A 71,488-nucleotide genomic window follows, 5' to 3' on the forward strand; every position below is an offset into this window, starting at 1 on the left:
AATTCCATTTTCCGAAAACATTTTATCATGAAATTAATTATTTTGAAGGGAGTACGTTTAGAGGGATCAATAATTAATATTTGAAATATTCTACTGAATTTCTAAGAAGAACACCCATGCACTGCAAGCACGGATGACTGCAAAATTTTATATCATACCTCGTTTAGAGTGAAGTGATTTATGTATTAATTCCGCTGAAAAGAATATAAAATGACATTGTACAGTACTGAGAAACCTTTCTTTTTATGGAATCTTTACACTAACCTTTGGTTATTTTTATGCTTATAAAATATTTTTCCCGTCCATGAAAGGAGAGCTACCTACTAAAAGGTACCACATGGGACAAAAGTTGTTCCTTTTCCTTTGGTAAACGACATTATTTTATTAGTCCGAGCAAAATAAATTACTCTTAATCATATTTTATCGAATATCAGTCTTCTCAACAAATTGTAACCGTTGAAAAAACATTTTTTGGTGCAAACTTGAAAATTTCTCAAGCCACTAACATTTAAACCAATGTCCGTCAAGGTGCTTACAAGTTAAGGAACATCGATACGAAATCCCTTCAAAATAATTAATTTAATGATAAAATGTTTTCGGAAAATGGAATTGTTCTTGAAAAAGCGGAGATATGCAATTTTTTTAAAAAATTTAGAGGGAATAGATCGATTAAGAGTAAAATCAGTTGATTGAATTAAATAGTGATTAAGGATTAAACTACTAAAAATACTTAAAGGAAAATTTCAATATCTGAAACTTCAGTCAATTGATCAAACCTCACTCATATCGGTCTTTTTTTCGGTCTTGGCCCAAACAAAGACGTTTATGTATAATAAAGTAGATGCGTCTGATTGTGTATCCAACCACGGCCCATAATAAAATTTTACCCTAGAGACGGCTATGTTGATAACTTACGTTTTTAGCGTCACTGGCTACGCTTACGTTATAGGCCTCTTCTTCCATATGTTACGCAAATAGAAGCCCCTTGTCCAACAGCAAATTTATCCTACGATTTAGAGTGACAACATGATCGAATCTACAGCGTGTCCTCACCATGAGAAGTCAAAACGAGTTTTACCGCCGGAATCGACCGAAGAGTCCAATTACCTCCGCACGCTCATTTTACTGTCATCATTAGCCTGTCCAAACATAGCCTTAATAGTGTTTCGACACCAATTTGTTAAAACATTCATTTCTAATCACGAAGAAAGACTTGGATTATCTTTTTTAAAGGCCCGTTTCCAATCATGATTTTCTAGATCAAAAATAAGCATTTGCAACAAAATTAATATTCAGTCAAAAGCCGAAACCCAAATTGTAGATGGTTTTCAAACAAGCTTCAAATTCAGTTATTCGTCTTTTCAGGCTTTAAACCTTCGAGAAGCGGATATCTAAATGAGTTTGATTTTTATTTCTCATTTTCTTTAAATTTAAGCCGCTCAAAGTGAAAGTAATTGAGTTACGCCATCTTTAGTCAATTTTATTCTATTGATACTTGTTCGAAAACGGTTCGAGTTGCAGCTTTTCGATTTTGAATTTTTTTTGTCTTCGGAAGCGCGTCAAAAAAGCCAAAGCCAGAGGCTTGGAAAACGAAGATTGAAAATGCCCCTTAAGGAATAAAATCTCATTTTACTGGCGAAAAGATGTAATAATGACTTTGGTTCAAAATTAGAAAAATAGCTATCATACCGGTAATTAAAGTTTCGATGGTTTTAAACCTAAATCATGCTGGACCGAAAAAACGACTTTGCACTGCAAAGTTTGCAGCTGGACGTCAAACGTCAGACTTGATTTTTAAGTTGTCGCCCAGCGTTTAGACTAGTTCCCAAAAATAATGGTACCAAGGCTTAACAGATAAACTGAACATTTCACCAATTGCGTTCCATCATGGAGCCTGTATCTTAAACGGAGAGGCTAAGCCGTAGCCTCCATAGTATAAAAATCCCTCTCTCGCCCACATCGTATTACAATTGAAAAAATGAAGAAATCAACATACTATATATGCTCTGATCATTTTGTGGGAGGTCATGGACCAACAGAGAGTAATCCTGATCCTATACAGTTTGAAGAAACTCAAGAAACGCTTCGGTTAATCGTAAGTTTAAAAACTGAGTTTTACATATTAAGTCGCTTTTTAATTATGGTGTCCAATTATTGTAGCATCAAAATTAAAATAACTCTTTAAGTCTTAACACCCAACATCCACAAGATAAAGTACCCGTAATAGAAAAACCCGAGGATTCTCAGTACACAATATTAGAAGAAATCCCTGATGCCAATGATACCCAAAAAATATTGTCTTCGGTGTGTAAATTATTAAATATTTTTGTAAATTTTAATTAAATTATGTTCAACATTTAAATATAAAGAGTGAAAATTCAATAAAACCATTGGAAAATTCGACGACAAATCTCATACCGGTGCCTCAAAAAGCAAAGCTTAAAACACATTTAGAACCTTGTCATGTAAATGATACCCAGATCAATCTTATGGAAGAAGATTCAAAATTCTCTCAAGAAAACCAGTCTGATAAAACCAGTAAAACAATTTTATATAGCCTTCTATCAAAAACAGTGACACCACCATCATTGTCGGTGAACCTTGCACCCTATGGAAATGAAACTAATCAAGCCGAAGTAAACATTAATAATGGTATCATGCACACTGAGCATTTAAGACAAACCTTCGGAGGGAATCCAATATGTAGTGGATGGGTAGCTTCATCCAGTTCAAATGATGATAGTGTGGTATTTGTAAAACTGGATCCAGGAAATCGCTACGCTATTAAGACTTTTACAATAGAAAACCAAGAGGAACTCTCAAAATCCACGGAAAAGACGTCTCTAATATTCCATTCATAAGGGACTAGCTACACGATATCCTGAGCGTGGTTTCATTACGTATCTTGATAGAAGCAATAGATTCGTTTGATTTGTGTAGCGGAATTTTCGACAGCAAAATAGTAGATCTTTTTGATAGCAAGGTAAAGATGAAAGGGGTAAAAAATGTTTTTACTAATGCTATTCACGCGAATGACTGGCAAATAGTATTACAAAAAGTGTTACATAATAATGGAAAGAGTCTAGATACGCGTGAATTATGTCAAAACTGTCTGAAGTACAGGAGGTCATTGAAAAAGTGCATGGATCGCTGCAATAAAAAAGGTGAAAATAGAAATAGCTACTTGCCAAGAGCCCAACTAGAAAAAAAAGATGAAGCAACAAGCAATTGCAAATTCACAAATGAGGAGGAAGATGAAAATTATGAAAACGAGAATGGAAAGTCACGTTAAAAAATTTGGAGAGAAATTGGAACCTGAGGACACCCAATTTTTTACAAATATACTAGACCAAAAGAAAAAAAATTATCCCAAATAATTCTTTTCAACGCTTATTCATTGAGCAACAATTATCTGTCCTCAAAGCCAAAAACAAGCGCATGCGTAGATGGCATCTCAAAATATTACAATTGTGCATCCATTTCTATCGCAAGTCTCCAGCATCCTACAAATTTATTGCGTCTTGTGGTGTTTTACAACTACCATCCAAGAGGACCTTGTACAACCACTCTAGCCAAATAGGACTGACCCCTGCTTTCAACAATTTCTCCTTTGAAAAGGCCAAAGACAAGCTCTATCAGTCGTGCCCCGAAGAACACCAGAGATACGTTAATTAGTTTAATTTTGGACGAAATGAAAATTAAGGAAGACATAATTTACTAGGCAAATACGGGGGGATTGGTTGGTTTCACTAACCTCGATGATGTGGGAAATGAAATTATAAGATTGAGGCAAGCTGGTGATGATGAAATGGCGGAAGTGGCAACTCATGTGTTACAATTAATGATAAGAAGCGTAACTGGTAATTTCAAATTCCCATTAGCATATTTTCCATGCAAGAATGTAGACAGTGATAACCTTACTACCATAGTATCAGAAGCGATAAGTCGTCTGGAATATTATGGTATACAAGTTGGGTAAACCAAAATATTACCTCTCCGTGTCGAGAAAATTATATAAACTTAAGTATCCAATGAAAACGTCGACCTTTTTGCCCTCATCCTTTCCCGCGCTTTGCGCTTCCGCATTTCAGCCTTACTCTCAACATTATCTTCCTCCATTTTACATACAAAAATCAAATACTCACAAAAAGAAGCGGCAAAAACCTGCTGGCTCTTTACAACCACTTAATTTGACTCAATATCCAATTTCCAACAACAATAATATACCGGTAGTTTAATTGACAACCGACTAGCATCGAAATTCTCATTAAGAATGGCTCCCGCGGATAAAAAAGGGCAATTTTCAACTAGGTGGGCGTTATCTCATTAGATTTGAAAAATATCATCATGCCTAACCGTTTGGATTTTTTTAAAGCAATCTTAGCACCAAAAAATATTTTTTGATACAAAATAAATGTTTTATATTCTTATTAAGAATAAAACAAGAGGATAAAAAGGTCTGTCCTCTCGTAATTTTTTAAGCTTTTATCATGATTACTCTATACAACAGTAACAAGGAGTATAAACCCATTAGTGGAAGCAGTATTTTTTTCCGAAACAATCTCGCTTATGTTTATCCTCTCTAGACTTCGCTAAAAACGTATTACTCCTACGTAAAATATTAATAGACAGGCAAGGATTCATACCATTAAAGGAGCGCAATATTATCCATATTTTCATTTCATATACAGAGAAAAGAAATTAATATGTTTCTGAGAGGAGCTTCCCATTTTTGTTCTTGTTTTGAAAAATATATCGCAATGCACGGGCCTTGATAGATATAGGAGGCAATGAATGAAATATATCACAATGCACGGGCCTTGATAGATATAGGAGGCAATGAAGGAAATATATCGCATGCACGGGCCTTATTAGATATAGGAGGCAATAATAATCTCTCTCTTTGCACGAGAGGTTTATCTTTAATATTTAAATAAATATAATTATTTTAAATTATTTTAATCTTCAAGAATTAACATTAATAATAGTTAAATCGTTTAAAATAAAGTTATACCTATTATCTTCTCAAACTTTGCTAATATTGACGTTTAAAGTGAAGGGTACCCCTCTAGCCCGCTTTCTTCAAATTTTGGGCTATATATACGATTCGTTTCCATTATAACAGTAAGGAAAAAGCGCTAATGCGAAAACCTTTGTAGGCCAGGACCGATAGGCCAAAAAACATTTGAACATAAAGATGAAAATTGGTACATGTGTTGTTTTTGACCCAACAAAAAATATACTAAAAGTCCCCTGCTGTAGAGCGCGAGCTTTCGCCGCCATCTTGGAAAATGGCCGCTGGGAATGCCAGCTACAATGTGTTCCACGTTCTTCTTCAAAAATTATGAAAATTGGTACACATTATGATTGGAACCACATGAACATCTTGGCCAAATTTTACAGCTCTGTGTTCAATAGTTTGGTCGCCATATTGGAAAATGGCCGCCGTTAATGCTAGGTACAGTATATATCACCATGTTGTTAGAAAATTATGAAAATTGATAGGTATTACAATCAGAGCTGTGTGAACCTCTTAGCAAAATATTGAAGCCATTAATCAGATAGTTAAGCCGCCATGTTGGAAAATGGCCGCCATCAATGTCATATAGATACAGTATATGGTTCAAAAATTATGAAAATTGATAATAATTATTTTGAAGACCGTCTAAACATCACACTTGAATATTGAAGACGTGCTACTGATAGTTTGGGCGCCATCTTCGAAAATGACTGCTCGAAGTGCCAAATATATTACCGATATATAAATTTTTTCGATATTTTTTTATTGAGTAGATGATTTTCATGAACGTATAAAACGCCATAAAAATAACTATTTTCGAGTCTAAATTATCGACCCATCTTCAAAAAGGGTGGCTGAAATATTACTATCCTAAAATCTGGAAAAAAGAAAAGGAAAGCCGTATTACCCGGATTTTGGTTAGGAAAAACCGTTTTATATAGGGTTTATATATTCTAGGGTTAAGGATTAGATTTAAGACACATTTTTAACATTTCGTCCATGTTTCTCATCATCCTGAAGATTTTTTATTACGGCTAATACCTTGACAATGACCACACATTGCCCAGCAATCTACATTCACAGTTGTTTATACAAGATGTTCTGCAGACTGCAGGTACAAATAATGAATGTTACAAAATCATCTGATTCCGTAAGGAGAATGGTGTGAATGGGATTAAATCGTTTCCTAGCTATTTTGGACTTGAAGATACGCTCGGAAAAAATGTAGTTTTGCTGTGTCGGTTGTTGGATGAAGCTTAGCGAGATCAAATGAGGACTTGACAGTATATGTGGCAACGGTTCCATTATACGTGTAATATCTACATAGTTGAAGCGTGACGTGTCAGTTATCACCCTAAAAAAAGCGAAAAGAAATCTCTTTTCGGCAGCAGCTATGGCTTCCCTAGATGCAATATGGTCATTTAAAAGCGCAACAAATTTGTAAGATGTTGATTATCTGTCATTACTTTAAACCACGCCTTATGAAAACCACACCCAGTTACAGCACGTAAATGAAAGAAATGTTCTCTTAACCTTTTTAACTTAAAGGACTTATCGTGGCGAAGGGGGCCCGAGTTCGGTGTGACGGTTCGGGAGTTCCTAGGGTTCGCCCTTGGTTCAGACCGTTCCTTGCCCATTCCGTGAAGGCTTTGCTGGGCCGCTTTGCCCCCGCCCAGGTGTTGCCATGGCTCGCCTCCGCTATTGGCAACCCTCTAGGGGTCGCGGATACACTATTTGTTTGGGCCGTATGGCACTGTTGTGCTTGGAGAGAACTCCCCCGTCCCCTCGAGTCTTCTGCTGCCTTAATCCTTCCCTGTCACCGAGCACCTCCTGACTGGCTCGCCGCTGACGGTGTCCAGCTTCTGCCACCTGCTCAAGTGGCGTTTGTCGGTCCCACTGGCCGATCTCGTGTGCCATGACGGCGGTTCCGCAGGTTCAATTTGGAATATGATGGGGAGGGGCGCTGATAAAGCCCCCAGCTAGGTGTAGCGCCTAATCAAGGGTTCTGACATGCAATTATTATGAAAAATCATCAGGATGACGATGAATATGTATGAAATGCTAGAGATCTGTCTAAATTCTAATCTTAAACAACACTAGAATGTATAAACCCCGTATCAAATCATATTCTCTAATCAACATGTTGAGAATAACAGCTTAGAATAACTTTTCTTTCTTTCAGAATTTAGGGCAATGATTTTCATGTGGCCATTTTTAAAGATGGCGTCGATAATTTCGACTTCGAGATATCCATTTTTTGTTGTATATTACGTTAATGAAAATCATCTATTCAAAAAAGGAATTTCAAAATGATTTATATATTTGAAATATATTTAGCATTTCCAGCAGTCATTGTCGAAGATGGCGCCCAAACTATCAGTAGCACGTCTTCAATATTCAAATATGATGCTTAAACGGTCTTCAAAATAATTATTACCAATTTTCATAATTTTTGAACAGTACACTGTATCTATATGACATTGATGGCGGCCATTTTCCAACATGGCGGCCAAGCTATCTGATTAATGGCTTCAATATTTTACTATGAGGTTCACACAGCTCTGATTGTAATACCTATCAATTTTCATAATTTTCCAACAACATGGTGATATATACTGTACCTAGCATTAACGGCGGCCATTTTCCAATATGGCGACCAAACTATTGAACACAGAGCTGTAAAATCTGGCCAAGATGTTCATGTGGTTCCAATCATAATGTGTACCAATTTTCATAATTTTTGAAGAAGAACGTGGAATACATTGTAGCTGGCATTCCCGGCGGCCATTTTCCAAGATGGCGGCGAAAGCTCGCGCTCTACAGCAGGGGACTTTTAGTATATTTTTTGTTGGGTCAAAAACAACACATGTACCAATTTTCATCTTTATGTTCAAATGTTCTAGGTCAAACCCTAAAAGTCCTGGGCTATTGGTGGCGAGCCCACCTTAGGGAGGCTAGACGTTTCTCGCAACCCTAGCTGATCGCCGCGTATATCCTAAAACCAAACGATGATAATGGAGTAGAAGCCAATGATACAGATTGGTGTCTATGTGGAATAGACGGCAGACCAGTGGATGGTGGTGTTAGAAGTCAGTGTAAGTGCAGACTGGTGTCAATGTGGGATTGACAAAGAACAGAAGATGGTGGTGATTGGAAGCCAGTATGTACATACTGGTGTCCAAGTCGAATGGACGAAGACCAAGAAGATGGTGGTGATTAGAAGCCAGTAAAAACAGACTGGTGTCCAAGTGGAATGGACAAAGACCAGAAGATGGTGGTGTGAGAACTCAAGTAGAGGAGCCATTTCCGTGACTGTGAAAACAGTTCGGAAATGGCGAACACGTTTGCTCGGATACGCAAACTGCGAACGCGGTCACGTGGGTGTAACAACAGACAGACACACCCACTCACAGACACGGCCGTTACAGAACCTCTCCTGGACTACGTCACACGGAGAGGTAAAAAGTGGTAGCTATCATTTTTGATGGAGCTAGTACGAACAGAAAAGCATTTAGAAATTTTGTTAAGGATGGATTTAAGTGGAAAAATATTTTTGCGAGTGATGAAGAGAGATTCGTTTTTTACCTCTCCGAGTGACGATGACGTCACGGAGAGGTTTTATACTGGACGTGTCTGTGTGTCTGTCTGTCACCGCGTTCGCAGTTGGCAAGTCGGAGCAAACGTGTTCGCAATTTCCGGACCGCGTTCGCAGTACACAGAAATTCCGAAAAGCTTTATCTATCTTATTTAACGCCAATCATTGACTAGTCGTTACGCCTTCATCTGCTGACTAACCGCCAATTCTTTCACTCAACACCCTCAGTATTTATTGGCCTCTAACAACAACACCATGCGCTAGTCTTTCGTGCATCCCACATACACACCAAATTTTCCTTATTGGCTTCTAACAACCACCATCTCCTGGTCTTCCGTCTATACCACATAGACACCAATCTGAAACATTGGCTTCTAACACCACCATCTACTGGTCTCTAGTCTATACCACATAGACACCAATCTGTAACATTGGCTACTACTCCATCATCGTCGTTAGGCTTAAGATGTACAGACTTAAAAAAGTCTTTGCGCGTTGCAGTTTTCGCACATATTTTACTATATTTCAAAAACTATTCAAGCTAGCGCTCTGGAATAAAGTGCGTTACAAAAGTTTTGCATTTCTCTTTCATATTTTACCCGTTTCACAGTTGTCCTTTGCATACTTATACCGGAAACCGGAAATGTCAAAATTATCAACTTTGGAAATATTTGATTCTCGAGGATATAAATGCGATTTTCGGATTCCTTGGGGTGGATTCATATTTTAAAAGTTTTCACCAAATTCAATTCGGATGAATAGGTCACGAGTAATCAGCCTTTTTCAAAATCTGGCAACTTCGATTTAAATGGCGATAATTCATAATCGAGTATCGAATCTTTGTCGTAATAATGCTTGTTAGATGTTATGGCACTTTATGCATATATAAATGATTGGTTTTGTGGCGCGATACTTTGAAACAATTCAGACGCTCATTAAAGGGATGGTGAAGTGGAAAATTAAGTAATTTTTTATTGATTCTTCTATAAGACCAATCTGCATACAGTTCATAGTGAATTATCCAGGAAATAACACCGAACGATTTTTATACGTCAATTAGTTTGAAATTTCATGGATAATTTTAAATAAGGGTCTCCGACCAATCGTGTCCTTTTATAAACAATTTTCTCGTGGCACGTTCCGTGTTGAATCAATTTATCGCGAGATTTGAAAAAATTTGCGCGATGTGACAATTGTGGCGCGAGACATGGAGCGTGCCACGAGAATTTTGTTAACAAAAAAGCACGGCGTTACGCGATTGGTCGGAGGTCCTTATTTAAAATTACTCTTAAAATCTTAGCCTAATTTGAATATTAAAATCAATGGGAGTTATTTCCTAAATTTTTCATTATGCAGACTGGTCTTATAAGAACCGATAAAAAATCACTTTAATTTCCACTTCCCCCTCCCTTTAAGAGAAAACTCGCGTCTTTTGAAGAGGATAAGCGGTTTGAAAATATTGTTATTTGGGCCATGATATCATAATATTTAGAACTCATTAATTACGTCTAGGTCTTCAGCCCGACTCATTGCAGCCTAGTGAAAATCTCATTCATGATGGCATATGCGCTTCACGAGATCCCTTCAAATAGACATATTCGACTATTCCATTTAAGAAACAACTTCAGAGGAGATGGCTTCTATGCTAGGAAGGTTCGCTAAGCGATTGAGCTTCGCTAAACGGAGCCTGGGGTTGCCTATAGCCTCATGCGTATAGAGCAAATGTCATGCCATTGAAAGATTTTATTTTAGAGGTAGGAATAGGGAACAGAGTAATCTAGGCGCGCGTCAAAGTCCCGGACCCCTTCCTCGGGACGGTGGGATATGAAAGAAGAGGCGGGTCATAGCGACAGAGGTAAAAAATAATTACGTATTTTTTGCCGCCCCAGTCAGTAACGTCATAAAAACCTAGTTTAAGTGAGTCATTCTGAAATTTTAAACTTTTTATTACGTATTGGAAGGAGGGGCTCTATACTGGGCTATGAGTCGGACTGAATTAAACACTAACCGATCTCTATTTCTTCTTCTAAAATTAAATATATCTCTGGTGAGGCTTAATAATAAAGCCGACCACAACCAAAGCATGGGCAAAGGCGTATTTCACAACTGACGTTCAAAGCTACCGATGGAAAAGCCTAAAAATTAAATGAAAAAAAAAATGAATGCCGGTAAGAATGATCACAACTGAAAATAACAGCTAACAGCTAAAACGAACCCGAACGGTAAAAACTTGAAGTTAGTCTCTGCGCTGCTGGTCTGCTACTCCTTTTGTTTATTTTCTATGGCAAAAACACTAACTTAGGGAGGTATTGGGATATTAGGGCATTTTGTGTTTTAAACAAGTTGGGAAAACCAAAATATTACCTCTCCGAGTCAAGACGACTACTTACAAACTTATTTACCCAGATATGGAAATGTTTCTTAAGTTAAAATTTATGAAATATTAAAGCGGTATACAAAGCATAGCAAATATACTGTAAATCAGACGACATTTTACATCCAATAATGATATACTTGTACACATTAAAATCATCCGATGGGGGAAAAACGGGAAATGAAGAGATAAAACTTTGGAGGGATATTACCTTTACGTGCTTGTAAAGGCCCAATTTTCTACTCCTCAACTGTATGCCCTCTATGTTCAAAGCCATATTCACAACAGCGTTGCCATATAAACACTATCCTCTCGTTTCACCTCAACGATTTTCTTAGTTTGTCAACATGACTGTTAACGTTACATAACACCAAAGCTTATTTGTGGCTACACACACTGAAAGTAAATGCGTACCATAAAAAGCATGAAAACACGAAGCTATTATCCGATTACGATCAGACCTTTCACTGGTCTGGGCTGCGTTCAGCAGAGCTCACCAAAAAAGACAGCGGATTTTGGAAATGTTTACCGGTGAGCTCTGTCGTCATAGCTTTTCTCCGGTCATGGGCGTTTTATAAATGACGCAAGGTACCAAGGCTTAACAAAAATTGTATGATAACATATTTATAGAGATAGATAACAACTTTTATAATTAAAATTAGAAACTATCATATCTCTTAAAATTCTCGCGTGATCAACCGGTTTCACGCCAATTAAATAGATATAGTCCCATAGAGCTATTTGTATTAATTCCTCCATGGTTTTTTCGCCAAGCTGAGAACTATGCGTTTTACGTCACGTTATCCAAAGAGCCGACTATTTTCTTTGAAGACCGCGCTAGCTCAGCGCTAAGAACCGTGACGTCAAAATTCAAAAACAAAATCCCGTTATGTAGGACACTGCTAACAGCGCTGGGCTCTGCTGAACGCGGCCCAGATTTCCACCATGATTATATAATCTAAGCCTAATTATTTAAAAGTGTATTTAACTTTCGGCCCACTCTGAACCGTTAATGTCTCTGCATTACAGAAACGAAAACCAAACCCAAGCGTTTACTTTTTGGTTCACTAGGCCTATTGACAAATCAAAGTTCATATGATCGAAATGGTAGCGTTCTTCTTGTCATCAATAACGAAAGGATTATGCTATAAACAGATGTAGTATAGCTTAAGTAATATATAAACATCCATTTCAAATAATTATATATAAAAATATTCTTTTGATATCAAAAAGAAATAGAGCTTTAAAGCTACAAAAGTACTAAATGCATCATAATTACGAAAAATATTTCCACATATTCACTTTATATTAAAGGGAGACTCTCAGCTGAAAATCTTAGTGCCATGTTTTATTTTTTCCTGGTTTGTTTTAATTAAATATGAAGTCTCTAATTTTTTCTGATTTTTCAAACATTTTTTTCAATGAAAATAAAATTGTTTAAAATTTGTTAGGCTTAGCAATGGGTTTCGATTTTAGCACACTTACCTACCGGCCAATAAAAACCTCTTTAAGGATAGAGACAAATCAACCAATCCCGTGAAGTTTAGAGAATATTTAGTCGTATGCTGTCTGCTTCAAATAGGAAAAGCTGAGTTTCCAAGGGCGGGAAATAAGTATTTTTTTAGAGTGGCCTCGTCCCCGGGACCCGTCGTCTGCTAAAGTTTGAGGACGCTAGTAATTGTGTTGTAGATTGACTCTGCTGAGGTTTAAAAGATGGATTTTTAAATTTTTTTCAATCCCGAACGTCACAAAGAACACGGATCTTCCCATTCCTAAGACTAATAACTAGACACTCAGATTATCAGATTACGACACGCCGCATTTTAATATAGTAAGTTTAAGAGAAAAATTTGAGTGTAAGTGAAACGTTAAAGCATAAACCTGCTAATTATTAATGCTCCTTATCCGCTATTCGTTAAATGATCAAACCCGCGCCTTTCTTTTGAGTTCTGAAAAGTAGAATATAGATTTCCGAACCTAATGCAGACGACACAAATGAGACTCGACTGAGAAAATCTGTGGGGATTGCCTCTTATAAATCGCGGGCGCTCATTGGCCGGTAGGTCGCTTTACCAAAATTCAAATGCATGTTTTGGATACAAAACTTCAATTATTGTTTAATACTATAAATAGCGCTTCAAAAAATCAGAAAAAATTCAAGGCGGCATATTTCAACATATGGAATCAAAATAAAAATACTTAATTTTTGCCAATAGTGTCCCTTTAAGGATAAAGGGAAAATTATGGTTCTTTAGGATTCCTTTACACATCAAAACAAAACGAACTTCTAACGCAGCGCACTACTGTAACAACGGACGGACACACACAGACAAAAACATAGACTACTTTTTAACTCTTTCCGTATTAATTTTGATTGAGAAACAAGATTATCTTAAATATTAAAATGAATATAATTAATATTTAATATTTTCTTCGTTAGTTATTCGCCTTATTGAACGTTACATCGTTTTAAAAAAGAACAATTAAACATTCTTGAGAGACTTGACTAATATTGGCGTTTGAAATGAAGCATACGCCGGTTGCTTCGCCTTACACAAATAGGTAGTATATAAGGGTGTCGAACTACAGTTAAAAGCAAGAACAACCGCAATTGCGAAAACCACCCTAGGGAGGCTAGACGTTTCTCGTAACCCTAGCTGATCGCCGCGAATGTCTTAAACCAAACGATGACGACGGAGTAGAAGCCAGGTGTGCAGACTGGTGTCCATGTGGGATGGGCAAAAACAAAGACCAGAAGATGGTGGTGTAGAAGCCAGGTGTACAGACTGGTGTCCATGTGGTATGGACAAAAACAAAGACCAGAAGATGGTGGTGTTAGAAGCCAGTGTGTACAAACTGGTGTCCATGTGGGATGGACAATGACCAGAAGATGGTGGTGTTAGAAACCAGTAAGTACAGACTGGTGTCCATGTGGGATGGACAAAAACAAAGACCAGAAGATGGTGGTGTTAGAAACCAGTAAGTACAGACTGGTGTCCATGTGGGATGGACAAAAACAAAGACCAGAAGATGGTGGTGTTAGAAGCCAGTTTGTACAGACTGGTGTCCATGTGGGATGGACGAAGGCCATAAGAAGGTGGTGTTAGAAGCCAGTAAGTACAGACTGGTGTCCGTGTGGGATGGACAAAGACCAGAAGATGGTAGTGTGAGAACTCAAGTAGAGAAGCCATTTCCGTGACTGTGAAAGCAGTTCGGAAATGGCGAACACGTTTGCTCCGATTTGGAAACTGCGAACGCGGTCACGTGGGTGTAACAACAGACACACACACAGACACACAGACACACACGATCGTTACAGAACCTCTCCGTGACATACCTCACTCTTAGAGGTAAAAAGATAGCGCTATTCACTCATTAGGGTAAGGTATAGAGGGGTTATCCACTCATTAAGGTAAGGTATAGAGGGGTTATCCACTCATTAGGGTAAGGTATAGAGGGGTTATACACTCATTAGGGTGAGGTATAGAGGGGCTATTCACTCGTACGATATGGCTACTATTACGAGCCCTTGGGCCGTCTTGTTTTATTTGTGATCCCCCTCACTTGATAAAAACTACGAGGAACGCGTTCGCTAATAGCAATTTCCATACCAAAACCAAACGACTTTTTAAAAATGGTTAAGAAATATTGTGGACAGAAGTTTTAAAACTCTATGAAATGGATTCGCAACGACCCCTTAGACTGGTCCCAAAATTAACGAGGGATCATCTTTTCTTGGATTCCTACTCGAGAATGCGCGTGAGATTGGCAGCTCAAATTCTAAGCGAAACCGTTGCTAATGTCCTGGAGTTTGAGCTAGGGGAAGGTGTCCGTGAAACTGTTAAGTTCATTAGAACCATGAATCAATTCTTTGACCTTATGAATACAAAAAACTTGGACGAGGGAAAGTTTAAGCGCAATCCTAATTTGAATCCATGCATTTAAGATGCAAAGTGATCCAAGATTAGATGTAAGTAAATATTTAGAATATTTTTGGACTTGTGGCTAATGCGATTGATTGACTTTTACAGTGGTTGGAACAAACATTTATAAAGTACTTTGAGGATTGGCAAAATGAAGTATCAACGAAGGCAGCTAATTTAAAGGCAGCAGAACGTCTAAGAATGACTCTAAAGTCGAGAAACTGTGGAAGGGTTAATTATGACTGGTTTGTATAAAAATATTTAAAGCAATGGACTCTAATCGTTGTTTTTCCATGTCGTACCTTTCTTTTCTTAGTTCGATCTGTTCCAGGAGTTGTTAGATTCTTATTATCGAAAGGCGCCTCCTTTGTTTTAACATTCCACTTAAATCAAGACTGCCTAGAGCAAGAATTTGGGAAGCAAAGAGCGTCCTGCGGAGGAAATACAAACCCTGATGTGCTACATTTTGGGCAGAATGTTGATAGATTTAGTAGTTTGGAGAAAGAAATTTCGGCCCCTTTTGAGGGAAATACTTCAATAATTCCAGAAAATAATTAGTTTCAATTAAGATCCTTTATATATATTTAAAATCACAGCGCTGTTTCAATAAAGTATCAACAAGAGAAATCACGTGTTTTTATCCGATTCTTTACAAACATAAAAATGAGGTATTGCTCCTTATTTCCTATCACAGAAATGTGTTTTTATCCGACTTTTTACAAATATAAAAATGAGGTATTTCTCCTTATTTCCTATCACAGAAATGTGATTTTATCCGACTCTTTACAAATATAAAAATAAGGTAATAAATTGGTCACATTTGGGGCGTTATTATTAATTATTTTACCTGAAAAACATGGCAAACTTAAAATTCCAAAACATTATTTAAATTGTGTTTTTGGGACTAGGATCTGGAACTTCTAAAATCACAATTTGGGTATTTGAAACTATTACTAAGTACCTTTAGACTGTAAAACTATACGATTTTAGGGCACACTTGACTATATTTTTTACACCTTTGTTGATATATTGTTTAATTCTTTCAAACCTTTTCTTAAAGCTAGGCATGATTTTTGTTTTTATTTTCTTTTGAAAAATATATACCCCTCAAATATAGTTGGAGGCCTTTTCCTCTTAATTTTAAGAAGGTTGAAAATATTTTGGGAAGGGTTTTCCTTGATGCGTTAACCTTGCTTGGAACTTCTGAATTTTTTGTCACTGCTTGAAATGCTTCCAAAATCTGGCAATTATCCTCTATATTCTTAAGTTCTTGCTTCATTGTTTTGCAGTATTCATTTTAATTTCTTTCCATTGTAGAATTCTGAAGCCACAGCATCTATGATCTCAAACATGTTGAAGGTAGTCTTATTAACGTAGAGTAATCCCACTCTGTTATTTTGCGTTACCCAGGCAGAAATTTTGATATCACTAAAAATTATTATTTAAATATTCTTTAACTTCCTGAATAGTCTCCTTAATTGTGAAGGCGGATACTAAACACCATTGATATGGCAGAGACTGGCATACTGATTTAATCGCTGCACCAGCGACGTAGTAGAGAATTTGCTTGGCCTTCAAATCATTTGTTAAGGTACTGGCAGGCAAATTTAAAAGTTCTTCAATAACTGTGGGAGGATTTAAATTTTCATGGTTGACCTCGTTTTTCACAATATAGCAGTGTTAGGATTTTTTTAAAAATCTTGCAGCAATGGCCTTCCGGCCAAAAAATGTTAAACATGTAAATATCTGAAAACAATTGGCATTCATTAGCATTATATTAAAAAGGAACCAAATCCATTAGGATACTAACTGATGGGGCTGTCTTAGAAATATATTCACGAGCTTCAGTTAAAAAGTCATCATTGGAAAGCATCGCAAAGCCAGTGCCCCAAAAAGATTTTGAAATTTTTAAATGATCCAATTCCATATTAAATCTTTCGAGCCCAGTCTCCCACACAGCCACTTTTTTAGCAATTCCTACTGCTATCAATTCTTCTATTACAACATTTGTGTAGCTATCTGTGGATTTTCCCAAGTCCTGCAATTTCTCTAAACCTTCGTTAATTATCTCTCGGAACTTGTTCGGGGTCAAATCTAAGAGAAGTTAATTTAAATTAGTACATTAACATCTCCAATTTTAAAATTTGTATTCAACTTACTACATAAAGCTTAATTCTCACTCGGCCGAAAATCACGACGGAATACGACGGTAACGAGTTCAACGGAAAAGTTTCACGCCGAGCCCGACGGAATGACCGTTCGGTCGGACGGAATGTGTGTTCTATTTTTTCTGTCGGACTCGGCGTAAAACCTAGTCTCTCCACCAATGAGCAGGCGTTTTTGAAAACGTCATTGGCGAAAGAAAATAGTTTCACTACATTGCGCAATACTTGTTAAGCCTCGGTTTATTAGTTGTTTTGGTCGGTTTCGTTTCTACGTGAGACAATGCCTCCAAAGAAAGTGAGTAATTCTGTTGCAAGAAAGAAACTTGTTTTAGACAAGGAAATGTTTATTGAGGAAGTTAAAAAATATCCTTATTTGTACGACCTTGGTCACAAAGAAACAAACCTAAAAGATGACCGGTGGGCAGCGGTAGGAGCACTTTTCAAGATTACAGGTACGATTACAAGGTAGCATAATATATTTTAAGTGTGGATATACATTTATTTGATATTTGTACAGGGTTAGAGGCTTATAATTCATGGAAAGCCATACGAGACCGCTACCGAAAAGAAAAAAAGATTATAGACACGAAGAAAAAAAGCGGAGCTGGTTCTGAAGATATTTTAGACCCAAAGTGGGATTTGTTTAAAATTCTGGATGGGTTTTTAAAAACCACTGTAGAACCTAGAGAGTAAGGTAAGGTAATACATTCTTTTTGGCTTTATTGTTTATGTGTTTCTCAAGAACATCTAGTAATATTGAGGAGTCAAGCTGCTCAAGCTTTCGCATCACTACCCAAAATGAACGCGAGTCAACTTCGCCGACTCAAGACAATGAAATGGACGAGGTAACCCAAGCCAAGATGGCAACGATTATTTTCAATTCCATGGAGCAAGATACCTTTGAGTATGCTACAACTTGTTACAATTGCACATTTCTTAATACAGGGTTCGTACACAACCAGGACAACCTGGAAAGGTCAGGAAATTGCAATTCGAAACTTATGTACGGACCCTGTAATATTATTATTTTTAAAAACAACGTATTGTTGTTTTTGAATTTAATTAATTTTAAGTAATTCTGCACAAGTATTTAGCAATATGCACAAGATTGCACATTTATTAATTTAAATTAATGTCATAGAGAAGAAATTGTAGATGATGTTGATGATGAAGACGAAGAACCATTGTCTGTGGTGGCCCAAAAAGGAAGTGTAAAACCCCATGGCAAGTGTACAGCCTTTTCAAAAACCCAGCCAACGGAAGAGAAGACCACAGAACCACCGAAGAAGAAGAAAAAAGAAAGTATTGAAAACAAATTTGAGAAAATGTTAGAATTTTCCCAAACCACACTTCTCACGCAATTGGCCTCGAATCAAAAAAACGAGAAAGATGAAATATTTCATTACTTCAGTAGTTTAATGGGAAGGTTTTGGAAGTTTTCAAAAAAGGACCAATTAGAAGCGAGACATAAAATGGACAATATATTTTATGAAATAGAAAAAGACAGTCATTAGTGATTGGCCGTGAAAACCAATTTATTTTTCTATCCATCATTACTTTTTTTTTTTTATTTTTTCCCATAATTTTCATTTTTAATGTGTTGGAATAAAAACAGTTTCTTTTTGAATTACATCTGAATTAATGAACCTGTTAATTTTACAAAATATAAATATGACATCAAAGGTATCAGTTTTAAATCATAATACAAAATCAACTGCAATACATGAACCAATTAAATTTCATCTAAATGTTTTAAAGGTAGAATACACTATGAAATGAAAATGTAAAACTATTTTGTTAATTGATTATTTAACAAAAGTTTAATCACCATACAAGATGAAATATGCCAACAAAATACATTGTTTTGTTTTCGTATTCCACCTTAAACATACATTCTGACATTGTTTTAAATGGTTAAATAAGTTACAAAGATGAACCTCTTGTCACACGTTCTATTTGCCATGATATTTGCCCTTCGTTGCATAAATAATCAGCAAAAACATCCCTCATTTTTCCAACACTAACTGGGTGACGGTTTGTGTGAAATCGCTTTGAATTACAGGGGCCAACAGCATTATTTGTAGGGCTCGGGGATCGGGTAACTATTATCACAAGTAGAATAATCTTACACCAAGTTCCTATGTAAGATTTTTTGCCGTAGCCTCTGTGTCTGAAAGTTCTGACGTTAAGCTTTTTAAAGTTTCCAACGGAGCTCGCGTGAATGAAGAGATAAAATTTCTAAAATATCGGCCACGACCGAAAACGAGCTTTTGAAGCAGCGCTCCACAGCGGTGGAGAGTGAAGTAAAACAGGCGGGGTTAATTTTTTTATCGAGTAAGTTCAAGCATGGAGGGTTCATCCAAGTGCACTGTGTTTGCGTTTTTTATGGCGTGTGGTGTGCAAACGTTTTTAGAGAAAGCCGACGGAATTATATTTTTCTGGCGCGGAAATACTCTGAGTTTATTTTGAGAGCCTTTTATCCATTTCTAAATTAATACATTTACACCTAACTTGCTCCGCCATAACGTAAACTCCGATCGCCTTAGATCTACGCGAGCGGATCTACGTCTCTCTATTGGCCGAAAAGCTCATCACAAGCGGACCCAACCTCCCATCGAAAAATTTAAGTTTCGTACATTTTTTAAGGGGGGTGGAATTTCTTTAGCGAGACCCAGCTTTCCGCGGCTGATGTTAGTTTGCGCCGAGAAAAAATGTTAGTAGAGAAAAACTTTGGGTGTTCAACTACCATTTACTCTACAGTAAATACATTCGGCCTAGCCTTGGGATATCACGTTTTAGGAACACTCGAGATGAGACGTTCGTTAGAGAAAACCTGACACACATTACCCTCATTCCTAGGCTGGAAAGCTATGTCCTTTGGATCATCTCCTTTTGCTATTATTCAAATAAATTAACATACTAAAATTTTTAAAACGAAGATTATATAAAAGTATTTCGTCTTGATTTGTTTTGGAAAAAGGTAGAGTGATGCAATTATTAATCGTAAGTATTTTTTCCGAAAAACTAAAATTTTCAACATAATCAGAAAAATTTTACTCCAAAAAGTTTTTTGCGATACGTTTTATTCGATTTCGAATAAAAAATTATGATCCATACATTTCTTGATACAAATGTGGTTTTGGTTTCACTTATCGATAAGCAATTGGACGAGTAACCGCCACTATTATTTTTTTACGATAAACTCTGATCTTTTTTAAATTGTTTGAGTTCATTACTAACGAAAATAAGCAAAGTTTTAATCATTGACAAATAATTGTACAGTACTAAAAAACCTGATAATGATATGAACTATCAATATAAACATTGTGATTGGCAATATTATCAGAAGTATATAATACTTATCTTCGAGAGAAGTGTACCAGAAAGCGTGGTGACATGAGAACATTAAAAACAAGGTTACTAAATCGAATCACATACACGATAAATAGTACCCTCACCATTACTCTATTAGCACTTGAATATTTCCCAAGGCGTGCACTATTAAAAAATGTTGTCCAAAATTGGATGTAAGTGGATGCAAACGGCTGACTCTGAGAGAGCAGTTTTTCATCTATTTTTGGATAACGCAACTAGTGTCCAAAAAGGGATTGTCGAATGATAAGCCAGATTTGGAGTCTCATCCAAAATTGGATTTAGAGTCATCTATTAAGGGATCAGTTATTACCCAGAAATGGTCAGGATATTATTCACACATCAATCAAGCCCACATTGGACATATTTCTAACCGATATAGGGCTAAAATCAAACCCTCATTTAAACAAATTTCTAACCGATATATTGGACTCATATTGAAGCCAATATAGAGGCTAGATTTTTTACTTCACTGAGTGATGATTGTTTTTGAAACGTTCTGTTCTCGACGTATCCATCTGTATGTGTTTTTGTTGGTCTGTCTGAATGTTGTTAAACCCCAGGGAATCGCGTTCGCAGTTTCCTAATCTGAACCAAAGGGTTCTCAATTTCCGGATCGTATTCACAGTTGACGGATATCTGAAAAACTGTACTGACCACTATTCTATTAACCGTCATCAATCTAATTACACAATTATAAGGTCTTTCAGACACTCGCGAAAGAGGCATACTTTAGGAAAAACGAAGCTTAAAACGATACAACTAGAAGAATAATAAGTAACTTCAGATAAAATTAATTAATATCATTTAATTTTAATAAATTATTTGAGAAAAACCTCTCTTAAAGGGAGGGTGAAGTGGAAAATCAAGTGATTTTTATCGATTCTTCTTCTAATTATAATAAAATTCTCATGGCACGCTCCATGTCTCGCGCCACGATTGTCCCATCGCGCGCAAATTTTATCAAATCTCGCGATAAATTTCATTCAACACGGAGCGTGCCACGAGAATTTTCTTAACAAAAAGGCAGGGCGTTACGCGATTGGTCGGAGGGGGATACTTCAAATTATTCTTAAAATCGGAACCTAATTTGAATTTTAAAATCATTCGGAAGTATTTTCTGAATGTTTCACTATGCAGACTGGTCTTAAAATTAGAAGATGAATCGATAAAAAATCACTTGATTTTCCACTTCACCCCCCCTTTAACTGAAAAATCTGTAGTCAAAGTTTATAAAGGACGAGTAACGAAGATTGGGTATGAAGTCGAAAGACTGGATACATTTAATAGTTTGTATAAAGCGAGATATTGAGACTTTACTCCACTGTACCATGAAACTCTTTCCAAAGTTAATAAAGGATGAGTATTGATATCATTAGTTAATAAAAACGGAATAGAGAAGTCTTTTAGAAGTAAATGATCATAAGATGTTTCAAGTGTGTGACTCTCTGAAATATCACTGCCTTCTCTAATACTAGGCCTTGAAATGTACAACAGAAACATTTTTTTGTGACATTTTGAATTTGCGCTTAGTAACCGTTAGATGGCTCTTTTCTGAGGCGAATTTTCGCGATGACGAAAGTAAATTCGCACTGCGCAGTCTCGCATGACGTCACGTCTTTCGGTTATGGCGGATCAGGAAGGGAAATAAGGATTTTTTAAACTGGACTAAATAACCAGGTCCATGACCATTGACAAGGTCACATCGTCTGCTAAACTAGAGAAGTGGATAATTAAAATATTGGAGGGAGAAGTGGATAATTAAAATATTGGAGGGAGAAGTGGATAATTAAAATATTGGAGGTAATGTCTGTGTCTGAATTCAGCTGCCAAAGAAATCTCCTCCTATCTCTCCTAAGCTCGCTCATTGGGCAATCCAAATCAAACTTAAAGAGGTAGTGCCATAATTTTCGTCATCCACAAACTTAAAATACGAAAACAAATCCTTGAAAAATCTAGTTTATTATGATATGTTTACTTTTGTATTTGGTTTCGTAGAAATTTATAAAATTGCAATCAAAGTTTTGTGTTTGGGAAAGGTCTAGTTAAAATTTGTTTCGCTTGATGACGTAGTAAGGAGAAATTTTCTCTCTTGATGTCGCTCACGTTACGCCTGTTAGTGTCTCAGCGCAGCGTTAAGCCTATTTTATTCAGATTCGCGCGGCATTAGTATACTCGGAAGTCTAGGGCGCTCGGGCTTGGCTTTTCCGCGAGATGCCGTGAGTGACGTAGCAAGGAGAAAAACCCGCCAAATATCTTCTCCGCAAATTTGCTTTTTGCCCCCAAATTTCTAGTTCTCGAAGTGTTTTTCTGTGTTTTGCCTCATATTTAAATATTTATTAAGCATATTTTTGGAATCAGAAGAGTTTAAACTCTCAAAAAAGTAAGGTTTTCTTTAGATTTGAGATCATTCTTAAATCATTTCGCTATTCCTTTAAGGTATTTCATTGGCAGTGGCAGTTTTTGGGAAAAACTTAAGGGTTGAAATTTCCATGCAGACGCCATTGACACGTGTCAAAACATACACCAAATTTAAACTAGTATTTTTCGAACTCGGAAACCGTTCAGCATCACGAACCGGTTTATTGACCGGTTTTATGATTTCTTTTTCGAGACGAACTTAGCAGATTACACTTCGTCGTAACTAACAATTTTCCATTGTTTTAAATTTGCCGCCAGTTTGAAACGTCAGTCAAGCTACATCTAGTGCCATTTGTGAAATTCTAACTTCCACCCCCCTTTTATTCCTATCGCAAGGCCTAGTATTAGAGAAGGCAGTGGAAATATAGTAGGCGGTAGGGACGAGTGCATTTTTACTTCTCCTGAGAGACAGGCTATAGAGAATAGGTATGTTGGTGATCCTCAAATATTGTTTCAATTCCCATTTTTACCTTGCTCCTTTTATATTACACTAACCCCTCTTTGTTCGAGTCTCGGACGTTTATGTTTAGATAATATGGATGGGTTTCGCAACAAGAATCGAAGGCATCCATTTTCGAATTAAAAAGATAGCATCATCTATTATTCCCTTCTGATGTTACATATTAATTGTTGATTTTATCGCCATTTCGACGATATGGTAAGGAAAAGTAATTTTCAAGCCCGGTAATCAAAGACGTTAAGTTCATAAACACTTAATTCAGTTTGCCTACTAAAACCTGTGTAATTTTGTTACTAGTTTAAGGTGGTATCGCGAGATCCCTACAGCAAAAGTATCACAGATATACTTTTTTTGGTGTTTGGAGGAAAGTATTTTGCTATATAGTCCACTAACGTAATAACTATGGCTTTTTGGAATTGGGTTTTATCGAAAAGATAGTAACAATAAGTGAGTTAGGCGATCTTGTCATAAATAACTGATACGGAGAAAAACGTATACATGTTAAATTCTGATAAAAAATAATAGTGACAATATTCCAGATGAATGTCTACTACAAAAAAATGATTTGGATATTTTTTACAAAGCTTAAATTTCAAAATATTACGCTTAAAGTTAAACTTCAAAGCAAGTGGATTTAGAAAATAGAAAATATTTTTAATTTAACCGAACGTAGAATACGACCCTTTTTTCTATATAATTTTTTTTCGGAAAATTTTGTCGATTGAATACATTTGTCAGTTAAAATCTTACTAAGATTATTCAATCTCAAAAAATATCATCTAAAATTGTTGTATTGTTTAAACGAATAAACTTCTGAATAGTTTTCGATTATTTGTAGTTAATCGTATTTTTCGAAAAAATCGATCAAAAAACCCCGAGCCCTAATTATTTGGCCCTAGTTCTTGACGCCATTGTCCGGGGATAACCTTTCCATCTTTTCCTTCCCGATCAAGATAGGTAGAAGATGGAATGTACATTCTTTGGTCGTCGCTTTTTTCACCTTCTTTTGATATAATGAAATTATGTAGACACACAGTAGCCTTTATGATTTCATCTATGTTTTCTGGTTTTCCTTTAATTGTCGTGTGATATATACGCCATCTTGCAGCTAAAATTCCGAATGCATTTTCAATTATTCGACGGGCGCGACATAATCGATAATTGAATATTCTCTGCGACAGCGATAACCCTCTTTTTGGATAAGGCCTCATTATGTTTTTATTTAAAGGAAAAGCTTCATCAGCCGCAATGAAGTATTGATATTCTTTATTTGAATTTGGGAGTTGAGACGGTTCGGGTAAAGATAGCAAATCATTATTTAATTTTAATCCAAAGTTGGAACGAGCGAACACCCCACCGTCACTTTCGCTGCCGTAGCCACCAACATCAACCATGGTAAATTTATACTGAGCGTCACACAAGGCCAAAAGTACAATGCTAAAATTGCCTTTGTAATTAAAATATTTAGAGCCACTCTTAGCTGGACATTGGATCGTAATGTGTTTTCCATCAAGAGCTCCAACACAGTGGGGCAAATTCCATGTTTTTTCAAATGAATTACTAATATTTAACCATTCTTCGGGGCTTTTGGGCATCCTGAGGTAAATCGGGGCCAATACGGTCCACAAGGCTCTGCAAGTTTCCTTTATAATATTGGAAACTGTGCTGGCACCGAGTCTATATGCAAATGATAATGATATTTGCATATCTCCGCTTGCCAAATATCTAAAATTAATAGTTCATGGTATTATGTTTCGAAAGCTATTGAACTATTCCTTCATTTGAAACACTATATACCTCAGAGTTAATGATAACTTCTCTTCCGGGGACACAGTCCTTCGAAACCTTGAATCTGGTTTGTGAATTAGTGGCCTAACTAATTCCAAAATCTCGTCAAATTCTCTTGGGTTCATTCTGCAGTATCTTTACATATAGGAAATGAAAATGTTTTTGGTTCAGAACAAATATGATATAACAAGTGTTTATTTTAGATCATAAAAATACAGCTTACTGAAAGTGCTTTTGAGAATCCAACGTCCGCATTTCGTTAATTAAATTCGCTTGAAAACCCTGCTTTTCGCGCTTCTTGAATATTTCTCGAACCCAGAATCGTTTTTTAGAAGCATTTTGATAGTTTTTGTACATTAAATATGTTAAAACTGTGTAATTGTAAACAGTTAAAGTGGCCAAGATATTAGCAGAAAAGTCCGTATCGGATAGGTCCGCCATTTTAAAAAACTGACTGGGACGGACAGACAGCCTTCGGTGGAGTCACGTGATTCAGTTCAATACTTCCGTCGTCTAAGTTTCGGCCGAGTGAGAATCGGTTACCGCCGCATCCCGGCGTAAAGCAAATTTTTAACCGCCGAGCGTTAGTTTACCGTCGTGATTTTCGGCCGAGTGAGAATTAAGCTTTAAGCTATGCACGGGATTATTTTTCTTATTTTTACTGGAGGCTTTGGAGCAGCAGCGGTTAATATTTTAGAATTTTGAACTTCACAAATATGAGGTTCATTAATGCGATACATCGTTGTCTATATATTCATCCACTATAAGCATTACTTCGGTTTCCTCTGTATCACTTATTCCATAGTAGTTAACATCATGCTTTTCTCTCTCTTTCTGAAGAGATTTCCTACAAACTACAGCTGATTTAGCCAAGGCTTATGAAAAAACTATCTTTACAAGTTTACAATATACTCGGATAATTTTAAAATCACCAATCCAAATTAATAATACATTTTAACAGGTCTAATTGGAAAATACTTACTTTCCCGTGTACGAATTTTAATTTTTTGACAAGATGAACAAATTTCCCAGTGTTTCATTGTTACTAATGTTCACACGAGCCATTTTCAAATCTATTTGGCAGCAGACGACTTTTTCAACTGCCGCCTACGATAAACGACCTTGACGGCCCTCAATTTCCGATACGGCCAACTAGCACGAAGTTGGCCGCAAAGCGACTGTGACGGGTTCATATTTTATAGGGGTTAGCCTCTCCGTTTAAGATACAGGCTCCATGGTTCTATCTTTCTTATTTTTGTTTTTGTAATCTTGGTGTCTAATATCATAAGTATATTCTTAGGGATTTGTACTAGTAACTGACTCGATTAGAAACTAAATAAATAAAAACATGGCGGACCTTCTCTTCCAAACACGCGTGGTCGAAGATGACGTCACGACTCAAGCTTATTGCTGATTGGCTCGGAACGTCGCCGGAAAAATCGAAAGCCAATATCACCACACTGAACGTAATTTCTGTCCAGCTTAGCTATGTTTTTTTTTCGGTTGTCGCTTGACGTCTGGTGAAAAGCCGTGATTTATGAAAAGTGAAAACCATACTTTATTCTTTAGTAGACTCGTGATGCACGTACAAAGGCAGTGCACGCGATTCCATGGATATTGCAATCGAAAAGGGGAGTAGGGTTAATATAAGGCTCCCACCCCAAGCACTGTGGAAGGCAGGGGCGGTGCAAGCGGTGCAAGGGGGGAGCCGATGGCGCCAGTGACGCTGGAACTTTCGAGAAGTTTAATTTTATCACAAACACTAAGATAAGATAAGGGATATCTAGAAGAAAAATTCGAGAAGTTTAATTTTACCACAAACAGTAAGATAAGATAAGGGATATCTAGAATAAAAATAAAAACTCGGAATTCAAATCAGTTCAATTCTAGTGCGGTGAAAGTTTAAAAATGAATTTATCTTGTGGGGGTAAAACCCCGGAAAAGGGCGCCATGGGAAAATATTCTACCCCCCAAAAGAAACTCGATTGCAACATGTCGGGGAATTAAAATGTATAAAATAATAGAGAGATTCTCTACGAACAAAAATGTAAACGATCGTATGATTGTGGAATATATGTATAAGAATTACTCAATAAATTTGTCTTAAATTTTTTATTTTGTATCTTTATGACCATGGGCGAGTGTAGAAACACCATCATCTAAAATGAACCTCTTGTCGTCGCAAGGGTTAAGACATAGTTTATTCTGTCTCACGGCTACAGTCAACTCGCGATTAAACAGACAATCGCGGTATTGTTCGTGGCGAACATTCTACTTGACCACACGCTTGCATACACCTTTACAAGTCTTCTTTTCGCCCTTTGCAGACATTATACTATACATTTTGGGTCTTAGACCACAAAACTGTTCGATCGGTGTACCATCTAGCTCGTCTTTGAATTTCCCAAGTTTTTTCTTGTTCGCATCACTAAAAAGCGGGTCATCGCGAGGGTAGCCAGAAAAGTCGAACATGTCCGCTTGGGCGGCGAAATCGGCGTTTAGGTCAGGGGTTTCGATGCAGTACGTGATGCTGTCTGTAATTACAAGCTGGATTAGTTTAAAATCGGGTTAACACCTTAAAAACCTCATACCAGTATCTGTGAAAAGTAATTTCGCGCTCTCCCCATATCGTCTCTGGATTACATCGTAATGAAATTGGTACATCAGAAGTTTAGATAAGTCTAGAATAACGAACCCCGTGTAGATGGGGCGGTTTAGGACCAACTTCTGTTTGGTCATGTGAATATCGACCAACTCATTGTGAAAGATGGTAAACTTCTCAAAGGCGGGAGATGAGGCCTTTTTAACCGCCTTCTCTGGTGTTGTAACTAGTTTGAAATCCTGACGATTTCTCAAGTTTTCCATAGTTTTACCTGAAAAATTATTTTTATTTTTATTTTTTAATTTTGTTAATTAAGTTAATTTATATAGATCTTTTTCGAAATCGTCTGTTGCTAGTTTTCTTTTCTCCGTATTGAAGTTAATATATTCCTTCAACCAGGCACCCTGCTCGAACTTCAAAATCCGATGAATCTTGGTCATTTTTAACCCCTTTGATACGTAATACTTCAAATTACGATAGTGAACGACGTATCGTTCCTTATGGAAAAGGTTGGGGACTAATTTTGGCAGCGATTCCTTGATTTTTATGTTGAGCGAGGTCATCTGAACCTTTGAATATTCGGAGAGCATCTCGGGTTTGATTGTCATTGATTCTGGTGCCAATGGGTAAGAGTTATGATCTTTGTGCAAGTCCTCCGGGTATTCGAGGTCAGCCTGAACTATGAAACCTTCTGGTGAGGTGTCGGAACAACGTAGAATTTCGGTTTCAGAGTTCGGAGTTGGTTCAATCCATCGGAAATCCTTCACTGGTAGGGCGTCGCACATGACAGTACCGTACAAGTTGTTACAATCTATGAATGTTAGTTATTAGTTTGTTTCGCTGATGTTAATCTAAAATATCTTACCGAGGTAGCAGATGTAACTACTAGGCTTCGATTCGTCATGTGATTCTAGATATTTGTTGTTGGCTGCTGCAAACCGATGACTTATCATCGAGACACCTCCCCTAATCCCCTTTTCAATGAATAGGTGCATATCCTCGTCCAAAAGAAGGTCTAAGCGTACCTTCGTTTTACAAAGGGCGGCGCTCCATGCAAAACCTGGTAGGGTATAAGCATGGGCTGGATCGAGTCGATAGGATGTCATACACATTTTGCGGACATTGTGGAACACATCGGCTAGAAGGAGTGTGTCGGACAACACGTACAGATCGTGATACCAGGGTTGTTTGATTTAAATCAAGCGATTTTTAAAAAAAAATCATTTGATTAAAATCAAGAATATTTTTTTATTTTAAAAAATGTTTTCTAAGATTCCAAGAAGTAGTTTAAGAAACTCGAGAAGAAACTTAACTAGAAAAGACCTAAAATTAAAAATAATCATGGTTTTGGTATATTTCAATGTAAGTTTTTCCCAGAACTCCAGTTTGTCTTGCTGGAATGGCTAGGAAATGAAATAGCGGTCAAGGTAGATTTTTTATACAAGCATTTGAATAGTAATAATATCCAATAGCTGCTTAAATGTCATGATTATTTTGCTTTTGGTTAATTTTGACTCAAAAGTTTTCATGTTGGTAATTTACTATCTATTAGTTCAATAAGAATCAAAAAAATCAAATAAATCAATTAAAATTAAAAAAATCCGATTTAAATCAAAAAAATCGATTTTTTTTTATTTTTTTGAAAAAATCAGAAAAATCAACAACCCAGCGTGATACCCTCCCAGATTTTGTATATTAAAAGATTGCCATACGTTTTGAGCGTGGCCGTAATCTTCCTGGGCCAAGGGTTCGTCCGTGAGGTCGTTGTGGAAGCACTCAATTGGCGGTAGTTGCCTCTCGTCGAAGCGCCTCTCCGAATCCATGTAGGTGTACGGGTAAACACCCTTCCTAAGAAGTAACTTGACCTCGTCTGGGTTGAATACAGAGTTTAACAATGGGAATTTCGCTGGTCCGCCCTTCGCCACATTCGAAACAAGTGTCTCGAGTGACGCCGGTAAAAACCGAATACTATCCACAAAACGTAAATTCCCTAGTGTGAATGAAATGTACGTTTCACTGTTGGACGCGATACAGTCAATCTTCTTGTTTCTTATCAGGGCGATTTGCTGCATGATAACGTGGGCGTCGTATCTGTTGGCGTTATGTAATTAGCATACAGTTATAATTATCGATTATGGTTAATTACCTGCTCAAGTTATGCATCACGACTGGGATGAATTTAGGTGCTTTTAACTTCAGATTACAACTCTGGCATGCGCACCCCCTATACACTCCGGTGTAGTGGTCGTGGTCACTTGTTTTGACCATCTTTCCAATGAATGGTTCCTCGCAAAAGTAACAGTGCGTTGAAGTTTGGAATGCGATTTCTTCATCTGCAGAAAGTTGCATGGGAATATTCTCGTTCAACATTTCGGCGATATCATCAGCATCACCCAATAGCATTTTCAGAAATTTCAAAGCTCCATCTCCCCCTCTGTACGTCTCATGCTTGACGAGATTTCCTGCGAATAATCAAATATGTTAGATAATAGGACACGTGATTCACGGTTTTGAACTCACCAGTTGGACCGACAATAGCGTATGAAAACCCACACGCTACATGTAACGCTAATGTTGTAGTTGACGACAGTTTCGAGTCTGGCAGACACGTTGACACTTTTGGTAAAAGAGATTCGAAATCAGCAACGATGATATATGGAACCTGTTTATGTAACAAATATTATGATATATCCCTCGTTAAAATAAAACACATCTCGTATATTACCATTTGATTCCATCCAAAGTTTTCGAATTTTAAAACTGGTTTATCGTGAGGCATGATAACGCGTTGTGGATCATGCACATTACACTCTCGCACATGGTTATTGTGTACTTCTTCGATGCTGCTTCTCTTCAAGCAATACCGACAATAATAGGCTGTTTCTTTGTGTTTCGTGAAGTCGCTTAGAAGTCGGCTTAGGTGACGGATTAATGTGGCTAGAAATCAATAAGCGAGATAACTTTTCCGCTAGTCAAAAACTTTTAACACGAAAGTGTTAATCCATTTCCCATTTTGTAAAATATTGTAAAAATCAGATGCCAAACGGTTCATCATCCTTGTGAAACTTTGTCTAAAGTAAATTGCCTAGTAGGCCTAGATCAAAATATTGTAATAATGGGATTTTAATGTTATGGGAACCAAATTTCACTGCCATTTCAACGAAACGTCTTGACCGTGTGTCCTACGGTTTTGGCCTAATTCAAAAATATCTCGATTTTAGCCGATGCTTCTGACTTATTCTTCAGGAAGTATACAGCGCAGAACCGAGAAAAGTCATCTTTGAGCAACAGGAACCACCGCTTCCTTCAATTGAAACGTCAAATGGTCCGCATAGGTCTGAATGTACCTGGTGTCAAAGCCTGGTATTTCGTCCGAGACCCAAAAGGCTTTCGATACTCTTTGCCAAAATGGCAACCTTCACAAGACGAATAGTCTTGTTGAACTTTCACGTTGAACTCTTTCTCTAGCATATTCCCTACGTGTCGCTCATTTTGATGGCCCATTCTCTCGTGAAATAATTGAAGAATGTTTTCACTAACGGCAGAATTCACTTCGGATGACGAAAATTGCTTAACGACTCGAATAGAGAGTCCTTCTCTTCGGCGAGATCCCATAAAATAAACTTGGCCGTCTGCGACCAGAGTACAGCTCTCAGCTGTCGAGTGAAACGTGCCTCTAGAAACGTGGTCATGTGCGGAGAGAACGGAGAAAAGGTTCTTTCGGAATTTTGGAACATACCAGACGTTTTGAAAATCAATTTTCATCTTCTTCCCTTGAACGCTGGATTCAATTTCTACTGTCCCTTTCCCTACGGCCGGCGTGTGACGTCGGAAAGGACTCGAACGTTTTGAATTACTTCAATCATTCGTTATATGCGCAGTGGCGCCATTATTTACGCACCATCCATGATCAAAAGGTGGTACTGTGAAGGCCAAATCGTTCATTTATATCACCGAAGAAGTAAAGGCTATGTCCGGTGATCGCGTTTAAGTTACCGTTGAAGCGTGAGCGCCATTCTTTGACACAACACCAGGAGGTGGATTGCCAGACTCGTCGGGTCGGCTATCTTCAATTCACCAACCTCACTATGGGGCCATACTTGCGACAATAGTTACATCTAAAATTCTTGTAACGCTGTTTGCGCCTCTCTTCCCATCTTCAGCATCCTTCACATTGCCAGTTAACGCTTTTGTCCGTGCACAAAAGGATTCCATAGACCTGTTCAAAAACAGATTCCGTAAACTTGTTCACAAACAGATTCCGTAAACTTGTTCACAAACAGATTGCGTAAACTTGTTCACAAACAGATTGCGTAAACTTGTTCACAAATTGGCTCCGTAGACTTCTGTACCAACGCATGTCATAGACTTGTTCCTAAACGCTGTGTAGTTTTGTGCTCAAAGTGTTAAGCTGGGAGAGCTGATTGTTTTTCTTGGAATATAGCACCGAGTGAAAAATGCTAATTCCCGCTCTAAATTTCTAAGTTTTATTTTTTATTACGACTAAGTTTTGCGTCGTAATTGTAGTTATAATTTTATCTAAGTTTTATTACTTAAAGAAACGACTAAGTTTTACGCCGTAAAGTTCTTTATTCATCTTTTTATTTTTATCCCTTCTAAGTGGGTCCTTTCTGAGTGGGCTACTGGGTTACAAGCGGTTTTCAAGTAATCTGATCTTTTTAAAGAAAAGTATCTTCTATTTATACTTTTTCATGGACTTGAAAATGGATTTCTTTGCAGCCAATGAGAAGGCCGGAGGTGGCCAATGAGAAGGCCGGAAAATCTCCGAGATGGTATGAACCATCTCTCGATTCTCCGGTACTTCTCGGCGACTGCTTGGCTACTGATGGCTATCTCTCGACCCTCCGGTACTTCTCGGCGACTGCTTGGCGACTGATGGTTATTGATAACACAAAAGGGTCAAAAACCCATTCATGTTTTACAAAAATTCTTTTTTACATTATATTTTTAGAAGTAATTTTAACTATACATTTTCGTTTTCCTACACAACATTAATTTACAACATTAAATCAAGTTTAGTGAATATTTAATTTACTTATAACAACATATTTTCAATTTGACGCGAAATAATTCAACACTCCCCACAAAATTACGTGACGAAGCGAGAGTAATTTTAACTGACCTACATTATTTTGCGTTCTTAAACATTGTTTTCTCCAATCTCCATTGGATATAGTAACTGTATAGGCCTTCTCAATTTAGCTCCATTGCTCATTCTAACTATGCAAGCTCTGACCTTTTGGTCTCTACCAATTAATTTTTCTTCTACAACTCCTAATTTCCAAACGTGTTTTGGTATTTTATCTTGGTGGACCAAAACTACGTCCTTTAATTGTATTTCATTTAATTTTTTCGAGTCCGTATGATGCGCGGACCTTAATTGCAACACGTATTCTTGTTGCCACCGTTTCCATAATTTGTCATTTAAATTTTCCCTATATTTTAATCTTTTTGTGAGTAGCTCACGATTGGAATTTTGATTCGTCTGCGTGAACCTTTGAGGTGGAAGTGTCGTGTTTCTTTGACCTATCAAGAATTGTGCTGGGGATAGGGGGGAAGGATCTCGAGTGTCGCTATAGACAAAAGTGATGGGACGGGAATTTATCGCTGCCTCGGCTTCTACAAGGGTGGTTTCTAATTCTTGGTAATTTAATTTGGCTGATCCTAATACCTTTTTTAAGATTGATTTGGTTGATCTTACTAGGCGTTCATAGAACCCTCCCCACCATGCGGCTCTTTCGGCAATAAACTTCCATCTGATTCCCTCCCTTCCAAAATATTCTAACAATGCTGCGTCATTCAGTTTTTTCCAGACAGATTGAAGGTCCTTGTTTGCTTTTTCAAACGTTTTGGCATTGTCGCTGTATATTGTATGAGGTATCCCTCTCCTAGCAACCATTCGCCTAAAAGCTAGCATGAATTCTTCGGTGGATAGTGAGGGCATTAATTCTAGGTGCAAGGCCCTTGTGACCGCGCAGGTGATCAAGCCTTGTCTAACGTTTTATTATTTTCATAGTACGACGGTCCCTTTATATACAATGGCCCAGCAAAATCTATTCCGCAAATTTGGAATGGAGGTGCCTGCTCAATTCTATAATTTGGTAATGGGGCTGTAGGTGCGTCCCCCGCCTTACAATTTTCTTTTCTACAAATTAGGCATTCTTTCACTATTTTCTTGGCTAACTGGCGCCCCGCTACTATCCAATATCGCCATCTCTTCAGCTGTTATGGGGCCTCTTGCTCTATTTTGTTTGAAAGCCCTTTTTACATAACAAGTTATTCTCAAGCATTTGTCCAAATTGCTATACTTTTCTAGGTTTATAATTTTATCCAACCCTATTTTTTCTTGACAGTTTACGACCATTATTGTCTTTCTTAATTCCTTTTCAATTTCTTCTGCATTTATTTTAATTTCTCTAGATTTGTCTTCTGGCCATTCTGATTTAGGTTTCTTTAGCCAATCAGGCCCTTCCCACCACAGTCCCCAGTAGCACTGCCGACGTAGGGCCTACATGGTCGGCTTTGTGTGTTACCGACGAGTTGGTAAAAAGTCACTAATAAGTCGGGAGAGTAATGGTTTGAAAGTCGAAATGTCCGCCTGGAGGGGCGATGGCCCGCCGGTTTACCTACTGGTTTGAGGCTACTATAAAACAACTGTTGGCCGACTATATGTCGGCGTCATTATGCCTACCTAAAGCCGCGCTCAATCCGACGATTTCGCGGCTTTTTATTATAGGAACGGTAAACCGTCGGTAAAGGGCTGGTAGAGTAAGGGTTTGAGAGTCGAAATGTCTGCCCGGCGGGACGACGCCCGCCGGTTTTCAGACTGTTATGAGGCGACTATAAAACGACTGTTGGCCGACTATAGGTCGGCGTCATTATGCCTACCTAAAGCCGCGCTCAATACGACGATTTCGCGGCTTTTTAGTATAGGAACGGTAAATCGTCGGTAAAGGGCTGGTAGAGTAAGGGTTTGAGAGTCGAAATGTCCGCCCGGCGGGACGACGGCCCGCCGGTTTTCAGACTGTTATGAGGCGAATGAAATAGGACCCTCATCCAACACGTTTTGAGAGTCGACTTAACCACCTGTCAGCAAGAGGTCCGACGCTTTTGCGACGATCAAGCCTTAACTCGAGGCTTCATTCGCTTATAGTAAAGGATACTGATACCAAGTATTGAAATTTCTTTAATACATTTTCAATGAAAATCACTTTAGAATTTGTACTTTGAATATTTCAAGTAACATGCAGGTTGAGCATCAATTATAACAATTTCAAATAGTAAACAATGTATTCGATATTACACGACTAGTCGAATGGAAATATTAGCTGCCTAGCTAATTGGTTTTAACCAAAAGTAAAATTTTTCAGGGCGAGTATAATATTTACATAAATTAAAGCCTTTATTAATATTCATTGTTAATATCTTCGATGTGGCCAGTTACTATCTCTTAAATTACAAAAATCTTAATGAAAAGTATACAGGGTTGCCACGGAATTTTCAGAACAAAATTCCCGGACTTTTCCAGGTTTTCCCTGACCTTTTTCTCAGATTTTCCCAGACCTTTTTGGGCGGTAGGGTAAATTTTTACAGCACGTTTTAAGTGCTTATAATTAAATAAACTCTCTACATTAAGTTTTCTAATGCATTTGTTGCACCAAAATGAATAAGAATTATTTTAACTATAAATAACAGTCTTAAGAGCTTTTTTGAAGGCATTTACTTTATAAAAACAATTCTAGACATTTTTAAGGATTGCTCATGGAGTTTTCTGTGTTAAGAGAGGATAAGGAGAAACTTTCATTACTCTTTCAATAAATAATTTTACCCACTAAAATCAAGTTCCCAGAATTTGCTAAAATTTTTAAAATTTTCCGACTTTTCCCTGACCTTTTTGGCCCATTTTTAAATTCCCTGACTTTTCCAGGATATCCAGGTACTGTGGCAACCCTGATATACACTTACAGATTTTTTTTTCAGGAAAAAGAAAAACATACAATTCTAAAGGGTATTTTTTCACACATTTTTCTCTTAAAATGTTTGAAACCGCAAAAAATTCTGTAACTAAAACAAATTGAGATCTATTTTGGAATTCAGTATTATTTTCACAACCAAAAATCTTTAATATATAAGGTTTTTGATTTCCAAGCGCCCCAAAGCACTTGCTTCTTTTATATTCAAACAAAGAAACTGAAGGTATACATAAACCTTTAAGTTTTGGTTTCACTTTATAGGGGTGTGGTTCCCAGCAGATGAGAAGCTAGCTAAAAAAGCAAAGGCTTATGCATAAAACTGGCTCTAAAAAGTAGATAAATTGATAATTCAATAACAAAATTCAAACCTTACGTGACAAACGAAGACGTTTCTAGTTTATATAGTGTGACAAAGAACCTTAGCGATGAAATTAAAAGTTAGCAAGCCTAGAACTAATCATTTTCGACCACAAAAATCTCGTTTAAACATTCTAACGACCCAGCCGCGTCAGAGATACTGGAAAGGCTAACTTGTTTTCGCACTAGCAGCGCCCTCTTCGATGATGGAGTGCATGGCGTTATCTTAGTTACGCCAATAGAACAGAGGCGTGTCACCTGACCCGAGAAATTACAGGAGGGAAAATTCAAACTAGAAAATCAGATGCGTTTTCTTGCTTTGCAGTTTTTTTGTAACGTTATGTTTCTAGTGTTGCCAAAAATATAGTATTATCAACTTCTGCTTGTGGGTCGAAATATAGTATAAGTTAAATATATAACAAAAAAAATTTGGTGGCATATGCGGAATAGTAAAAGTCAAAAAACCGTCCCACGGAAAAAGGCCTATACAACAACTTCGTTTTTCATTTTACTCTTCTTAAACGTCACAATAACGACTAGCGCGAGGGAGTTGGTAATCAATTGGCAAAAAATGTGTTGGTATTTTCTAAACGGTAGGCAAGCCTACTTTAAACCATCTCAGTTCCAACTGTCGGATAAATGTCGGTTACTAAACGGCCTAAGCATAACTTTTCTTTTAATTTTACTCTTCTTAAACGTCACAATACCGACTAGCGCGAGAGAGTCTGTAATCAATTGGCAAAAAATGTGTTGGAATTTTCTAGACGATAGGCAAGCCTACTTTAAACCATCTCAGTTCCAATTGTCGGATAAATGTCGGTTACTAAACGGCCTAAGCATAACTTTGCTTTTAATTTTACTCCTCTTAAACGTCACAATACCGACTAGCGCGAGAGAGTCGGTAATCAATTGGCAAAAAATGTGTTGGAATTTTCTATACGGTAGGCAAGCCTACTTCAAACCACCACAGTTCCAACTGTCGGATAAATGTCGGTAACTAAACGGCCTAAGAATAACTTTGCTATTAATTTTACTCTTCTTAAACGTCACAATACCGACTAGCGCGAGAGAGTCGGTAATCAATTGGCAAAAAATAAGTTGGAATTTTCTAGACCGTAGGCAAGCCTACTTCAAACCACCACAGTTCCAACTGTCAGATAGATGTCGGCATTGCCAACTAAAAGAAGTAGTCGGCTTCATGAGTCGGAAAAGTGTCGAAATAAGCATGGTACAGCTGACTGGACCGTAAACCGACTATTCGACCTTTAACCGACTGTTATGCGGAAGGCTTGTGCTACTGGGGGTTGTTTACTTGCCAATTTTTCCGCGGTTATGCCCCGAGTCGGGATGTCGGTAGGGTTTTCTATCCCTGGGCAGTGTCGCCAATCGTCTATATTAGTGAGACTTTGAATTTCTGCTGCTCTATTCGAGATAAAGGGTTTCCACATGCTCGTTGCTCCTCTTATCCAATATAGTGCTATCGTGGAATCACACCACATATAGGTTCGGACTAATTTTTCGCTAAATGTTTCTTTGACATAGTTCGTTAACCTAGCCCCCAAGTTGTACCCCATTAGTTCTAGTTTGGGCACAGATAATTCCTTGAGTGGAGCCACGCGCGCTTTAGATGTTACTAAAGACACCCCTACATAATTTGATTGCGTAACGTATCTCACATAAATTATCACGGCGTATGCGCTCTTACTGGCATCCGTGAAGCAATGTAATTCAAGCTCTTGAATGTCGGCGTAACTATCGAAATAATGCCTGGGTATGTTAATGTGTCTCAGGCTGGGCAATTCCCGGCACCAGCTGATAAATTCATCCTCTAATTTCTCACTTAATCTCTCATCCCACGCGACCTTTTCAACCCACAATTTTTGAAATAGCATTTTTGCCCTTATGGTAAAGGGTGCCAAGATCCCAATTGGATCAAAGATCTGAGCTACCGCACTTATCACGTGACGCTTTGTTGGTTTAATGTTTTGGAATATTTCCACTAACTTCGTGAGGTCAAAAGAGTACGTATCTGAATTGGGGTTCCATTTTAAGCCCAAAACTTTTATTCCCTCCGGGGCATCTTTTCCCTCAAACATTGGGACTTCATTTTCTGATTTTGTATTTCCCCATAATTCTCTGAGCCTCGCTGAGTTAGTCTGCCATTTTCTAAATCGCATGCTTGCGGTACTCATTACTTCATTAATTCACATAGAAACTGTAAAAGCTGCTTCTACATTATTTTCTCCGCTCACTAGGTCATCCACATAAAGATCCCTATCAATTAATTTTACGGCATTTTTGTCTGACCCCTCTACTGAATGTATGTGATATTTTATTGATGAAGCTAGCAAAAACGGGCTGGAGGTTATCCCAAAAGGCACACGAGCCATGCGCAACGTTACGAATTTATTTTCTTCTAATTGTTTATTTGGCTCCTCTTTAACCCATAAAAATCTTACTGAGTCTCTTTCTGTTTCTGATAAGGCTACCTGGAGAAAAGCTTTCTCTATGTCTGCAATAAAGGCAATCTTGTGCAATCGAAATCTTAACAATAACAAAAGAATATCGGGGGTTAAGTTTGGCCCCGAAGCCAAGCAGTCATTTAAAGAAGGGCTCCCCTTAGCGCTGGATGAACCGTCCAAAACCACGCGTAATTTCGTCGTTTCTGCTGCCTCTCTTTTTACCGGCTGATGGGGGAGATAAAAGGTACCTGCTGGTTTTTCGTTTGGATTTTCAACTACCTCGGCCACCCCAGTTTTCAACTGTTCCTCAATGACGGCTTTGTAGTCGTCGTATAGTAAGGGGTCCCTCTTAAACCTACGTACTAGAGCGTTGGCGCGTTTGGTCGCTATCTCTAAATTGTCAGGTAACAACTCTTTCTCAATCCGCCACGGAAACTTTACGTGGTATCTGCCATTATTCATTTTTATTTCCGAGTTAAAATTTTGGATACATTGATCATTTTTTAACAGTTCTGACTTGGGGTCTTCGCTAACTATCCCAATGGATTCCAATTCCCAAAATCCCTTAACTATTTTGTCTGTTTCTTTTTCCACAACTCCAACCCTCATTACTGATATTGGGCAAGAAGTTATGTCAGCTTGGCCGTTTGAATCTACGGGTCCCTGTACGGCCCACCCTAATTTTGTTTCTATGGCCACTACCTTTGGTCCGAATCTTTCCGTTCTACCCGAAGCTATTGCCCAGTAGAAATCCCCTCCTATCAACAATTCCATGCCATCTCCCAGTATTGGCGCCGCGTTATTTGATTTATCGGCTAGTTGCCATCCTCTGTCTTTCATATAACCTTCTATTTCGTCACAATCGAAGGTGGTCACGGAATTGCATACGAAGGGAACTTCTATGGCGACGATTTCTACTCTTTCTTCAGGTTTCTCTATGTTTTCTAGTGTGATTTTCACTTTATTTCTAACGTGTTCTGAAATTTCTCGGCTCATGAACTTGTTGATCCCAATTTTTGCTTCACCTATTATGGGCAAGTTTAATTTTCTAGCTATGTCTTCCCGTATGAAGGAAGCCTGGGCTCCTGAATCTAAGAAACACCTGATTTCTACCCCTAAATGATTTTCTTCGGGGTGCTTCGCTATAGCTCTGGCTGTTTGTAAGAGAACTGTTGTGTTTTTTCTCTCTGATTTTCCTATATTTATTGAAGCTACACCTACATTGACGCTAGTTTCTACATTTTCCCTCGTTTCCTCTTTCCTTTCTGGGCCAATGTTTGCGGGATTTTGGTAACAGATTGCGTAATTATGACCTTTCTTACATTTTAGGCACGTTCTATATCTGGCATGACAATTTCTGGCTTCATGCGAGCTCCTAAGGCAAAGGTTACATCTACCCTGATCCCTTATGAAATTTTTGTTTTGTTCTATGTTAAATTTTTCGCAATTGGCGGTTTTGTGTGTGGTTTCTTCACAAAATATACAGTATACATTATTCCTTCTATCCTGATATTCATATTGTTGGATTTCCCGACGGTTTTGATTATAATTTTGATTAGATGGGTTCTGGCGATAATTTACGCCTGCCGAAAGGGCCGAGGTGGTATTTCTCGGGTATTGAGATCTCCTATCCTGATTCCTATCCTGATTCTGATTATATTGGAAGCTAGCACCACCATGTTTTTCTGAGACGGATTTAGCTCCCAACACTTGACAAGTTTCCCTCGATTGTAATTCTTCTTTTAAGAATTCTAATAGCATTACTATATTCCAGTCGGCATCAGGTTTTCTAGTACGACTATACTCAAGCCTTATTTCTTCGGGCAAGCAGTTTAAAAGCTTCGGGCATAAAAACGTCCCGCACGCTGCGATATTTTCCCCTAACGATTTTAAACTTCTTATGTTAACTTCGCACTGATCATATAAGTTTCTCAGACTCCTCAAATCCCCAACCTTAGTAACTGGTTCTAAATTATTTAAAATGTTCAAATGTATGTATTTTACCATATCCGGCCTACCAAACCTATTTTTTAAGATTCTAATCGCTTCGTCATAGTACTCTAGGTACGTGAATTTTTCGACCTTACTCATGTCTTGTTTGTCCACTGCTATTGAAAATTGATGCCAAAAACTGCCCCACTGGGTGAAGTCTCCTCCATATTTGCTAATGGTCAGTTTTGGAAGTTTAGCGTGAACTTGGGACGATGATGTCGCTGATCCAGTCGTGATTATGGTTCCGCTCGAGCTGGAATTGCTGGTAGCAACGGCTCCCTTGATGTTACTGATCCGGCGGTTGGCCTTCCTTATTGTGATCGTGATTTTGTCCCGATACTCGTATGCCTTGAGGGTATCGTTGGCTTGTTCCTTTTCGTCGTCGAATAACGCTTCTATTTTCGCGTCATATTGGATGATCGCTTCTTCTTTCTGTTGAAGTAATGCTACGGCATCCTCTACGTCCTCTATTTGGCAGCTTGTTCCGGTTAGTAGCCCTTCTATTTCCGTGACTAATTTGGTAACAAGTTGGCGAACAACCTTTCGGGAGGTCTTTAGTTTAGCGCGTTCTGCGTCCCGTTTCTTTGTTCTTTCTTCCGGCGTCTCCATTTTAAAGTTCCGACTGTTATTCTATTTCTTTCCGATTTTTTTTAAAGAAATTCGGATATTTTTTCTTACGGTTTTGTTTCTTCCGTCGCGTAATTTTCGCTATTTATTTTGCGTCGCGTATTTTCCGCTATTTATTTTGCGTCGCGCATTTTCCGCTATTTATTTTGTGTCGCGAAATTGTTTTTTAATTTTTGCTCAATTGTTCTCTTTTTGTTTCAAATGGTCCAATTTGTTTCGCTCGTGGTCCCGGGTTTCGGCACCATGTAGTTTTGTGCTCAAAGTGTTAAGCTGGGAGAGCTGATTGTTTTTCTTGGAATATAGCACCGACTGAAAAATGCTAATTCCCGCTCTAAATTTCTAAGTTTTATTTTTTATTACGACTAAGTTTTGCGTCGTAATTGTAGTTATAATTTTATCTAAGTTTTATTCCTTAAAGAAACGACTAAGTTTTACGCCGTAAAGTTCTTTATTCATCTTTTTATTTTTATCCCTTCTAAGTGGGTCCCTTCTGAGTGGGCTAATGGGTTACAAGCGGTTTTCAAGTAATCTGATCTTTTTAAAGAAAAGTATCTTCTATTTATACTTTTCCATGGACTTGAAAATGGATTTCTTTGCAGCCAATGAGAAGGCCGGAGGTGGCCAATGAGAAGGCCGGAAAATCTCCGAGATGGTAAGAACCATCTCTCGATTCTCCGGTACTTCTCGGCGACTGCTTGGCTACTGATGGCTATCTCTCGACCCTCCGGTACTTCTCGGCGACTGCTTGGCGACTGATGGTTATTGATAACACAAAAGGGTCAAAAACCCATTCATGTTTTACAAAAATTCTTTTTTACATTATATTTTTACAAGGAATTTTAACTATACATTTTCGTTTTCCTACACAACATTAATTTACAACATTAAATCAAGTTTAGTGAATATTTAATCTACTGATAACAACATATTTTCAATTTGACGCGAAATAATTCAACACGCTGTTTAGACTCGACGGTTTTAGAGGCTCACGGTGGTAATACTCAAGCTTATTTCACCTTCGATAGGGCATTTCATTCTAAACTCTTCAAGTAGAATCTCTGGAATAATTATTTGGAAAATTAACGTTAAAAAAGGATCCAATGTTAATTTTTTCTTGTTAAATTGTCCCAAAATAATAATTTAAAAAAGCTAGCTGACGACAAGGCCTTTTAGAAACACGGTACAATGTAAACATGCATAAAAAAGTGGACATTACAGCCGTACCTGTGGACGTAAATGGACGAAGCAATACTAAAGAACCAATGGCGGCCCTTAGAGCCCCATACTAAGCGACTAAACAACCAATGATAAGCTTACTACGCCCTTTCAGCCCAAAAATGGAGGGGGTTATGAAAAATACTGAGTCGAATCCCGGAAAAAGCTAATGCCATCTAGACAAAATAAGATGTTTGCTGCTATCCTCTTTAGAACGTTGATTCCCCCATATGCCCCTCACTATCCGGTTTGCTACTATTTGCCACTAGAAAGCGAATTAACAAGTGTTTTCAACTTTCTCCCTCTGCCATCGGTCCTTCAGCATTGCTTCGTCCATGGCTCGTACAAATACCCTCTTTGTACAAACCGAGATATCCACTAGTTGCAATAAAGGCACATATATAACCAGAAAGTGAACAGCGAGAAGCCTACCCCTCAACGTGAAAAATGAGTCGGTTCAAGATTTCCGTCCCCCTTACAGAGCGACGGGGAGAGTTGGTCTTATGCCGCGGCGGAGAGTTACTTTCGCGTAGTTTTACACAAGGTACATGCGTAAATTGGCTCGAAAATATAGTTCACTTATTTTCTTTATTTTCATTACTATAGTGTCAAACTTGACTGATACATAAAAATTTGGTTTAGCTTTGGATAATTCCAAATCCATTGTTGTTTGTAAACCAACATTGTGGCCAACTTTAGCGTAGAAATTATATTGGGTAGTTTGGTTTTTCGGCTTCTGCGCTGAAAGCGCTAACTGCTCTGCTCAGTCTGCTGTTTTCTTTCGAGGTATGTCAATAAAAACAATAACATAGGCTTGGAAACAAATCAAACAATACAAAAATTCAATTTAAAGAAACTGAAAATTCCACAAAGATTTGACCGAAAGAGATCTAAAGAAAAACAACCGTTAAGCTTAGTTGAGCAGCCTATTTTTCAATAGTATTCTCCACTATCCCCAGGAGCCGCTGGTTACGTGACATTAAAGATGGTTAATCTATCTCTGATTCGATTGGTAGTTGAAAACGAGGCTGACCAACCACCCCTTTGTGTCCTCCCTTACTTCTAATTTTACACGAATACCGTTGAAAAAGGCAGGAAAGGGTTGATGTTCTTCACTATCTGGTTATCTATGCGCATTTGGTTGTATAAGAAAGGGGTGGAAAGATAGGCGAGGGTATGGAAGTTTGAGAGAGAGGAAAATTTTGGAGAAAATACATGAATAGGTGATTTCGCAAACTATGTCAGCACCGTCCAGCTTGTTTTAATGTTTGTGCGTCGTCACTACTACGTCATAAGTTAGTTGCAGGGAAAACATCATTCAAATTCAAAAATCTATATTTTCAAATTGTCTGCTTGTTCGAATGTGTCAGTTGGGTGTGCTGTGAATATAGATTTAACAGCTAAATGGTTTGTTTCCAGTTTAATAATAATAATAAATAGTAATAATAAAATTATATTTATTTCGTAACCAAAGTATTGAAGCAGTAAACACGTTTGTTAGCCTTTAACTTGCAACACAGCCTTTCTAATTGTAGCAGACGACATAACAATCGCTCTCTAGAAATACGGCCAACCAAAACCTATTTTATTAACAATAGTAGGACTTTGTGTGACGTCTCGAAAAACAGTTGCACGTGACCAGCCCGACTTTTGCGAAATCACCTATAGAAGCAGTAATTTCCGGTTTTTCTAACGCCATCTGCGGGTGAACAAAAAAAGCACGATATTTATCACCGGTTCACTTTCCTTCAAATTATTGGAATTTGGACGTTATTTAAGTAAAATGTGTATGATAAGCACTGTGTGTGTTTCTAATCTGTATTTACAAGGCATGTCCTGGATTGTTCACTATTTCGTTCATGATATAAGGCGATTGATTGACAATAAATTATAGGAAAACCAAACCCGCAATCGCTTGAACCTTTGGTGGAAGCAGAAGCCCTGCCATTGGGAGGCTAGACGTTTTACGAAACCCTAGCGAACCATATAGGCCAGGACAGATAGGCTAAAAAAGGGCTTGACCTAGAACATTTGAACATAAAGATGAAAATTGGTAAATGTGTTGTTTTTGACCGAACAAAAAATATACTAAAAGTCCCCTGCTGTAGAGCGCGAGCTTTCGCCACCATCTTGGAAAATGGCCGCCGGGAATACCAGCATCAATGTATTCCACGTTCTTCTTCAAAAATTACGAAAATTGGTGCATGTTATGAATGTAACATTTGTTTGGTCGCCATTTTGGAAAATAGCCGCCGTGAATGCTAGCTAGTACAGTTTACTTCATTATGTTGTTGGAAAATTACGAAAACTGATAGATATTATAATCAGAGCTGTGTGAACCTCATAGTAAAATATTGAAGCCATTCATGAGATAGTTTGGCCGCCATGTTGGAAAATGGCCGCCGGGAATGTCATTTAGATACAGTATACTATTCAAAAATTATGAAAATTGCCAAATTTATTGTTGAAGATTGTCTAAACACCATCTCTGAATATTGAAGGCGTGCTGCTGATAGTTTGGGCGCCATCTTGGAAAATGACTTCGTTAGATGCCAAATATATTACCGATATATAAATGTTTTCGATATTTCTTTACTGAGTAGATGATTTTCATGAACGTAATAAACACCATGAAAATAACTATTTCCAAGTCGATATTATCGACGCCATCTTTAAAAATGGTCACTGAAAGATTACTATCCTAAAATATGAAAATAAGAAAAGTAAAGCTATATCTGATGCAGGAATCAGAGTGGTGTGAATGGGTCTTTGACTTTAGCGACAGCCAACCCATCCCCACTGTTCTGGATTAAATCGTTTCTTAGCTCTTGTTGACTTAATATTTTCATTAAAAACTCTCAACCTATTTGTAAGATGTTGATTATCTGTCAGTACTTTAAACCCCACCTTATCATAACCACATCCAGTTTCAGCGTGTAAATGAAAGAATTGTTCTATGAACCTTTTTTTTTCTCAAATGCCCCGATTTGAGATTCTTTTCTTGGGGTGGATTTGGTTTCAGATTTAAGAATGAAGACTTTTCAATTCGGGTGTGATAGTGTAGCAAAATAACCAAGACATTCCGCAACTACAATGGCTAGGAGACGATTTAAACCGCTAAGAATGGGGATGGGTTCACGATCCCGAATCCCAAGTCCCATTCACGCCACTCAAGACCAACATTTAATACTCCTTATCTGTAACTGCGGAACCTCTACTACTACTGTGGATGTAGATGATCCGAATGAATTTGCTCAGCATTGCTTGGACATTGTCTCTGCACTAGCTGTGATTGATCAGAGCAAAAGGGCTTCTTGTGGCGGAGGGGGCCCGAGTTCGGTGTGCCGGTTCGGGAGTTGCTTGGGTTTGCCCTTGGTTCAGACCGTTCCTTGCCCCGTTCGCCCAGGTGTTGCCTTATTGGCAACCCTCTGAGGGTCGCGAATACATTGTTTCGGTCGTGTGGCACTGATGTGCTTGTCTCCTCGAGCCTTCTGCTGCCTTAATCCTTCCCTGTCACCGACCACCTTCTGGCTGGGCTCGCCGCTGACGGTGTCCAGCTTCTCTCACCTGCTCAAGGGGCGTTTGTCGGGGCCGCTGGCCGATCCCGTGTGCCTTGACGGCGTTTCCGCAGGTTCAATTTGGAATATGATGAACCCCCAGCTAGGTGCTGCGCCTAATCAAGGCCTCTGACATGCAATTATTGTGAAACAATTCAAGCTGACGAGATGAATATGAACGAACTGTTAGAGATTTGTCTTAAATCTAATTTTTAACAACACGAGAATGTATAAACCCCCATATTAAATTATATACCCTAATCAACATGTAGAGAATTACAGCTTTGAATAACTTTTCTTTCTCTCAGAATTTAAGGTAATCATTTTCGAGTGGCCAGTTTTAAAGATGGCGTCGATAATATAGACTTGGAGATGCCTTTTTTTGGTGTTTATTACGTTAACGAAAATCATCTTCTCAATCTAGGAATTTCGAAAAGATTTATATGTTTGAAATATATTTAGTATTTCTAGCAGTCATTTTCCAAGATGGCGCCCAAACTATAAGTAGCACGTCTTCAATATTCAATAATTATGTTTAGACGGTCTTCAACATAATTATTACCAATTTTCAAAATTTTTGAAGAATATACGGTATCCAATTGACCTTCCCGGCGGCCATTTTCCAACATGGCGGCCAAACTATCTGATGAATGGCTTCAATATTATACTATGAGGTTTACACAGCTCTAATTATAATATCTATCAATTTTCATAATTTTCCAACAACATGGTGAAATATACTGTACTTAGCATTCACGGCGGCCATTTTCCAATATGGCGACTAAACTATCAAACACAGAGCTGTAAAATTTTTCTATGATGCTCATGTGGTCTCAGTCATAATGTGTACCAATTTTCATAATTTTTGAAGAAGAATGTGCAATACATTGTAGCTGGCATTCCCGGCAGCCATTTTCCAAGATGGCGGCGAAAGCTCGCACTCTACAGCAGGGGACTTTTAGTATATTTTTTGTTAGGTCAAAAATAACACATGTACCAATTTTCATCTTTATGTTCGAATGTTCTAGGTCATACCCTAAAAGTCCTGGGCTAATAGCCGATCGCCCCGTACTGCCTAATCCTAAGGATGGCAGTAGAAACCAAAAATTGCTTTGTGCGAACACGTTTGCTTCGATTTGCCAACTGCGAATGCGGTGACAGACAGACACATACCCACACACCCCGCCCGTCCAGTGTAATACCTCTCTGCGACCTGATCGTCACTCGGAGGGGTAGAAATCTCCTAGTTTCTGGTCCTTCTAGATTGATGGTTCACGGCGAAAGTCGGTTAGATAAAATGGCGTTATATATGTAAAATAAGACAATTTCAATATTTCATCAAAACATTCCTAAATTTCTTTAAACTTCTGTGTTTTGCTAATTTTTTTAGTTATTCGAGTACTTTTTGTTATCACGCAAGGATTTTAATGTCGTTGAAAAGGCAAGAAATATATCTATAACATACTCGTACAATTTCACGGTATTTCTTATAAAACGAGAGTTCTGACGTCTGAAAGTGGTGTGTCAGTAAGAAATATTGCAAGACCTTGCTATAACGACCAATGAAACAGTGATAGAGCTCATATTTACGTGACCAGGAAAGATCGTTGACGAATAAATGAAATCGCTTAAAACGTCACCGTTTTTCTAAAAAAAAATCCCAATGGCACCTCGTACCTCTCAATTATTAAATTAGTTTTAAATTTATGATTAACAGAATATAATTCAGACGCTGAAACTACTAGCAAATTTTGGACCCTCGTATTAAAAGTAACACTCAAAAGTTTTGTTTCGTTAATATCTGGCTTTACAAACCAAAGGTCCCTAGTTCTATTCCCGTTGAAATCACATAAAAGTGATTCTGAGAAAAACTATTTATAAAAACTGCAAAAGAAACTTGAACTTCTTCTATGCGCCACGTCAAACTATTATATAGTGTTCAGACCAAGAGGATTGATACCATTTACAACAGGATTCCGGGCTACTTGGTACTACACTTTTTCTGCCGAGAAGCGTGACCTCCGTTTGTAAATGGTATCAATCCTCCTAGTCTGAAAACTACGTATCGTATATACTGTTATTTTAAAAAAGACATACGAGAGGGACTAAATACTATATAGCGTTAATAGTCTTGATAGACATTAGTCTTATTCTCTTTTCCACACCATTAAGTCACTCGCGTTTAGCATTATAACTTGTGCTTATTTATCTCAATTTGTTATCGAGATAACATTCCAAATTTCCGATTGATTGAACCTCCGCTTATGATTTTCGACACATGAACAACATAAGGTCCACCAACGCTGGAATATGAGAAGCCTACAAAACAATGACTGTATTTTGCATTTGTATGCTTCAAAAATTTTTTAAATAAAGTTAATGTTCCGAAAAGTCATATTAAGTTGCTTAATGTTTTACCAAATGACTTTCTGTTTTAATTTAATGATTGTGGTTTTAACTAAAAAGCTTTTTTCTGTAAACTAAATGACTTTGTCTCGTGAATATGGTTACCGCAAAATTGAAAAGCATCCTCTTTATGGAATGAAAACGAGTGGCCTGAATCCAGCATACATTTGTAGCACGCGAAACTGTATTTATCATGAATGTTTGTCCTCACAATAATCGCTTATAATATGAAATGCTCTCATTTAACATTAACCTTTAGATGGAAGAAATCAATGCTTATTAGATTAAAACAAATGTTTAAAGTTTTCATGGCTTGCCTTTAGCGAAATTAAAGCGTTACCAACCGACGCTCTCGGGCAAAGTAACAATTTACCACGTATCCCGAACCTGTCGAAAGTATTACCAAAGATTTGCTTGAGTTCCTCAATCAACGCTTCTGGTTAAGTTACGTAACGTCAAATAAATTCCAACGGTAAGTTTATCAATTGCTAACAATGTATGGCAAACCAGCTACAATTTGCGGATCGCTGAAAATTACCGAACTCTATCCTGATGCGGTCGAGTCCTGATAGGTGATAAGAAAAAGCGCAATTACGTGAACCTAAAGTGGAAACCTCGTCAATATGAAGCTACACCGTAAAAAAAACCGTACTGTCTAGTACCTTTAAGGTATTTTTCTACGCATTCCCTGATCATGTACCTTTAAAGGTACTGCAAAATAACTTTGTGTAAAGGTACTCTAAAATATCTCTTAAAGTAGGTATTTTTGAAGTCTACAAGGTATTGTGTGTTACCGAAATTTGGTATCCACTGTAAAAAATAACCGTACTGTCTAGTACCTTTAAAGGCATTTTTTAATGCATCCCCAGACGTACCTATAATAGTACTACAAAATACCGTTGTGTAAGGGTACTCTGAAATACCTCTTGAAGAAGGTACTTTTGAGGACTACAAGGTATTTTGTGATCCCGTAATGGGTGTCATTTAAACCTCAACAAATGTCGGAATAAAACTTTCAAATTGTGAAAGGTACTCCTTATTACCGAAAGGGGTACTTGGTGACACTCAAAAAGGTTCGAAAATATACTTTTAAAGGTATTTTGTGATACCGAATTAGGTGTCAAATAAAACCCACAAACAGGTCTAAATTATACTTTCGCGCCATCAAAAATATTTGTGGCACATTTGAAACTGGTAAACTTTTCCTTAATTACCGCGGGCTTGAATCATTTTCAGACATGGTAAGCAATGCACCACTTCGATGTAAAAGAGACGGGAAGACACGAGAGTAATATTTTCCTTCCATCTCGCCTTTAAAGCAAGTAGTCCACTAAGCCTTGTGAAACCGTATCGTTAACGTAACGTCACGTATCCAAATACGAACAGAACGCCATCTGATAACGTTTCTTAAACAATTCTTTCGGACTTAGGTAATGGGCGCCCTCTTTCGGATGATTTACGAACTTAAAACGGTAACGATACGGTTTCGCATGGCTAAGTGGACTACTTGCTTTAGTGTCTGCGCCGTAGGCTTGCGGGGCCGTGAGAGTTCGCATAGTAAGCACGGGATCAACCACTCTAGATTTCCCGATACTAAATTAAGCTTCCCCTTGTTAAGGGAGGTGTGATACTGTTATACTGTAATGGTAATTCTGGGTCACATATACATGGATATTTTCTGAATGGCGACTGAAGGCGTAAGCTCGGATTCAAACCTTTATATTAACTATGTATGCCTTATATCATAATTGTATTGCCTTTAAATGATGTAACGTATGCTAGTGTACATAGCTGTCAAAGAAAATAATTAATATTAATTATATGTAATTAAATATTTAAGAAAAACCACTAGGTAGGAAACTTGAGATTGAAATTGAAATCGCGGGTAGAAAACCACTACCCTGTTCTACCCTACCGAACCTATTCTTTATGTTTATGTATAATATTCCAATAGAGATTTCTTCTACGCTGCCATTACTAGTGCTACTGGTGAAGTTAATAGTTAAGAGTTAGACAATTTGGGCTAGAAGTGTTATATAATGTATTCTACTTTAGTAGTGTTCGTTATAATCAGCACGCCGAAGCTAAAAAATCCCTCTAAAGGAGTCTGTTAAGTCCTTTTCTACTTCCAGGGTACGATAACATACCACCAGAAGCGCATAAACTCTAAAAGGTTTCATTATATACCTTGTATTTCTAAAATACCTTTTTCGAAATCATTTAATATCCGCAATGTGAGACAACTAATAGAATACGTTCATGGGTACTAAAAGGTCGCGGAGGAAGGTAAAATACCTTTATTTTTAACAGTGCGTTTACACGCCAAAAAGGTCAGAATACTACTTTAAAATTCTGAAAGGTACTCATTATTACCGAAAGGGTTACTTGTTAACACTCAGAAAGATTCGAAAATATACATTGAAATGAATTTTGTGCTACCGAATTATGTGTCATTAAAAACCCACAAACAGGTTGAAATTATACTTTCTCGCCATCAGAAATATTGCAGGAGTATTTGAAAATGTTAAGCTTTGCCCTAATTACCCCGCGCTTCAATCATTTGCAGACAAGGTAAGCAATAGACCACTTCGATGTAACTGAGAGGGAAAGACACTAGGGTAGAATTTTGCCTTCCATCTCGCCTTTAGCGTCTACGCAGTAGGCTTGAGGGATCATGAGAGTTCACCAAGGGAAGAGCCCCCTTGTATGTCCCGACACAAAGTTTTACCTACCCCTTTTTTACATTGAAAAGGTCTAATTCAAAAGTTTAGGAAGATGTGACACTTTTTAAGTATAAAGGTAATTTAGGGTCACATATACAATTATATTTTGGGTACGGCAAACTGAAGGCGTACGTTCCTATTCAAACCTTTATATTAATTTTGTAGGCCTTATATCAAAACTGTATTACCTTTAAACGATGTAACGTATGCTAATGTACATAACTTTCGAAGAAAATTATTAATATTAATTACATGAATTTAAATATGTAATAAAACCACAAACTAGGATACTCGAGATTGAAATTTATTTTAGTTTGATGTTTGACCTCACCGGTATCTACTTGGCGAGAAAATTAAATCTCGGGTAGAAAACCGCTACCCTGTTAAGTTTGGCGGTAACTTATCAGGGTTCGAGTTATAAAAGCAACCCAAAAAAATTCTCGGTTTTATTCCGTATTACCCACTATAAAAAACCCACTTAATAAAACCCATAACTAAGACCTTAAATTTTGATGAATTTGATAGGTAGAATAATTTTATTTTAAAGACAGTTTAAGATATTTTTTGTTTCAACTTCAAAGGTACTATTTAATAATATTTATTATTTTTTATATGAAACATTTTAAGACTTTTTCTTACGAAGCAGTTACATTTGAATGACAATTTTTCCATGCACGCAACTGCTAAAGATAAAAAATACAAAAACCCAATAAAGCTCTGTGGGCTAGGGTTTTCTTGAAAAAAAAAAACAACCAAAAACACGGGTTTTTTCGAACCCTGTAAAATATTCATCATTGCTTACAAGTTACTACTCAAAAAAACTAGACAATCCAAACTAGCGTTCGAAAATGACGGTAATTTTGGAAAATGGTAAATTACAGCGTAAATTACCGTTCATGGTAATTTACGAAAATACAAAAATTAACTATACAGGGTGTTTCTGATAAGTCTGCCATAAATCAAGGGGCGTGTTCTTTGGGTCAAACTGAGTGGAAAGTGTCAAAGAACATGGGGTGTACAAGAATTTGCAACGAAGATAAGGCCCCCCAAACATTGGCCCCTAAAACAAGAAAATATTCGAATATGTAGACTAAAACAAATTCAGCCTTATCAACTTGTTTAGAAATAATGAGACAATTTCAATAGTTTCCCTCTAACATCGTTATTGAACTTTCACCTGGCAGAAGTGTATTAAATGAGTAGAAGTATGCCTATGGAAAATAAAATTTCATTTCCTTAATCAAATTTTTCCCACGCTTGCCGTTCGACTTTGTATGACCTCAGGTATGACTTACTCGTGTTTCTTGAGAAATAAGTGTGCATGCGCGGATAGAGCAAAATATGGAGCTTTTAGACCATTTTCCAAAAGAAAGAAATGATAATTCGGTGGTAAATTACCATCGTGGTAATCGTGGTAATTTACCGGGGTAATTGCCGTTTTCGTAATTTACCCGAGAAAATCGTAAATCTCAGTTATCCTGGTAAATTACCGTGTAAATTACCAGGTAATTTACCGATTTGGAAGCCTAATCCAAACACAATGCCAAAACTTTCACTTTCCGTGGCACTAAGATGTATTGCGGGTCAGTTACGACATTTTGCTTCGTAAATAAGTGGTTAACCGACTCTGTTTGCAAACACGGGCCCAGCACCAACTGGGCCATTACATTTGTGCTACTGGGAAAGGTTCACCAAACAAAACATTTAAAAGGTGTCACCAAGTAGTACAGTCCGCAATCGCACTGTTCATAGTGCGAAACCTAAATGTAGAACATAGTATCCCTTAAATGTCATCAAAGAAACGTGAACCTGACCATTGAATTCCACGATCCTGAACATTCTTACTTGGAAATTGCGTTTTTTTAAAAGAAAATATTAGCAATTGAGAGTAGAGCTCGGCATTTTGTATCCATTATCCACAAATTGGTGAATAACCGATTATTTAAAAACAAAATTGTGGATTATAATATGATTTAACACGTAAATTCTGTGGATAATTTTCGAGTATGGATAAAGATAAAATAACGTGGATAATGGATAGATAATGCCGAGCTGTAATTGAGAGCCGCGCGCTGTTTATTGCTCTTTAACAATTATTCTTTTAAGTAGTAGAGTACAAAGTCAGAAAATGTGCGAAACACTTCCGGCCAACAATACGTGCCTGAGGTTCAGCGTGGATACGGTAATTAAGAGAACATTATTTTGAAAATGCTAGTCTGTTAAATAAATGACATTTCGCAGAAACGTATGTTACGTTTAACGGAAAACTTCGGGCAAAATCAAGTCTTTGATCCATACGTCGAAAATCTTGTTTTCATTGCAGTTATGTTGTTTACATATACGAAAAGTGTCACGTAAGGTTTACACTTCTATGTTATTCATGCGTAACGCCCGATAGTATAGTAATCATGAACTTGTTTGATTTCTGCATTGATTAAAGATATTTAAGGTTTTTAAATTGAAGGGTTATTCGAAACAAAGATATAAATTGATATGGATTATCGAAATAACACAGGGCTTCCACCACGCCCTTCAAAGTCCTAATCTAGTTCCTTTTCCCAATATTTATTTTTTTTTGGAGATTTTGGTGGGACTCCTTATAGATAGTCTTCACACATGGAGAATTCATACCATTTACACCAGGAGGCCGGGCTACCTGGAGGACAAAAACCCGTCTGCTTTTGTCCTCCAGGTAGCCTGGCCTCTTGTTGTAAATGGTATGAATCCTCCATGTGTGAAAACTATCTATAATGAAATAATCGATATGAGCCTCAATAGACCGATAAAAATAATCGTCTACTAGTTGTTTTTACCGCAATACACATCATCTCGAGAGGCTAAAAAGTGTGGTCAGAATATGTGGGCAAACTTACTATTAACGCTGAGGAAAAAACAACTTACAGGCAAATTTTTTTTATCGGTCTATTGGTATAGAAATATATTTGTTTTTTTAAAATATCTACCAGGTGTACGTTCAGTAACGAAAATGTCAAGGAAATCGCTGTTTTATTGGATGATGGGCTCAAGACGTCACAGTGTTGTTGAACGGGAAAGTGACATTTTGATGTTAGCGCTGTTTTGGAAAATGGAGTCGGAGAAACGTCGTACTGGCCATGAAAACCTAACGAAGCGCAAATGTCTCTTTTCAATTATTAACGAGCTCGCAAATAATGAAATTGTTTAAGAAAATTATGTCCATTTGAATGGTAGAAGTATTTTTGTAAAGAAAACTAATACGACTACAGTAGGAATAGCATTATTGGAATTTAATATTTAAGTCTCGCGCCAATTTTGGTCTCTCAAGAGTCCAAAAGTCAAAATCCATTTTTTTATGAGCAAGCGCTGAGCGTCATAACATCAAAACCGGAAACACAAAAAATGTACAGTATACAAAATCTGACATAGCTTAGACAGCGCGGTCATCAAAGAGGGTTGCTGAACGTACCCCTTGTTTAGCATTCTTAAACTATTTTTAAATTATATTTCATAAAGAGAAATTTATTTAATATATTGAATTTTCGAGTTCAATAATAAAATTTATTCGCATAATTGAACTCCAATGGATATTTACTATTCATAATTACATTTTTAGACCCTTTTTTTTAAAAAAAAAAACTTTTCAACTTAATATAGATGGAAATATGTAAGCTATAAGGATATAGTGACTGCCATTCAGCGACTGAACAAAACGCCTTCTCTCATAGGTGGGAAAAATAAGGTAGACGCAATTGAATTAGAAGTAAGTATATATCTTTTAATTGCCAGGAATATATTACCTTCACAAAATGAAACGAAGCATTAGTCGCGTGAATTAGTGTTTTACTCCGAATCACGATTACATTCACTCATAGCAACGCCCAGTTTAATTGTACTCGTAGCTGCCACAACTTTCATGGACCACTCCTATATAGAAACTAACGCACAGGGGCAGGGACGCCATCTTAAGCCATTTCTGTCGCGCCAAGAGGCAACGCCGGATGAAGTCAGCGTTCATTATAGACCAAGAGCCAGTGGCCTGGATTTTACCTCATAAAGTACAAAAGGTCTGACTATTGGAATGTGTTTAGTTTTGATGCTCATTAATAGATCTGGCCGTCTTACGCGTCACAGCTGGGGCATTTGAGAGGGGCGTTGTCATGTTTGACCCTAATGAGGTATGATTTCTTACCTCATGAGGTACATGAATAGAAAAGGTGGCAAATGATAGAGCTGGAAATGGCGATTCCAAATATATGAAATCTGACGTCATCAAATGGGGCAATCAATAAATCAGACGGGGGTTAAAATGGTCGAATGAGGTATGAATTCTTACCTCATGAGGTACATGTATGAATCTGGTGTAGTTTGATAGATCTGGTCGTGTTAAGTAACAGAATATAAAATCTGACTGGAAAATACGCGGCTAAGGTTTCATCTGACGGCCAGATTCTTGCGTCAGGCCATGAAAGCTTCGTGCCTCATAAAGCTAGATTCCCACTCGACCGAAAAAAAACCGGCGCAAATCACGCAGCATACGGTAGAATTTATAGCTTACGCCGTCGTCCGGCGAAAGACCGTTCACACCACGACTGAATTTTGAGTTTGAAAGATATATTTTTGGGTCACGTGACAATAAGAGTGGTTTCCATAACATTTATTTCGCACTCTGAATTGGTATCTCCGTCCCATTGTCGCTTAGATCGAACAAGAGATATTATCTAACCTCCTCAATAAAGACTTCCTTATTAACATCTTAAGCTAGATTCCCACTCGACCGAAAAAACCCGGCGGAAATCACACAGCCAACGGTAGAAATTTTAACTTACGCCGGCGTCCGGCGGTAGACCGTTCACACTACGACTGAATTTTCAGTTTGGCGGTAGATATTTTTGGGTCACGTGACAGATTTGAGTTGTTTCCACAACATCTATTACACACTCTGAATTGCTATCTTTGTCCCTTTGTCGCTTAGATCGTAAAATAAGGGATACTTTCTAACCTCCTCAGTAATGTCTTCCTTATTAACATCTCTTTTTACTTTCGTAAGTTTAATTTTTCTTTATTGGTGGTATGTTTCCGATAAGCCTTGGTCAACTACAAAAAAATGGCGGCTATCAATCGATCTCGCGTGTGCGTGCGCTCTTGAAATTTATGACGTTGTCAGTGGGATAATTTCATTGGCTGAGACACCGGCGTAACGCCGAACACGGCCGAAAAAATAGAACACAACTTACGCCCGACCGAACGGAAATTCCGTCGGGCTCGGCGTAAAGATTTTTCAGTCGAACCCCTTTCTGCCGGGTTTCCGTCGTGTTTTCCGTCGAGTGGGAATCTAGCTTTACCTCTATTTACTTCCATTAGTTGAATTTTTCTCCCTTCGTGGCATGTTTCCGACAGAAAAAACATGGCGGCTATCAATCTATTTAGCGTATGCGTGCGCTCTTGAAATTTATGACGCAGTCTGTGGGATAATATCATTGCCTGAGACACCGGCGTAACACCGAACACTACCGAAAAATAGAAAACAACTTACGCCCGGCCGAGCGGAAATTCCGTCGGGCTCGGCCTAAAGATTTTTTTGGTCGAACCCCTTACTGCCTGGTTTTCGTCGTGTTTTCCGTCGAGTGTGAGTCTAGCTTAAATGTAGCAGGTGGTATATTGTAAAACCAGCCCCACTAATGTCAAGTATGTTAAACTTAACTTGTTTGAGCGAGTTGCCTCTGATTCTAAGGAGGTAATGTGGTAAAATATTTGGAACTGTGATATAGAGATGAACTTTAATCGGCATCATTTAATAATAGAGCTATTTCAATTCGGGGGGTAAGGAGAGTTTTTGAGGCAGGGCTTCGCCAGTCCCCGCACACTGCGCACAGGTGCCTTATTGTGCACAAACTTAAGCATAGTTCTACCACGGCCGCAAGGAGGGAGGGTGAAAACCGGCTCCGTTTATTGGCAGGCCCAACTGTGACGTTTCCCCCTTCAACTGATATAGCTCTACACAGGCCCATTTTATTTCAAACTCATTCAATGAAACCTTCTAACGTTCACTTATTATTTAATGCAAAGAGAGATACAAAAATGTTACATTTTAAACGTCATCTGGTTCATCATCCGAATAATGAATATTTACGGTTTTATCGTCATAGTCATGAGGTTCATTTTCTGGTGTTTCTTCTAAAGAGTTAGAAACTAGGTCACCATTCAGTTAATAGGCATTTCCGAAATAAACCAAAGGAATCCTGGGTAAAAGGTCCGACAGCAGTTAGTTCGAGTCAGTTCCGTTCTAGCAGCAGCCAGTCACACCAAATTTACTTTCACAGTCGCCTTGCGTGGCGTATCATGGTTTTCACTTGACCGAAAAAAACGACTTTGCAGCTGGACGTCAAACGTCAGATTTGTTTTTCACGTTGTCGCCCAGCGTTATAGCGTTTTCACTGAGCGTGGTTCCCGCAAATAATGAAACCAAGGCTTACCAGATAAACTGAACATTACACCAATTGCGGCCCATCCATTTTCTTTCTTTTCTCTAATCTTTGTGTCTAATATCATAAATATATGGATGGTTACTAACCTCTTCAATAAAACTTTCAGCATTGAACTTCGGCATTCTCTGGGATTTGTACTAGTAACCGACTCGATTAGGAACGAAATAAATAAAAACATTTCGGACCGCGGACGTCTTTTTCCGAACTCGTGTGATTGAAAATAACGTCAAGACTCAAGCTTGTTGCTGATTGACTCGCGCAGAGCTTTAACGTTGAACGCGACCGAAAAAATAGAAAGCTAATGGCGCCACACTCAACGTAATTTCTGTCCAGCGTAACCATGTTTTTATTCGGTTGTCGCTTGACGTCGGGCGAAGAGTCGTGATTTACGCCAAGTGAAAATCATGCTGTACTTTTATTGGCCGCTTTCTAGGGTTTAAGGTCGTAATAGTATTTTTGTACTTTCGTTTGCTTCAAAAAATCTCCTTACGCCCCGAATTGAAATAGCTTTATTTAGAAACGATGCCGATTAAAGTTCATCTCATTTATCAGAGTCCCAAATATTTTACCACATTTCCTCGTTAGAATCAGAGGCAACTCGCTCAAACAAGTTAAGTTTAATATACTTGACATCAGTGGGGCTGTTTTTACAATATAACCCCTGCTACATTTAAGCTAGATTCCCACTCGACGGAAAACACGACGGAAACCCGGCAGAAAGGGGTTCGACCGAAAAATCATTACGCCGAGTCCGACGGAATTTCCGCTCGGCCGGGAGTAAGTTGTGTTGTATTTTTTGGTCGTGTTCGACGTTACGCCGGTGTCTCAGGCAATGAAATTAACCCACTGACTACGACATAAATTTCAAGAGCGCACGCAAACGCGAGATCGATTGATAGCCACCATTTTTTTGACCAAGGCTTATCGGAAACATGCCACCAAGAAATAAAAATGAAACTAATGGAAGGAAAAAGAGATTTGAAGTTAATAAGGAAGACTTTATCGAAGAGGTTAGAAAATATCCCTTCTTGTACGATCTAAGCGACAATGGGACAAAGATACCAATTTAGAGTGCGAAGTAGATGTTTTGGAAGTCACTCAAATCTGTAACGTGAACCAAAAAAAACTACCGCCAAACTCCAAATTCAGTCGTAGTGTGAACGGTCTACCGCCAGACGCCGGCGTAAGTTAAAATTTCTACCGTCAGCTGTGTGATTTCCGCCGATTTTTTTCGGTCGAGTGGGAATCTAGCTTTATGAGGCACGAAGTTGTCATAGTCTGACGTAAGAATCAGGCCGTCAGATTAAACCTTAGCCGCGTATTTTCCAGTCAGATTTTATATTCTGTTATTTAGCACGACCAGATCTATCAAACAACACCGGATTCATACATGTACCTCATGAGGTAAGAATTCATACCTCATTCGACAATTTTAACCCCCGTCTGATTTATTGATGGCCCCCTTTGATGACGTCAGATTTCATATATTTGGAATCGCCATTTCCAGCTCTATCATTTGCCACCTTTTCTATTCATGTACCTCATGAGGTAAGAAATCATACCTCATAAGGGTCAAACATGACCCCGCCCCTCTCAAATGCCCCAGCTGTGACGCGTAAGACGGCCAAATCTGTTAATGAGCATCAAAACTAAACTCATTCCAATAGTCAGACCTTTTGTACTTTATGAGGTAAGATCCAGGCCACTGGCTCTTGGTCTATTACAGGCGGGAGGCTAATCGACTAGCATTGCTTCTTGGTGCCAGGAAAATAACGCAAGATGGCCGCCTCATCTTATGTGGAATTTGCTTCTCAGCTTTTCTTATGGTATTAATGGATTGGTCTCATTCTTCTAACAGAAATACATACCGTGAGGAAAAGATCACACCAACACCTTCTTTTATGGACAACCCCCAATACTGCCAACGGATGTCAATATACTAAATTATACAGGGTGTAAAAAATGTTTGGAATTCATGCTTTATTTTATGCAAGTGGCAAGGTACAAAAGGAATATTGGAGAATATGCCTGAATGGAACAAAATGTTTTAATGCACAGTCCTACGATTAGTCTTAGATCTTAGGCCTCAAATTACAACGTATAATCTTATTGGTAAACACCGCAACGTAAATGTTGAGATAGACGCACTGCACTCTTCAAGACGACTGTCCATGTCTTGCTATAAATTTACAAGCACTAAATTTATGACTCAGGAAGTCAGGGCCGGATTAACAATATTTTGGGCCCTAGGCAAGGCGTTAGTTCCGGGCCCCCAGCCCCCCAACAGACCACAGTTTAAGAGAATCTAAGAGACATACTGTTTTTGTATTTTTAATTGACTTAACACTGAACTGCATATTTAAATTTCTTTTTGAACTCAATAGTTCAATTCCTTTCTTTCTAATTCAAGAAATTTATCAATTATCTGTTCATAGTCTATGAAGTCTTTTAGCAAATCCTTTTCAATATATATCAAAGATAAAGAACTTAATTTTTCATGGGCTAATGTGGTTCTTAAGTAGTTTTTCACTCTTTTTAAAGCTGAAAAGGATCTCTCGCCTCTTGCATTGCAAACACAAGTAAATTCTCAAAACAATTTCTAAGTTTGAAAAAGTTGAAATGATATTATTGGTAAGAATGAAGGAATGAAAGAATTCTGGGTTTTTGCTTTCTTCATTCTTCACGAAATGCTTGAAATGTAGCAGTTCGTTTTCAAGCTCTTCAAAACTTAAATCATTGCAATACGTTTCTGCCAATTCTTGGAAAGCTCCAGAGAAAGATTCATCGGGGGCATTAATGTTAAAAATAGGTTTGAACTTTTCATCAGTGTCCTTGTTAACTTTAGATTGTTTTTTTTAGTTTTTGTCATTAGATTGTCACATACGAGGGGTCTGTCATTCGAAGAAAAAACGTACGGGATTTTTATGGATTTTTACGTATTTTTTTTTAAATGGATTTGTCGATTTTTTATAAAAATCCAAAATCCAGTAGGATTTTCAAAAAAACCGTTGTGTTTTTGAATTTTTTCATGGAATATCGTTATTTGTTTTGGGATTTCGTATTTTTAACTGTAATTTGTATCGTCTTCTTTTTGGATTTTTTTTGTTGATTTTCACAAAATTTTGGATTTCTAAAAAAATACGAACAAACTCCCGGATTTAACATGTTATTTTGGATTTCTAAAAAAGTTTCGGAATTTTTGGATTTTTTTGAGATTTTCGGTGGATTTTTGGATTTTTAACATAATTTTATATATTTTGAAACTTTTGAAAGATCTTCGGATTTTTCAAAAATTACAAAATCCTTTTTGTATTTTCACTGGAATTTTGGATTTGTTTTTGGATTTTTCCCCGAGCGTACGGGATTTTTTGGCAATGACGGATCCCTCGTTCACATAAGACGTAAAACGCTTTTATTTTGAAAGCTTCCCTTCCACTCAGTGTGTTATCATCGTTTTTAGCCACATCGTATGATGTACATCTACGATGAGTCTCTTAGTTTGGCCTGCCCTGTTGTACTCGTTCTCTTAGTAGTACTAGTACCAGTAGACGTGAAAGAGTAGCGCGTTTGGTAGTATAGAATTTTTCGTTCGTCATTTAAGGGAGAGTGAATGGGAGAAATTTGTGGTGAGGTGATTTTTACGTTCGTGTATTTTAAGAGAATGGGGATTATAATAGTAACTTTAAGCATTGCATTTAATTGTACCAGTAAGGTTAAGCATTTTGAATTGTGTTTTACGATTGCTCGACATATTTAAAGCGAGATAGAGGATTATGGTGTTACCTTAATTAAAATGGAAAGTAAATACTGCCTTTAAAATTCCTGTCACCCGTCGACAATAAGGGTTTCACGCTTTCAATCCCGCTCCCCTATTTCAAAATCCAAAGAAATCGAGGAGAATTTTTAAAAAGCAAAAGAAAGTATATTCCGTTGTTATATTTAGAATGGTCTTGAGATGTTTATTATTAGAAGTTACGTGTATTTCTCCACTAGTCGAGAAGAATTTTAAAAGAAAGTACTAGCTTGTGGCCCTGCATATTACAATTATAACGTAAGTAAATTTATTGAAGTAAGGATTATGGGTTATTATTTTTGTAAGGAAATCGAGGGGTTATTCACTCTCATTTTCTGTACTTCTTTTAATGGGCATTTACGGGTATTTCGTTTAACCATTGTTAAAGGATGCTCATCATGGGGGTACTCACGTTTTCCGTTCGTGTTTCACTATTATAATTATAAAAGTAATCATTTTAAAACAGTAGGTAACGCATCAAGGGCTATTCACTCAAATTTTCTGTACGCCTGTCAAGTACAGTACGATGTGGCTACTATTACGAGCCCAAACCTAGGGTCGCCTTGTTCTTTCCTGCGCCATCATCGAAGAACCTTTTACGTATTTTTCCCCTTTCTTCGTTACTTTTGTGAGCTGAGCAATTATTTAAATTATTTCAAATTATGACGAACACCCTGAATAAAGCTTATCAAGGAATCATACAATGCAACTTCAGTGTTTAATGACGGGACGTCAGTAACAACACGAATTCAAAATGATATTTCTTTCTCCGAGGATTGCGACTTCTGAAAATACACTTTTTTTAAGTTTCTTTTTGTCTTTTTCTTTCTTTCTTTATAAATTGCCATAATGTTTTTGGGTAACGGGTTTTTCAACATTAGGCTGCCGTTACATCTCACCTGGCTTTTCCATGGTGTCAGTGACGTTATGTTTTGGTAGAGAAAGAGGGGGAAATATATTTTTGGGTTTTTCATTTTCTCAATTTTTGAAAACTAGCTGATTACGGGCCCCTCAGATATCCGGGCCCTAGGCAATTGCCTAACTTGCCTAGTGGTTAATCCGGCCCTGCAGGAAGTACAAGTAAGTGTCTTCAGTGATTTTCTCATCAAGAAGAAGGGTCCGATAATTCGGTTTCTAAGAATGCCAACCCAAAATTTTACCTTCCATTGCAATTGATGGTAGTGATGTCGTAACCAACGAGAATTTTGATGGATCCAGTAATGTACGTTATGCTGCTTTACCGTACAGTCCCTGTGAATTTTAGCCTTGTCAGAGAACAGTACCTTTCAAAATTTCACTGATTACGAAATCATTACCATCAAATGCGATAGAAGGTAAATGTTTAGGTGGACATTCTTGGAAACTGAATTACCGGACCCTTCTTCGGTTAGAACATCACTGGGAACATTTACTTGGACTTCATGCGTCATGAGTTTAGTGCTTGCAAATATATTGCGACACATGGACAGTCGTCTTGAAGAGTGCCTCCACATCGAATATTTAGGTTGAGGTGCTAACACATTAGAGGTTGTAATTTGAGGCTCAAGTTTTAAGACTAATCGTGGGACTGTGCTTTAAAACATTTTGTTGCATTCAAGCATATTTTCCAGTATTCATTTTGTAATTTATCACTAGTTTTCACTTGCATACATTGAAAAATGAATTCCAAACATTTATTTACACCCTGTGTAATTTAATATAGTGACGTCATCCGTTGACAGTATTGGGGATTGTCCACAAAGGGAGCTGTCGGTCTGATCTCGACTACACTGTATATATTATCTACTTGGAATCTTTAAGCGCCCATAGACACATTTTAATATCTGATTGAATGTAAAGGGAAGGGCTTAAATCTAAAATAAACCGCCCGCTCCTCCTTTCTGGCGTATTATTGGTTATAAACACAGGAGAACCGTTGACTCTAGGTTCCCTTGATTGGAACACGCAAAGAGAACTCGTTCAAATTAGGTTTTGGCGCACTACGTCAATGTCACTTGGTTCAAATACACTATGCATGACGTCAGCATGATGTCAGGGGTGACGGTTTCTAACTTTCTTCTCCTATAATTGAAGCAGAAATGCCCAGAAAATGGTGTGTTAAAGATTCCAAGTGGAAGAAATCTTTGTATTCCTGGTTGTAAATTTCACACTTCATGTTAGCGTAAAATAGAGCGCAATTGATACCAATTTTTCTTTACATTTAGTGATCTTTTATATTTTGAATAAAACAATTTTGTATAACCCACATCTAGGAATTTTTTGGCGTATAACAAATTGCTCGCGTGAAATACTGTTTCATTTGCAAACACGCTTTCATTCAAAGCACCACGAAGCTTAATCGTACATGTATCTCCCACAACTTTTGTTTGTTTCAAATTTCACACACGAAAGAGCACAATGGATTCCCATTTTTCCTTTACTTACAGTGCTTTTGTTAAAAAAATTGTATATTCGAGCCCAAAACGTGTTTTTTTTTCAGATATTGGATACTGATGTGATGTTCATTACCGCGAAACCACATGTTCCATATCTTTTTCATGTTTCCCCTCTTGTATATCAATCAGGCCAAGTAATACTCAGTACATTACCTCGTGATGCAGATTCTTCAACAAGTGAACCCATGCAACTTCTAATATTGGATTCAGTAATTTTTTCCCTTACCATAGTGGCCATTGTGGTTGTATCCGTCACGTATCTTTGCATTACTCGAAGATCCAGGTTGACAAAGAGCGAGATAAATTTCTCTATTTCATTTAGGACGGTTTGGATATTCTTGCTCCATCTCGTTTCAAATTGTTAAGTATTATTCATATTTTACCAAGAATTAATCAAGAAGCTGTTAAATATTACCAAGATCTCATTCACGTAAAGAGAAAACGTTCGAGTTTACCTTCATCTTCGCTACCATCAAGTACTACCTAGGCCCCTCCCTAAAAAAAATTACCGCCATTTTATCGATACACTAACACCGCCTGGTGGACTATCCATTCATTATTTATCGAAATTGTCGTTCTCGATCTCGATGTGAGGGAGACTGAATTAGTAGAAATGTTTATTAGAGCAACAGTTGATAGTGCTGGTTATGTCGATTTAAATATAGACCGAATAGTAAATAGTAAAATAGACAATAGTTATTCGATTATTATAACAAGAAAAGGCCACTATTATTTTCCTTAAGTGCCAGAAAAACCAAGGCTTACGTTTGGAACTTCAGGTAAATAGCCATATTTTAATATAATACCACGTTATTTTTATCTGTCCCTACCCCGATTGATAAAAAATATATTTAAGGCCGATCCGATGTTATTAATCTGAATCGTATACTAATACTTAACATTGTTGTCAATAGTTTCTTTCTTGCCTAGGCCGACTCTCGAGTCGCTACTGGCCGCGTCCATTTAACATTTTATTCAGTAATTTCCGGTTAGTAGGTGGCGCGCTAAACCATACCCCACTCGATCACGCGCGTCACGACGCAAGCTGCTCTCGCTATAGCTATAGCGCGAGCAGCGCGGAGCGAGTGGGCTATGGCTAAACCGACTTAAACTAGGCCCCTCCCAGAAAAAAAAAGTTAACTCTGACTTCATGGAAGCGGATTAAACTGACTCGCACGTTCTCTCTTTACTTGAAAGAGATCTTGATATTACCACAAGCTTAAAATGCTTAAGGACGGATCTGCAGTAGGAATATATAACATCGGCATTAAATGTTAAGCATGTGCTTAAGCGGGAGAACAGTGGGGTAGATTTTTTAAAAACGACTTGAAAAGTCTAAAGGTCTTTAATTAATTTTAAGCAATTGGTTAAATCCTTATGTTGTTCAGTCAAAGTGCTTATTTGCACAAGTATGTACGCAGAAACAAGATGGAATCAACAACGAAATTAGCTTTAATTATTCAGATATAAAACTTATTTAGTTTACATTGTAACATTGGTCTTGAGAAAGGGTCTCACCGATGGTACAGAGAGGTAATTTGGGAGATTAACAAGACGACCCAAGGGCTGGGCTCGTAATAGAAGCCACATCGTACCGTACTTGACAGGCGTACATAAAATATGCCTTTCTTTTAACTGTGCTAAAATGATTACCCGTAATCCTTATTTCAATAAAGAGGGGGATACGGTTCCCATAGAACTTTGGGTAGACTAGCAGAAAAATTCAAACATTGTCTTATCGAAATCTTTCCTTAATTTTACGAAAGACAAGTACTTAGCGCTACCAAATCCCAATTTTCACATCGGACAGGTCAGCGTTATCGGTAATATTCGCCTTGGAAGATGCGCATTCAATGTTAAAAGATAGGGAAGATTCATAGGTTTAGTGGTGCTCTTTAATGCCTTACCCCCCACTGACTTATATAAATCTCGGCGCAAAGCTACCTCAACACATGCTTAAAATATTCTGAAAGTTTGGTTTTGTAGGAACTAATAGTATTGATGTAACAGAAGGATAAAGAAGGCTACGTTTCCTGGAATAAATAGACTATTTGTAGACAACAACGCCTGGTGGGGTGCTCCACTAAAAGTCTAGCTGTAGCGATGGAACCATCGCTGCAAGGGGCTCTCTGGAAGCTTTTATACTACCAAAACCCCTGTATAGAATGAAAATATTTCCATTTGGTTGCTTTACTCCCAATGAAGATGATAAAAAAAAACAACACACTATCCTTAAGTAATAGGTTCATTTTTATTAAGTACAGTGGTTAACAGACTCATATTACATCTGGTAAGTCTTCATCCATTTGCAGGTTTTCAAGTTCTGTTGCGTCTTCGCAAATAAGACGCGCAGCAGATTGGGGCCACGTACCGTTTTGTTCGTGTCTGCGGTAGCCCAAGTACCAAATTACACTACTTACGTGGGCACATGTGCCCACCGTTAGCGCCCCACCCTTGCATTTACAATACCACCGCTGAATGGCGTTCATTCCAACACCATTAGGAGTATATTGTATAAATGCCTGATGTTCGGTAGATTTGGAAAACTGGCCAGGTACTTTAACCCTAAGAAGGTTGTTTTCGACCTTACAGAGCTCGACTGTAAAGGTTCCTAACCGGTCAATTATTAGGCCGACGTATGATTCCGCTCTCCTTGTTTTAAAATCACTCATGACCACATCCCGCACGTCGTCTTCTCTAAGTACCGGGAAATCGTCGAGCTGGATATCGTTCAGTTTCTTCCATTTGGTAGGTTTTCTAGAAAGTCCGTCTCGTTCCACTCTCTCCTTTAGTTCATTTATTTGACCTTTTGACGCTTCCATTCTTTGGACGGTGGCTTCCCAATTGCCTTTGTGCAGCAAATCAGGATGGAAGGCGTTTAGTAGTGCCGCCGCTATTCTAAGAAAATCCTTGAGGTACAACAACAGACCTGATGGTATGCGGTGTTGCAATAGAGCAAAGACAGCTTGAAGGTGACCATTGCGCACCTCAACCGGCCATCGTAGGTACGTTACCATTTAGATAGATACACCTCTAACGATCTTATGAGTAGTTTAAACGAATTCTTTAAAACAAACAGCCTATATAGAACTAAAGATAGCATCATGGACAATGTTTTGACCTCTCTCTCGTTATTAGTAGAAACTGTTACGGAACTTCAGAAAGAAGTCAAAGACCTTAAGGCACAAAATGCTCTTATAACAAGACAAAACGTAGATTTTCTTAATAGAAACGCTAGTATTCGAAACGTACCATCACATCTTAGTACAATTAATATACCAATGGGACAGAATTTGGGAAATATTAATCCTTGTGCAAGCAATCCCCGAGAATTTTCTAGTTTAATTAACCAAAACCTTAAACAAATACCGATCAGTTCTAAAAAATTTACAACAAAACCCAAAGACAAACAACCCATACAGACAGGAACAAAAAAATCGGACTCAATCAAATGCATTACTAAACCGAGAAAAGACCCTAGAAAAAGAGCCCTCTTTATATCAAGGTTACCGATCGATACCTCTGCAGAGCAGCTTAAGGAAACAATAGAATTCGAAAATGACTTAAAAACCATAGAATGCATACGTCTGAATACACGGATAAAGGGTCACTACTCCTCATTCTACGTCACCTCTAGTGACGAGGAATTTGACCAGTTAAGCGATCCCGGAAATTTTCCAGAAAATTGTTTAATAACAGAATTTAGAGGCCCCTTACATGAAAATCAGAAATACAAGAGCAACCATCAAGAAGCCCATGTTAGGATTGAAAATATAAGTAACAGTTCTGAAGAAGATCATGCCTAGACAACATAAGCTAGTAAATATATACTACCAGAACACAAGAGGCCTACGTAGTAAAGCGAATACATTCTTTGACAACCTGATAGAAACTGATCTAGATATCATATGCCTAACCGAAACCTGGTTAAACAATAGCCATTGTAGTATCGACTATTTTCCCAACAATTACACCGTGTTCCGCACTGACCGTACGTCACATCTTCGCGGTGGTGGAACTTTAATTGCTATAAAGAACAACTTTAAGGTAGTCCGGAGACCTGACCTCGAATGCCATTTTGAAGCAGTTTGGATTGAAACTCGACTTAACAAATATAAAAACCTCTTGCTGGGCTGCATCTACCTCCCACCACAGACACCCATTACGTCTTACGAACTATTGAATATTACCCTTAAGAATAATTTGCTAAAATTTAAGGGCGACATCATTCTGCTAGGAGATTTCAATCTTCCACGTGTAGAGTGGAATCAATGGAGCTTGGAACACTGTAATTGTTATACTAAGAAAAAAGCTCAACATATTTTCGAACTATCAAATCTTAACAATCTTAAACAGATAAACACAATCAAGAACTACAAAAATGACATACTTGATCTCTGCCTCACCAACAATCATAAATGTAGAACAAATATAGTGACAAATCCCTTAGTCCCAATAGATAACTTTCATCCTACTTTCTTAGTGGAATATGAAACAAATGGCCTTAAAGACCAAAATTTAGACGAAAATGTATTTACCAGCCTTAATTACAAAAAAGGCGACTACCTAAGGCTTTACAAAACTATCAAGACAATTAATTGGGACCCCATCAAAACATCTAACGATCTAGAATTTGCAGCACAATTTATAACTGGTAACATACAAAAGGCCATGAACGAATGTATTCCTACATATACCAAACCGAAAAACATACTCAAAAAGAGATACCCTAACTGGTTCTCCCGTGATCTTATTAAGAGTCTAAAAAATAAAATATACTACCACAAAAAATTTAAAAGAACAAAAAACTCCAATGATCTACAGAAATACAAAGATACCAGGCAAACCGTAAAAGATTTATTAAAACGCGATAAGCTAGATTATTCCTCAATAATATGCAGTAGTATAAAAAAGGACCCAAAAACATTCTGGACCTATGTAAATAAAAAATCGAAAGAGCAGAAAAAAAATATCACTCTGAAGAAAGGAGACAAACTCCTAATAAATAACCTTGAAATAGCCACTGAGTTTCGAGAAATTTTCTCCAATATCGCAAATGACACTTCAAACGACCTCGAATTCTCTCCAAAATGCATTCAACGGGAATTTTTCAACACCAAAATAACAGAAGATGAGATTAGAAGTACAATCAAGAAACTAAAACCCAAGTTGTCCTCTGGTGTTGATGGAATCCCCAATATAATTATTAAAGGCTGTAGCGATCTTCTGTCCCCAATACTTGCCAGAGTATATAATCTCTCTTTGGAGCAAGGTCTCTTCCCTTCAGCGTGGAAGGAGGCACTGGTAACACCAATATTTAAAAAAGGGCATCAAGGAGATCCTTCCAATTATCGACCAATTTCTCTACTGAACAGCTTAAGCATGCTTTTTGATATGATTATGAGTGCTAAACTATACTCATGGTTTAAAGTAAATCTTCCGGAAAGCCAACACGGTTTTGTAAAAGGAAGATCCGTTGAGACAAATCTTATAAGCACACTGCAATACATTGCACCCATTGCGGAAAATAGAGGACAGGTTGACATTATATATGTCGACCTATCTAAAGCGTTCGATCGGGTATCCCACAAGATACTTATCCAAAAACTACAACACTATGGATTATCGGGTAAACTGCTTGAGTGGACTAAAAACTACTTAAGTAACCGTAAAAATACCCTCAAAATTAATGGGGAAAAAACAAATGTCACGTACAATGTAACTTGTGGCGTTCCACAAGGGTCATCCCTTGGCCCACTATTATTTAATATTTATACAGCTGACGCACCCTCGTTTATTAACCACTCTAAAATCCTCCAATTTGCCGATGATACTAAACTTGGGAACTCTGTATCGACGGACTCAGACTGCGAAAAACTTGAAGCCGATCTCATTAATCTTAACAACTGGTGCACCCAAAACAATATTCCCATAAATAATGATAAAACCTTTATAATGTCATTTACTAGAAAAAAATCTAAAATTGCATATAATTATAAACTAAATGGAGAAACCCTTATCAGAGTCCAAACCATAAGAGACTTAGGAGTCATATTTGATGAAAAACTAAATTTTATCGCACATGTTAAACATACCTTAGCTGATTGTTATCAAAAGCTAGGCCTAAGTCTCAAAATTGCAAAAGATATAAATTCACCAACTTGCTTTGTAAAACTTTATCTAACTCTGGTCAAACCAAAATTAATATTTGGAAGCCTGGTTTATAGCGGCTGCAGTGAATATCAACTATCCAAACTAGAACGGGTACAGAATAAATTCCTGAATTACTACAAATACTACTTTTTGCCGAAAGATACACATAAGACAACCCAAAGTAAATTTAAACTAGATACCATCAGTAAAACCCTAATTAAATTAGACATCATATTCCTGCAAAAGCTAAATGGAAATTTTATAGACTGCTCCATGTTGTTAGAACAAATCAAGTTCCATGCTCCCAACCTGAAAACTCGCCACAGAAGCGACAGATTATTGAAACCCAACATAACTTCACTAGAGCCAATGAGCAGAATGATGAAAAACTATAATATTTATGGATCTCATATAGACATTTTAGACAAAGCAAAACCCTCCCTGAAAGATATTTGTATACAGGGTGTTTCGTAGAAGTCTGGCACAAATTAACAGGCGTGTTCTTCGGGTCAAAAGAAGTCAAAAATGTTCTATGAACTTTTGGGTGAAAGCCCCCCGTTTCAGAGTTATGTACTCTCCAAAGTTGGCCTTAAAACAATGGAATTTTGCCGATATGTGGAACTGGTATTATGCCTTTGGACAAATTGTTTTCTAATTTACCATAAGCTTATGTACGAAGAAATTAACAGCTAGTGAAGTGGTTTAAAGGGCCGCTAACATTATTCGTTCTCGTATTAATAACGTTTTTACAAAAATAATAATCCCAAACAAATTTATTGCACCTTAAACGCCAGTTACTTGTTTAATTAGACTTTTTGTTTTATGTTCCTTCGGTTACAAAACATCAGCATTTACAAAAATTGTTCAAAATGACCTCCTTCAACGTTTAAGCAAACTTGCGCGCGTCTTTTAAACGACTCGCGAACACGTTCGAAGATTCCTGGCGTGTTGCGGATGTTATCACACCCATCAATTATTCTTTGTCTTAAGTCCTGGACATCTCGAACTTCACTACGGTACACCAAGTCTTTCAAATGGCCCCACAGGAAAAAATCACATGGGTTGAGATCCGGCGATCTTGCTGGCCAATCAATAGCTCCGCCTCGACCTATCCACCTCAAAGGGAATTCGACATCAAGATGCTGTCTTACTCGAAGGCTAAAGTGTGGCGGTGCCCCATCGTGCATGAACCACATTCTTTGTCGGAGGTCCAACGGTACGTCTTCGAGAAGGTCTGGTAAATTGTCCTGCAAAAATCTCAAGTATGCCTCCCCATTTAACCTTGGTTGCATAAAAAAGGGTCCAATTAACCAATCGCCTACAATTCCGCACCACACGTTCAAACTAAACTGCACCTGATGTGCCCTTACGCGTGTCGCGTGTGGGTTTCTTTGGCTCCACTCGTGCTGGTTGTGCAAATTAATTACACCGCCACGCGAAAAATTGGCTTCGTCAGAGACCAGCAAAATACGTGGAAAGTCCAAGTCTATTACTTGTGCCAAAAACCACTGGCAGAAAGCTACTCTTCTTGGACAGTCACCTTCGTTTAAAGCTTGTACTTTTTGTAAATGGTATGGGTGGAACTGGTGT

The 71,488-nt window shown here is 37.7% G+C and overlaps 6 protein-coding genes and 2 long non-coding RNA genes across 11 annotated transcripts in view; 3 read left to right on the forward strand and 5 right to left on the reverse strand.

Moving 5' to 3' along the window:
• Positions 1-14,347: 14,347 nt before the first annotated feature.
• LOC149707908 (uncharacterized) lies at positions 14,348-15,455 on the forward strand. Its single transcript, XR_016379958.1, has 3 exons — positions 14,348-14,959; positions 15,021-15,157; positions 15,229-15,455. It is a non-coding gene; the product is annotated as an uncharacterized LOC149707908 (long non-coding RNA).
• Positions 15,456-17,357: 1,902 nt separating this feature from the next.
• Positions 17,358-18,591, forward strand: LOC149707909 (uncharacterized). The gene is made up of 4 exons (XM_089863836.1): positions 17,358-17,529; positions 17,595-17,766; positions 17,820-17,981; positions 18,219-18,591. The coding sequence occupies exons 1-4, from the start codon at positions 17,358-17,360 to the stop codon at positions 18,589-18,591; spliced, it is 879 nt and encodes a 292-aa protein (XP_089719962.1).
• An 8,776-nt stretch (positions 18,592-27,367) lies between these two features.
• Positions 27,368-30,780, reverse strand: LOC149707910 (uncharacterized). Of its 4 annotated transcripts, XM_089862538.1 has the most exons (5): positions 30,446-30,780; positions 30,241-30,382; positions 29,867-30,182; positions 29,433-29,811; positions 28,687-28,858 (listed from the first exon to the last, which is right to left on the reverse strand). In XM_089862538.1, exons 1-5 carry the CDS (start codon positions 30,497-30,499, stop codon positions 28,823-28,825), a joined length of 927 nt encoding a protein of 308 aa, XP_089718664.1. In that variant the 5' UTR covers positions 30,500-30,780; the 3' UTR covers positions 28,687-28,822. The 4 variants fall into 4 exon arrangements, 3 of the variants coding, with proteins under 3 accessions (XP_089718675.1, XP_089718664.1, XP_089718656.1); XR_016379963.1 differs by lacking the exons at positions 29,867-30,182; positions 30,241-30,382; positions 30,446-30,780 and adding exons at positions 27,368-27,652; positions 27,710-28,531 and having other exon boundaries at positions 28,586-28,858; positions 29,433-29,547; XM_089862530.1 differs by lacking the exon at positions 28,687-28,858 and having other exon boundaries at positions 28,981-29,811.
• Positions 30,781-32,881: 2,101 nt separating this feature from the next.
• On the reverse strand, positions 32,882-33,955 carry LOC149707911 (uncharacterized). The gene is made up of 3 exons (XM_089863837.1): positions 33,891-33,955; positions 33,779-33,832; positions 32,882-33,734 (listed from the first exon to the last, which is right to left on the reverse strand). Exons 1-3 carry the CDS (start codon positions 33,953-33,955, stop codon positions 32,882-32,884), a joined length of 972 nt encoding a protein of 323 aa, XP_089719963.1.
• A 952-nt stretch (positions 33,956-34,907) lies between these two features.
• LOC149707912 (uncharacterized) lies at positions 34,908-36,233 on the reverse strand. The gene is made up of 2 exons (XR_016379964.1): positions 36,088-36,233; positions 34,908-36,001 (listed from the first exon to the last, which is right to left on the reverse strand). It is a non-coding gene; the product is annotated as an uncharacterized LOC149707912 (long non-coding RNA).
• A 395-nt stretch (positions 36,234-36,628) lies between these two features.
• On the reverse strand, positions 36,629-37,963 carry LOC149707913 (uncharacterized). Its single transcript, XM_089863838.1, has 3 exons — positions 37,777-37,963; positions 37,384-37,716; positions 36,629-36,657 (listed from the first exon to the last, which is right to left on the reverse strand). Exons 1-3 carry the CDS (start codon positions 37,961-37,963, stop codon positions 36,629-36,631), a joined length of 549 nt encoding a protein of 182 aa, XP_089719964.1.
• A 312-nt stretch (positions 37,964-38,275) lies between these two features.
• Positions 38,276-41,134, reverse strand: LOC149707914 (uncharacterized). The gene has a single exon (XM_089863839.1). The coding sequence runs from the start codon at positions 41,132-41,134 to the stop codon at positions 38,276-38,278; it is 2,859 nt and encodes a 952-aa protein (XP_089719965.1).
• A 23,278-nt stretch (positions 41,135-64,412) lies between these two features.
• LOC149707915 (uncharacterized) overlaps positions 64,413-71,488 on the forward strand; it is a 16,961-nt gene continuing 9,885 nt past the window's right edge. Inside the window, exon 1 of the mRNA XM_089864176.1 lies at positions 64,413-64,524. The gene's annotated coding sequence lies outside the window, so the exon portion shown is untranslated. The remainder of the gene's footprint in view (positions 64,525-71,488) is intronic.

Source organism: Phalangium opilio, unplaced genomic scaffold (genome assembly GCF_054372755.1).
Source record: "Phalangium opilio isolate 3A_F unplaced genomic scaffold, DU_Popi_V2 ptg000013l_1, whole genome shotgun sequence".
In the NCBI taxonomy this organism is placed as follows: domain Eukaryota; kingdom Metazoa; phylum Arthropoda; class Arachnida; order Opiliones; family Phalangiidae; genus Phalangium; species Phalangium opilio.

Coding starts and splice junctions, on each gene's coding strand:
- LOC149707913 (XM_089863838.1), bottom strand. CDS start 37,963: ATGCTATTTCAAAAATTGTGGGTTGAAAAGGTCGCGTGGGATGAGAGA. Junction 37,717..37,776: donor ACATTGCTTCACGGATGCCA/GTAAGAGCGCAT, acceptor CAAATTATGTAG/GGGTGTCTTTAGTAACATCT. Junction 36,658..37,383: donor AACCGCGGAAAAATTGGCAA/GTAAACAACCCC, acceptor CCTACCGTTTAG/AAAATACCAACACATTTTTT.
- LOC149707914 (XM_089863839.1), bottom strand. CDS start 41,134: ATGGAGACGCCGGAAGAAAGAACAAAGAAACGGGACGCAGAACGCGCT.
- LOC149707910 (XM_089862530.1), bottom strand. CDS start 30,499: ATGCCTCACGATAAACCAGTTTTAAAATTCGAAAACTTTGGATGGAAT. Junction 30,383..30,445: donor ACTTTGGATGGAATCAAATG/GTAATATACGAG, acceptor TTACATAAACAG/GTTCCATATATCATCGTTGC. Junction 29,812..29,866: donor GTGATGCATAACTTGAGCAG/GTAATTAACCAT, acceptor TAACGCCAACAG/ATACGACGCCCACGTTATCA.
- LOC149707911 (XM_089863837.1), bottom strand. CDS start 33,955: ATGGCGATATTGGATAGTAGCGGGGCGCCAGTTAGCCAAGAAAATAGT. Junction 33,833..33,890: donor AGTGAAAGAATGCCTAATTT/GTAGAAAAGAAA, acceptor ACCAAATTATAG/AATTGAGCAGGCACCTCCAT. Junction 33,735..33,778: donor ATAGATTTTGCTGGGCCATT/GTATATAAAGGG, acceptor ATAAAACGTTAG/ACAAGGCTTGATCACCTGCG.
- LOC149707909 (XM_089863836.1), top strand. CDS start 17,358: ATGCCTCCAAAGAAAGTGAGTAATTCTGTTGCAAGAAAGAAACTTGTT. Junction 17,530..17,594: donor AGCACTTTTCAAGATTACAG/GTACGATTACAA, acceptor ATATTTGTACAG/GGTTAGAGGCTTATAATTCA. Junction 17,982..18,218: donor ATGGAGCAAGATACCTTTGA/GTATGCTACAAC, acceptor TTAATGTCATAG/AGAAGAAATTGTAGATGATG.